Source organism: Chroicocephalus ridibundus, chromosome 1 (assembly GCF_963924245.1).
Source record: "Chroicocephalus ridibundus chromosome 1, bChrRid1.1, whole genome shotgun sequence".
Classification (NCBI taxonomy): Eukaryota; Metazoa; Chordata; class Aves; order Charadriiformes; family Laridae; genus Chroicocephalus; species Chroicocephalus ridibundus.
This window is the reverse complement of record NC_086284.1, coordinates 49,854,187-49,925,467: the sequence shown is the minus strand read 5'-3', so window position 1 is coordinate 49,925,467 and position 71,281 is coordinate 49,854,187. Positions and strand designations below refer to the sequence as shown.

The window sequence follows — 71,281 nt, the reverse complement described above, 5'->3', positions numbered from 1 at the left end:
TGGTTTTAGCTACTGTGCTGTTTATTCTAGCCTTTACAAAAGAAGAATTCCAGCACTTCTCATATTCTGTACCGGCAGTTGGTGTTTCTATTAAAAATACAATAAAAATACTACTTTAGGCATTAGGAGATATGGAAAAACATACCCAACCAAAATATCTGCAGCATATGTTCGTAATAGAGAAGGATTTATCACATTTTTATTTGAAAACCCCTGTGTTTCAAGTGGCCAGTAACTGCATTAGCAAACACCGTGCCTCAGTTTGCAGATTTATATATATATACACTATTTACATCCAAAGAATTTATTTCTGTCTGATAACTTCATTCAAAGAGAGTAAAAAGGAGAAAGGCAGGGGAAGGAAATCAGGTGTCAAAGAAATTACAAGGCTGAGAGAATAGTTTGGAGCGGAGGTTTTAAGCTGCCATGCTGTGCCTTTCACAGCTGCCTACACTTCACGTCATTAATAACCAGTAAATAAGATCTGCAGGTGGGCATACAGGGCACCCTGAGCCAAGAAGCTGTAGCTAGGGCTTCTGTCTCTAAGATGGGTGGCCGGGCTCATTTGCACAAGGCTGCTTATGTTTCCATACAGAAGTGTAACCCTACTTAGCATAGCTTCAGGGAAGCTGCTACAACACAGAGAATGCTAATTACTGTAACCAACTGGCAATGATGCATCCAAAATTAAATGGCCTGTGACTGAGCAGATGAACAATTTTTATAGCCCTAAGTTCAGGGAACATGGATATTCTGTCAAATTAACAGTCAGTCTATTTGGTCTTAATAGGTAAATTGAAGTCTTTTAAAAGACATTTACATGTGCTATTAAGTTATCAGTGTGAGTACGGTTCTTCCAGTTTAAAGGTGTTTAATTTGAATCTAAAATACCTGTAGCTTATCACGGGGGGGGGGGGGGGAGGGGGGGGGAATAAAAAAACACACAGCATTTTATAGTCCTTATAAGCTTCATTTTTCAGGTGAAGCTGCCACGTGGCCTCTGCTCCTACTCTCGGCTCCTGTTCATCTCTTTGTACTCAGGCAAAATTCCCACTGAAGTCGGTCGCAGCTCTGAGCACAGAGGCCTTGGGCACAGACACTGCAGGCTGCCTCCTCGGGCTTCATTCCAGGGAAATTAGGGCTTTTTTTCAGGAGCACGTTGCAAGGCCAAAGTTTTTAACTTGACTTTCTACAACGAGCTTTAACAAGTAAATCAAAGCCGAGGCCAGAAATAAATAATCCTTGATTTTTCCTAATTGCACTTAGCGAATGAATTACCCATATATTTCAGCACAGATGATCTAGCTTTCCTACAAGGGCTCTCAGAAAATATATGTATTCATCAACTGACTTTATTATCCTCTTTAAATTTACCAAAACTCTATTTCTGAATAACAGAAAATACTTGAGAAATGGGGGGAAAAAAAGTAAATAAACTATGTAGGAAAAAGTGCCAAAAGACAAATTTTATTGCAAGAGACCAATCCTTTTCAAAGGATATTTTGTAGCAAGTGAGACTCACAAGGAAAGCAGTTGGTGCGGTATATCTGGAAGAATGGTTCCTTTATAGATTTATCAACAAGAAAGACTGGCTGCTGTCAGGAAAAGCAGAGTTGTAAGCAAGTCTGGCTTAGACTCCCCCCAGAAGATAAACAGCTGATCTAAAATGCACAGCACTTAGGATATGATTACAGAAATGTCACTGAAATCAAGACCTTTAGTTACTTGTCATTTTGTGTTGACCATACTGAATTGAAACACAGCTGTTTATTCATCCCAGCTTCCCCATAGAAAGTACAGGATTCACCTCATCGGTCTTAAGACACATCTACAATGTCTGGTCCGCTCAGCCTGGGGTCCCTTTATAGGCATTGGAGGAAAACTAGGCATTTGTAGAATACAGTTCATCAAATCTATTTAAGATGTTTATCTGAAGATATGATGCATCAGATCCTAGAAAGCTCTGTTTCTCTGCAGTGACTCCCAGATGTGTCTGGTGAGATTTGCCCGTATGTAGATACCTACATCTTTTCGTTGGGTGAAGAGGAATCCACAAAAAATTCTCACTCTTTTTTCAGACAACCAATATGAAAGCTGTGTACCCTGCATGCCCTTCAAAGGGCTCCTCGTGGGTTCCTTGAAGAGTCCATGCACACTGGGAGAGCCCCCTTTCTTGGCTGCCAGGACTCTCGCAGGGTGTCCTTCTCCTTCACCCCCATGAGGGGTGGGGAGAAGCTGCAGAGATAAGCTTGCCAAGAATAGAAGCTGCCATTCAAGCAGGAATTGATGGATATTGATAACATCGTCAGAATCTCTCTGCAGTTTTCGCATTGGCCTGCCTCTCCGCTTCTTGGCCGTTCGCTCCAATTGCTTCTATCTTTGCTTTTCCATTTCTCTGTTTACCTTCTCACGTAACCCCCCTGGATAGATTTTAAAAAACAGTAACACAAAGCTTATTAAACTCCATCAGTTCCTGGATACATGTTATATCCTTCCCTCCCTTCCTCTTTTGTCGATTCAAGACCCATACAGCAGTCTATTTCTTAACCGTGTTTTTCCTGAAACTAGCCTCAGAGGCTAAGGCTACATCTACCTGAGCTGCGTGTCCCAGGAGCACTCCCAAGTCTCTGAAGTGGTGTCTGACAAGATATCATCAACTATTAAAAATGGGGTGGGGTCTTTCTGTTTTAATCCGGTAACATTACCGTAACAGACAACAAGAAAAATTACTTGAATACTGAACATCTCTGCCAAACGATATTGGAATGAAGAGACAGAGAAAGCGGGAATGCAGATCTCAGAAGTCAGGCAGGAAAGACCTGGGACCGATATGGATCCGTAATATCTTATATATCTTGCTGGCAAATGCCTGGGCCTACAAGGAGCCATATACAATACCCTGGCTGCTGCTGCACTCAAGACATCTCTGATTTTGAGCCAAGGGTAAATATATATATAAACAAAACGCAAAACAACACTTTTTTTCCATTTTAACAAGATATCCATTAGGAAGCCTTTCAAAGATCGGACGAACTTATTAAATCAACCCAATCCAATTAATGCAAAATTTAGAGAGGCAGGAAGTATCTACTGCATGTATTTGCAGCAAAGACATTATTTTTCCCTTACAGTATTACGAAGTTGAAACAATTTCATTAAAATACACAGTTTTGCATATTCTGGATTAAAAGAACTCTGTGTGTTTAGGGAGAGATTGAATTTAAAAAAGAAAAAAAAAAAAGAAAGATGTATTTCCATAAACTAGTAGCTCATATTCAGCAACAGGATTCATTCTCAGAAGCACTGAAGTAGTTGAGCAGTGAGTTAGTGACACAATTCTTCAGCGGGAAAACTCCAATTGGGCTATTTTGCAGGTGTCTGCAGCAAAAAGCCAGGAAGAGCTGGGGCACGGTTACAGCCGTCTCTCTCTATTGCTTTGCAGCTTTTCCTTTTCTTCTTTTCTGCCAAGAAAGACCGTCCAGGATTACCGAGCTCGGTACAAAACTTAACACACTGCTCATATTCACACTAGCATCTGTCAGATCGCTGGATAAACAGAGAACTGGTTCCCACTGCCACACTACTGCAACGAAATGCTCAGAGGGTGATCCATTTACTTGATCTCCTTAGCATCACTCCCTTTTGAAGATGTCAGCCGCCAGGACTCAGAATCTGCTCCTGATTACACAACATACGGAAAATAAATGGGCATCTTTTTAAGGATGTAACTGGAGTAACTTAACACATCCCCCATTACACACACTTGCTAGCACTTGTCTCCTGGAAATAACTGTCCCTGTAGCAGACAATACCCTTCTTGATTTGCCACAAGGCAAACCAAACAAATTATGTCCGGCATCTTGACAGCTCATGGACAGTGAAATCAAAAAAATGAGTTTGACTTTGCAGTAAACAGATGAGAACACAGGTAGCAAACAGAGGTGGTAAGATCTTAAACCATCACAGCTATTTGTAAAACAAATGGGTTATTTGGATGCCCCCTGCACATGTTGTCTCTGACATGATCCTTACAGGATGATTTTTCGGAAATGGCAGAAAAGCACTGGATAAACCTGAGATTTAAAGGAAGGGGTCTGAGAACTTCCTATACTGTGATTTCATTTTTACAGGAAGAAAAATAGTGCTGTGGATACACCAAATGTACACAAGGATGCTACATTTCAGCAGAATATATGGTAAATGAGTAGTATACGCTGATTGGGAAAGAGGACTCTGAAAATTAAATTGTGTTTTTCAATCTTAGATACATGGATAGTCACAAAAATTATCCATTCCCCATATTACACACATCCAATGTCAGCAAAAATAAGGAATGCTGACAGGAGTTCACATGACTCCATACTGATGCTGAGGAGCACACCAGGACGCTCTGTTGCCTGTGAATTAAAGGTGTATTTCAGAGCCTTTCAGAAAAGCTGTGCCAGAATAAACATGGCTTTGGAGTGACAACAATGGGCAACCAGTTTTGATTTCAGACATCAATGACGAGGCTAGGGATTTTTCAGAGATGTAAAAGATAACAGTTGCTACATGATCCCATCACTCCGAAATCCTCAGTCAAGTGAGATTTTAGGGAACAGTGACTTAACATGTTTTTTTTTACCAGAGAATAAGAGAACCCAAACATGGTGCAGAAGCTGTACCAAGTTTGCCATTCAGATCTTCCTGGCATGGAGAAATTTGTCATTCTCAGCGTGAAACAGGGCATTCAAAGCAAAACACAAAGTATGGGGTGGAAAAGGATTCATCCTGCTCAGTGAATGCTTCAGGTGACTCTTCAGCCGTGTGCTCTTACCCCTGATATGTCCATATCTGTGTTTCTTAAACTACAACAGCAAGCGTAATCAAAAACACACACACACAAAAAAAGGAGGTTCAAGATGGAGATTATTAGCGGCAACTGGACTGGGAATGTTAATTAACATTGCTTACATTGCTTCAGTACTGCTTCAGGTGTGCTGAACATGCTGAGAGAAGAATTGTTTCCTCTCCAGGTGCTTGGGACCAAAGAGCCCACACCCCTCCTTACAGCATTTCTCTTTAAAAATCCTTAAACTTCCTCTTCACCAATGCAACTCCAGCAAAAGCAAGTATTGGGTTTACCCCCAGGTGTGACAGACACTGTAGCCCTCAAGAGCACTCCCAGGTACCTTCACCACCCTGGGATGGGTCATCACCTCACGTATGACCTCCACAACGGGGACTACAGCAGGGCTGGGGATATTCAATGTATGTACCCACAAAAATACCTTTATTCAAGGTCAGGTTGGATGGGGCTCTGAACAACCTGATCTAGTTGAAGATGCCCCTCATCACTGCAGGGGAGGCTGGACTAGATGACCTTTAAAGATCCCTTCTAACCCAAACTATTCTATGATTCTATGAAAAACACCCCCTCACACAGCTTGTCTGACACTTGGGAGAGGCCAAAGAGCAGCCAGAGTCCTGTACAGCCACCAGGAAGGCACCACCAGCTGTGATGGATGACCAGGAATCAGGACATGGTCACTGAGGGTGGGACGGGAAACACCAGTACACTCTCTTCTCTCAAAAAAATCCACACTCACTATTAAATTACTCCTCCTGCCTGGGAGGACAGTGGCCTGCAACTTCCAGCTATAGAGGCTTTTACAGGTGACAGATGGCAGTCGGCAAGCCTTACGGCATGAGCTGTGGGTACTCAGGACCCTTGAGGAGGAGGTGATAAACCTGCCGAAAGGTGGCACAATGTGCAGTGGCTGCACTGTTGGCTGGCTGCTCAAATTAAATTTTAATAGAACTTTTAAAAATAATTTCAGCGTAAACCACAATGTATGTGAGTGAGCCTAAATTAATAAAAAACTATCTTTCAAGAATGAGGAATAAATGTAATCTGAGATCAATATTTATGAAGCTGTGATTAATTGACTGATGACCAAATGATTACAAACTTCTGTCTGAGGCAGCTACTCAAATGTATTAGCTTTGACGAAAAAAAAAATTAAAAAAAATACAAACTGGGTCAATGAAAAAATGCATTCCTAATCAATTTTTAATAGCACTTAAGATTTTATGATTTTTTAAACTTTCCTTTTAATAATTAATCAGAAAAATGAATCTAATTTAAACAAGGTGGTGTAAGGTGTTCTGTATCTGTTTGATGGTGTTCTTAATGAAGAAATTCAATTAGGGCTGACTTTTCATTATAAATCTCTCGTTTTAAGGAATGCTCCGATTGGCTGGTAAACATTTGAGACTGGGAGAATAACGGAGGTGAACTACAGCGCTCAGCACAATCTACTCATTAAGATTTTACACTGTTAATTCCAGCCTCCCCTTGCTTCAAAAAGGGAAAAAAAAAAAAAAAAGGAAAAGATAGTCCGTGATGTCTGTAACTTTTTCAAACTTTTCTGGTGTGTTGCAGCGCTTTGCCTTGTCACATCCTTGCTACATCCCGGGGGACAGATCCTCAGCTGATTGCAGGCGCCATAAAGTGTACTGAAAGGCCATCGTAATTACAGTTTAAATGTCATAATTACAGTTTAAATCAAGGCCGGTCACATCTGCATGGATATTTTGTCAGTAACATGTTCCACGGTCCAAACTCTGGTGTAAGGAGGAACATTAGAGGTTCAGCAGCAGACAAAATTTGCAGAATAATGGCCCAAACTTGAAGATGTTCCCCGTGTGGACAGACAGAAGCACCATTCTCCTGAAGTCAGCTACATCTCTGCAAATGGAAGGCTCAGAGAGATCTTCTATGCCTAAAAAGTAGCTAAAATTCACCCCTCTTCTCTGTTATATTGCCTATTTCACAAAGGCTCTGTATATACTAGCAAACAAAGTAAGCGCAGGACACAAATCATGGCCTGTTTATCCGTACCTCTTGATGATCGGGACGCTGACAGGTACAGCTGTGGCTCTTTGCGACCAGCCTTCCCCCAGACAGTCACCTGAAAAGCCCATGGAGACATCCTTAGTCTGAGAGATACCTTTACAGGTGGGGCAGAGTGTGCCTGCACAGCATACTACTTCTGGAGCTTCTTCCTGCCCTCGGATAAAATATTCCTCCAAAAAAATGTCCAATGGGAAATCAGCCTCTTGCATGACCGTCAAAAAGGAAAAGGGGGATAGCCTAACATCCCAGGCACGCAAGCTGCACCGACTTCAGATACAACCCAGCTTTTCTATTGACCTGTTTGGTTGCTTGCTGACACACGGCAAGAAAAATGGCAAGTATCAAAAGAGTAAGACCAAAAAAATCTAAAAAAGGTAATAAAGAATGAGGTTTTTCTCACTGATCTTGGGACGCATAAAAGTAAGAAGTCTAGGTCTGAGCTAGTCACCCTGAATTCCTTTGTGGACCACAGAGCCCGAGAGCAGGTATATTCCACTTTAAGAGGAGATAAAATTACGGCGGTTGAACTCAAAAACTGCATCTGTAAAAGCGATTTGTCATCTTTTACTATTTCATGTGAAGAAGTCTAACTGCACCAAGCTTACACCAGACTGTCAATCTCAAGCATTATTAAATTGCAAAAGCTACGCTCTTACTCTGCCCCCAGCTCACTTACCCAACGGCCAGCGATTTACCTTCTGGCCTCTAGCATTCATTTTATTTCCTTTCTGGCAGCAGGATATTTTTTTTTCCACAGACAAAAACCAAAACATTGTTTTAAAGAGATAGATGAAATTCGCCTTCATTTTAAAATGAAAGCCACACAGGAACTCCCAAAGAGCAAGGAGCAAGAGCAGCCTACAGTGTTCAGGCAGCATAGACAGGGAGTATCAGAGAGCTATGTATTTCCGCTGAATGGCTTCTGAATGGCATCAAGGAGAAGGGATTTGGCAACTGGTGAATCCCCGATCCGGTGCCTCACAAGCGAGGCCATCACTCTGCAGGGCTCAACAACAGTAAAATCCTGAGCAGGGGGCACATGATTTCACCGTTTCTGAAAGTAGCATGTTTTAAGGACCACGGGTTTGAATTTAGGCACCCAGAATCGAACGCTTAAACCACTTTACTCTCGGTTAGGCAAATTTCACTCTATATTCCTCTCAATCATGTAAAACCACCTGGGAAACCCTTCTTAAAGCTGAAGATCCAGCCGTGTTTCTCGAAGAGGAAACTCTTCAAGGCAAACTCACGCAGACTTCACTGTTGCAGAAGTGGGCAGTGAGAGTGGATAGCCTGGCTCAGCAGCTTCCAGTCGTTTCTACCTCAGCAGAATGAGAAAGAAAAAAAGAAATCATGTTTTATATCTATTTGTGCAGGTGTAAACAATGACCTTCAAGTTAGGTTTTCATGGCACAAAACCACACATCCGAACGTACCCAAATTATTAGAACCGATACAACTGCATTAGTTACCTCTTGCTTATCAGCTGGGCTAATCAGCTAAGAAGACATGAATTTCACTGCTCACACCCTCACCCATGCTCCTCACTCTCTCTGCACAACATGCTGCTGGGAGACATGCACAGATTTAAAATCCAGGTGACTTAGGCACTTGAAGCCAAAAATACAGTAACTTTATTTGGCTTTATGAGGCAAACAATAAGAGTCTCAATTTGAAAAGACTTAATTGGCTCGATTTATTACTCTGACCCATTTATCTTGTCCTAATCAGTTCCTATCAAGCTCTCATCAAAGAACTTTTTGTTTTTGTGATAGATAATGTTTCATATTTTCACTATTATTCATCTCAAGGTTTCTGAGATCTCAAGAGCAGGTAGTGAAGTGGATGAAGCATTTCACAAATAAAGCTCTAATTGTGGGACATCATTTGTGATTAGGTTCTCGACTTTTAACCCGTCCTTTTAACCATCCTTCCTCTGTAGATTTACTGACAGCAGCGGCCAGACACCATCTCCTGCCTGCCTGTTTGATCCTTGCACACCCCAGTGCCTCCGCAGAGGCATGCCAGGCATTCCAGAAAGTTTTTTATCTGTTTCATCCTGGCTCCAGCCCTACTGCAAAAGCACCCTCCATGCTACACAGATGCCGGTATCAGGTAGCCTGGACCTTTTAAACATTTGTTACCTCCTGCAGTCACATTATATTCCTCAGCTGCCCTTAGCTGCAGCAGATCGTTACCCCTCCAGCTCCTTTCTCCTCACTCTCTGTGGTCTCTCTCTCTCTCTCTCAGCACTACAGAATTAAATATTTTCCATGCCCCTGAAGAGTTGGTAACATCATCCCATAAATTTCAACTAAACCTCAGGCATTGCTAGATCACAAATAATTTTTGAAGTATTCGTTCACTGACTAGGCATCCAACTTCAGCAGAGATCTGCTAAGCAAATAAGTTTAACCTCCTTACACAGAAAATATATTCCTTTTAGCAGCTTATTCAGAAAAATAAGCTCCTTTACAAGCTATTTTTGGTTGAGAGAAAATATATTCATCCCAACAGAGCTTGTTCTCTAACAGGTCACTCTCCGGTTACATATACTTTTTTGAAGGAGTGGAAGTCACGCCTTTGAAAGAGTTCCTGCTTTATCCCAGATTCGTTTAAAAGAGTTTCACATGTCAACTGTAAGATGCATTTCCTTGCTTTTGATTTCTCTTTCATGCATTTACCCTTTCTGCTCTTTCTATTGTCTATTAACGTTTTTTCAATAAAAAACAATATAAAAATAAAGCAAAGAAAGAAAAATCACAGGGATTCACTGCATTCCTCTGCAGTTCACTGGCTGCACGATGAACACACTCAAAAAATTTCAGGCTCCAGTGGTTGTCTTTAAAGCTCAAAAGCCAGTAGTTTTACATTTCTCTTACAAAAATTCTCTGAACACCTTCTTACCCAAATGGCAGGTCAATCATGCCAGGACTGAAAGCATCTCCTCACAGTGGATGTCCACTCACTACAGCTTATCGTAAGTAACTGTGTCCGTTACATTGCTAAATGGTTCTTTTTTTACTTGACGCTATATCACTTTTTCTGCAGTTTATTGAAGTGTTTTAACACATGAATACTCAATATTTATCCAGCGCACCTTATTCAAACCTTTTCTTTCCACTTAAGGATACGTTGTCATCAAAGCCGCTAGGCCTCTTCTAAGCTGGAATGTCACTGTGGATTAGTTCGCTCACTTTATTTGCAGCGACTTACCTATATCAAATTGGAATGCATGCGTGCAACTCTACTATGTCAGCCTAAGATACTTTCCTTGTTAATCATTGCATCCACAACTTTACGCTTGTTTGAATTAGCTGCTCAGCATTCTAAGCCTTTATCATGTGGCGCAATGTTAAATCACTCAGGTCTATAATTTTCAGCATGCTGTGGCACGTTTACAAGAAACTACAGGAATCCTGGGACTGAGGTCAAGCGAGCAGACTCCTAGGAGCCTCCTGTCCCGCCAGCACCACTTCCCAGCTGCTCTCCAGCAGCCCAGAAAGCGCAACGTCGAGGCTTCGCGATTTGGAGAGCGGTCCACGCAAGCCGGATGACAAATGCAAATTTTCATTCACGGATTTGGCACCTCAGTTTCCATGGATCAGGACAAGATCTTCCATCAGGCATCATTAGGCAAATGATACCAGGCACAGCACTCACAGGGGTTGGGGGCTTATCGACATCCTCGTTTCGTTGCCACCCTCAAAGCCTCAGCCCCGTGGGCTGTGAAAATCCCACCTGAGACAACAGGGAATGCTTTGGGCCAAGAATCAAGGGGTTTTGGCCGAGCCGTCTGCGCAGCAGGAGGACAGCGTGGGAGCCAAGGGATGCCAAGTGCGAGACCACTGCCAGGTATGGGCTGCTCCAGCCAGACACGAGGTGGTGGGAAAGGGGGGCTCATGTCCCAGGAGTTTCCCCTGGAACATGTTCCCATTTGCTGTATCATATTTTGGAGTAGAACAAAAAAGGGATGTGGGGAAAAGCACAGAGAAAGGCTTGGGGGAATTAACAGGATTAAAGTTGACAGCTTATTTAATTTAGCACAATGAAACGTGGGTCGGGGAAAGGTTTATGGGAGGGAAGGGGAGCCCTTGTAACTGTGTTGCCCTCCTCCTGCAAAGGGCCTTTACCAAGCACTCCCTACGACACCCTATTTCATAGAATCATAGAATCATAGTTTGGGCTGGAAGGGACCTTAAAAGGTCATTTAGTCCAACCCAACTGCAATAAGCAGGGACATCTACAACTCCATCAGGTTGCTCGGAGGCCTGTCTAACCTGAGCTTGAATGTTTCCAGGGATGGCGCATCCACCACCTCTCTGGGCAACCTGTGCCAGTGTCTCACCACCCTCATTGTAAAGAACTTCTTCTTCATATCTAGCCTGAATCTGCCTTCTTTTAGTTTAAAACTGTTAGCCCTCGTCCTGTTGCAACGGCCCCTGCTAAAAAGCTTGTCCCCATCTCTCCTGTAGGCCCCCTTCAGGTACTGTAAGGCTGCTATAAGGTCTCCCTGGAGCCTTCTCTTCTGCAGGCTGAACAGCCCCAACTCTCCCAGCCTGTCCTCATAGGAGAGGTGCTCTAGCCCTCTGATCATCTTCGTGGCCCTCCTCTGGACCCGTTCCAACAGGTCCATGTCCTTCTTGTTCTGAGGGCGCCAGAGCTGGACGCAGTACTCCAGGTGGGGTCTCACCAGAGCACAGTAGAGAGGGAGAATCACCTCCCCCGACCTGCTGGCCACGCTGCTTTTAATGCAGCCCAGGCTGAGGTTTCCCTCAAGAAGGCCGCGCGTAGGCCAAAAACTCCGCGGGCCCCAGGAAGCGGCCTGGAGGTGGCTGCGGACCTCCTCGGCCTGGCCTGCCCTTGCCCCGGCCGAGCTGCGGTGGCCCGCGGCCGGGCTTTTTGCGGCGGCAGAACCGTGAGGGGGCCGTGGCTCCCGCCCGCCCTCCAGGGGAGCGCCGCAAAAAGCGCGCACCGCCTTCCCCTCCGCCGGGCGGCGGCTTGGCCTCGCCGGCTTGCCGTAGCGGGGCTGGCGGGGGAGCCGCCGCTGCCATCACCGCCGCTGTTGCCGCCGTTAACAGCCGTGCGGGGCTTCCGCGCTGCTGAGGCCGCCGCGATGGCGCAGCAGGGGCCGAGCGTCACGCTGTCCCTCACGCTGCCTATCACCTGCCACATCTGCCTGGGGAAGGTAACGGCGGCGCCGCTGCTGCCCTTTTCCCTCAGCCCCTTCCTGCGGTGGTGGGTACGGGGGGGGGTCCGGCCTGCGGTGGGGTCGGGGCTGGGGGCCACGGCGGGGGCCTCAGCCCCGACCCCGCCGCCTTTGTCCCTGGGAAGAAAGTTGGGGTGGGGGTATCCCGTCTGAAAGGGGGAAGGCGGGGGTCCCGGCCGCGGGCGAGGTTCGTTGCCACCGTTTGCATGGTGGCTACCGTGCCCCCCCCCCCCCCCCTTCAGGAGTCCACTGGGGGCTGTTAGAGGGGACCCCAGTGCCCCAGGTCGCTCACCGTCGTGCGCCCCAGCTTCCCCCCCCCCCCCCCCCCGAAGATCTATGGCTCCCAGGGTGAAGATTTTGAGGATTGGGGGTTTTTTTCTTTTTTTTTTTTTTTTTGGGGGGGGGGGGGTGTGTGTCTGTTTTGGGGGTTTTTTTCCCCCTTTCTATATTTGTAGCATAATCCGTTTTAAAATGCCGGGTGAGTTTGTGTTGGGGCGCAGTGCTGTGTCGTAGAGGGCAAGCAGAACAAAGAGGGGATGTATAACCAAGTGGACTTTTTTTTTTTTTTTACTTTAAAAAAATAAAAAACTGTCGAGCCACACTGCAGCAGGCTGGAGAAAAAGTTTCCGCTTCCACTTTCTGACCCTTTCTCTCCGTCCTTTTCTCTTCTCCCTGGGGAAGTGGAGGGCTCATGCTAGTCTTCTCTGAAAGCCCTGGAGCTGATTTCATAGCTGTCACTAATTGCTTCTCAAATTCTTTGCTCATTCCCCACTAGTCTGTTTTTTCTTGTTCCCTTGCTCTCCAAAACAAAACAAACCTCTTAATGCACAACAGTAATTACAAGGAAAGAAATAACCACCTATGTTTGTAACTCTGGCATTTGCTGTCTGGTTTCTTTCTACCTCACGTGGCCTTTACTCCAAGACCTTTCTTTTCTGCTGGAGTGGTAACAAAAGAATAGGTGTGTTTGATGTATAAAGTAGGTGTAGGGCTGGTAGTGAAAGTAGGCAGACATCTCCCTTTTCTCAGCTTTCTTAGCTCTGACAGAAAGTGATGCTTTTAGCAACCATGTTTACGCATTTCTTGGCTTTTCTGTGGAAGCCGAGCAAGACTTCCTGGCTGTGGTCCTGTTACTTTTCCTTTTCTATTTATCTGTTTGATGAAAATGGAGGAGGACACAAATTTACTGTGTCTGTAGTGCAGTGTGTATCCTCTTGAGAAAGAGGAGGGTGAAATCAAACTGACAATGTATTTGCTATTTGAATCTGATCCTAGTGACTTTCTAATCTAAACACTTTGATAAATTTGTTAGGTATTCACTCATATTTTGCTATAGAGCCACTGTGTTATTTCAAGCCACTTTTTCATACTTCCACTTCTTTTCTGGAGTTGGTCAGTTATTGATGTTCCTGACTTTTGGAAGTACTGGAAGAGATTTCCACACTCTTCTTACTTGGTATGTTGCACTGAGGTGATAATGTTATACGTGAATCTACTGGTGATATCAGTAATAAAGGTGTTTGAATGCTTTCCTTTATAGACGTGTGAAGCTGTTTAAATTTTGCCAAAGTTGACAGCTCTGGCTGTCTTTTTTTTTAATAAATATCTTTATCTCTAGCTTGGAAGTATATTGGAAGACTTAATCAGAAAAAGCACTTATCAAGAGTAAGGTTACAGGAAGAAAAAGTTATGCAGTTTAAATTAAATTATGGGAAAAATTTACTGGTTTTGTCCTATCTTGTAGGGGTGTCATGGTTTAACCCCAGCCAGTAACCAGGACCATGCAGCCATTCAACTCACTCTTCCCCTCTTCCCCCCAGTGTGATAGGGAAAATCAGAAAAAAAAAGAAACATCATGGGTTGAGATAAAGACAGTTTAATAGAAGAGTAATGGAAGAGAAGATCATAATAACAATAGTGATAAAAGAATATACAAAATGAGTGATGCAGTTCAGTTTGCTCACCACCCAGTGATCAGTTGCCCAGCCTGTCATAAGCAGTGATTGTAGATTCCTGCCCCCCAGCCAACCCCCATTTATCTACTGAGCATGACGTCTATGGTATGGAATATTCCTTTGGCCAGTTTCTCCTGCCTATGCTCCCTCTCAGCTTCTGTGGGAAGCTGAAAAAGTCCTTGACATAATATAAGCATTACTTGGCAACAGCTAAAACAATGTGTGTTATCAACATTATTCTTAAACTAAATCCAAAACACAGCAGCTACTAGGAAGAAAATAATCTCTATCACAGTGTAAGCCAGGACAAGGAGGGAGCAGAAAATGTCATGGGAGTTGACATATTCTAATACTTCTGTGGTTTGTAGCATAGGCTTCAAATTCAGTAGAAGGCCCACCCTACGCTCAGAATGTACCTCTTGCTATCTCTGCAAAATTTGCAAAGGACTGACTGCAAAACAGAAACTATTTCACAGTGCATGATGGTAAGGGGATAAAAAGAGATATTGAAGACAAACCCATTCAATAATGTCAACCACTCGTTGTTAATGAAGCAGAAATCTTGGGGGGCGTAACATTACACCATTTTGTTAATGTGAGCAGTGTCGTAAAGTATATTGTCAGGATGTGCAAATAACCATTTATAATAAGAGTTAATTGCTTGGATAAATTTCATGTTTGTTACCTGAATGCTCTTTTAACACGGCCTGGGCTACCTTCTAACATACTTTATTCATAATTAGCAAGCAGATCAGAAGCCATCTGCATTGGGCCGTTAGTTTTACTCCACCTAGAATGACTGAGGGTCTCCTGTTATTTTTGGTGTTGACAGTTTGCTTGGGCTCAGGCACAGGATTCTGTGCGTGTTGAAAGCCCCTGGGATGTCTGGGCATTCATTCACTGGTATTGGTGTGCCTACTTTTCCGTGTGCCTGCTCCTCCGTTAATGCTGCTTGAATGTCCAGAAGTGCCTTCAAAGTGACATAGGTGTGTACGGGATTTGATTTTGATCTGCATAGGAATCACATTATGTGTGGGGAAAAATGAGGAAATTGGTAAAAATCACCTAGCTGATAAAGCCTTCCCAAATGAGCTGTAGTCTTTCTAGACACTATAGTCGATTAAGGAACTGAAACTGTGCTGTGCGATCTCCCACCCCCCCGGGCTTGTCACAGTCAGTGGCTCAGGGACTCGGTGAAGGGCAGGGGCACCCCCAGCCATTGTGTGACATTTCAATAGCAGCTTCTGCTGTTGTCGCGTGGGTTGCTTTGTGTGGATCCTGAGACAACGGAAGTATAAACCTCAGCCCTGAAATGAAACTTGTAAAGGTGTGTAAATCAGTAGCACGGTACCCTGGAGAGTAATAAATGTGACTTACTATTTTGCTAGAGATATGGAGTAATCATTCACTTGCAAGAAGTGCGCTTCTGTGTCAGGTTTGGGGTAACTGAGGGTCTCTTGCTCCCTGGGGGGGGAGACCTGCACTCCTGAAATGTCTTTTCCTGTTTGGATTATTTTATGTTATTCTGCTCTGTATCCTATCATTGCCATCCATAGAACTATTCTTGGGCTGCTTCTGAGTAAGAAAGAAGTATGGGCAGAGAAAAAGTTGTTTGGTTTTTTTTCTTCTAGCTGCTGATGGGAAAGCTGGAGAAAGCTCTTTTTTGAATAAAGAAAAACAGTAAATAACAAGATAACTTTTTTTAATAATTAAAATTATACTATTTAAACTTTTACAAAGCATGGGTGTGCTAATGCTTGCATTAATCACAAAAAAGCCTCCTTAATTAGAGGTGAAAATGTGCAGAGACTTGGAGAAATCGCTTAGTCTCTCTCTATTCACACCTTCAGTAACTTGAGTTTCTGTTTGTGTATAGATAAATCCTTTGGCTCCCAGGGCTATCATAGGTTTTAAAAATATTGTGAATCCTGTAATGTGACAGAGTCATAGATAGTAAATTGGAGAAGCAGCTGACAGATCTGGGCCTTAATTCAGATTCATGTGTATTGCAGTGGTAGAATGCTTGGGGTTTAGCTTGCGCAACACTAATTGTATGGGTGGGATTACTACAGGACACATCTAATCTGTTTTCCGAAGTGATTTTTGGCTGTGAAGTTGCTTGCTTCTCCCTGCCAATGTTTCATTTTTCGTTTTTAGTTTGACTACTTCACTAACAGAATGAAAGAGGAAGATCTTGGGGATGATGAGGACTTTTTTTAAAGTTGAAAGTATTCACTTGGGGTTTAGGTGCAACATAGTAGACTCTGAAGTAACAGATACTGATACTTCTGTGTTTCAAAACACATTTCTTGGGTAAAGACAGGGGTGGAGGAAAAACAAATAATTATTTCTAAGGCCCCTAACACAGACACTAATGTTAGGTGTTAAGAGATTTGAGAGTGTGTATTACAGTAAGCTGTAACAGAAGCTGCAATAAGGCATAGATACAGGGGAAAGTCTTTTTATTCTGTATCATGTTTGGTCCCTCCACACACACTTACTTTCAAACAGGGTTTATAGTTAAATGACAAGGGAGAATAAGGCATTGTCATTAATATTTTCTAAAAGTTTGTTTACCCTGCTATTTTGGAAGGGGAGGGAAAGCTTCTTGAAGGGATCAGTGTCTGATTGGAATATTTAATCCTTCAGTTAGCTGCCCCATTCTTGGGTAATGACTTATTTAGTAGCAATGCATATCTAGCAGGAGGCTTGAATTAGTGATTGCTGGTTCATGTTTCTGCTCTGTGGTTTTGGCCCTTATCCTTTTAAAGCTGATTTCCATGAAGCTGATTATGTGTGGGCTAGAGTTAATCTGTAACACTATCCGTTTTAGTGACACCTCTTCCAGGGCAAAGTGTTGGTTGTTGCTAAGAGCAATCACTCATTCCCTGACTTTTGGAAATCAGTTAATGTGTGTCTTTTGGTCCCCTTCTACCTAGGGAGGCAAATGCATTTCACTGCAGTGGTTGGCTGCATTTCCTCGAGGTTGAGGGGTGAAGGAAGAACTCCTGCCACACTTTTTAATTTATTAATGAGCTCCTAGAATCAAGGACCTTAGTTTTGCAAAAATGGTTATAGCTTTGGTGCCTTCAGTAATAGGGAGGTTTGGTATTTTAAGTCAAGACATCATTCCTAGCTAGCCCTGTAAAACAAGCATCTCCTCCCTGCAAGACCAGACTTTCACTGAGGAGTAGGGTATTTTTGTATTCTGTTACCTGAAAGAGTTTTGAAGTAGTCATAGTGTCTTTCTGCATGTTTTTTCTTTTTTTTTTTTTTTTTTTTTTTTTCCCCTGCTTGATGCTAAAAGGTCCGTCACCCGGTCATCTGTGTCAACAACCATGTCTTCTGTTCCATTTGTATTGAAGTATGGCTAAAGAACAATAATCAGTGTCCAGCTTGCAGGATTCCCATCACGCCTGAAAATCCTTGCAAGGAAATTATAGGTAAGGACAACTTTAGGCTTTGAAATAACTTTCTGGTATTTACAGCTGAAGGAGATTCTTTTGAGTCCAAAGATACCTGGATGTTTTTTCCTCTGTGTTTTTTTATCAGTGTCTAAGGAAGGTCTGACTTTAAGTCTTTCTGGAAGCATACATAATAGCTACCAGGTAAAAATTCCAAAGGTAGTGTGTATATTAATGGCTAGATTATTCAACGGCAGCAAGTACCCCGTGGCTCTAATAATTGTTTCTTAAGTCTTGGTTGGATGGTGCCTTTAATTGGAGAAAAAAAAAAAAAAAAAAAAAGCACCTTGCTTGAAGTACTCTACCTATGCATTGTAACCTGTTCACCTAAGAGAACAGCATTTAGCTGAGAAATAAGTGTACTTAAATCCAGAATCTTGAATGAGTATGTGGTCTTTTTTCCTTTTTTTTTTTTTTTTTGTTTCTTGTGTTTTGATTTGTTCACCGTTTCTTCCCCTTTGCTTTATTTGTAAGAGAATGTCTCTTAGCACAGAAATAAGACAAAGCTACAACACCTGAATGAGGATCTGAACTTCCCCAGAGCTAGAAAATACTATGGTGTTTATTTGACATAAAGTGTCAGCTCTGCTATTTGGTTGTGAGATAAAATGTATCTGAACAATCTCACTTTAGAAACTTACACGATCTTGTACTAATTTTATGTATGCTTGATTTTCCCCCACCCCCCTTAGCTCTGTTTTAATAGTATGGTCTTAAATAAGATAGGATTCTGTCAAGGAAAATACAAAATTGAAAAATTCAAAAGATGTCTTCCTGCTGTGAGGCAGGATTTTGACTTGTAAACATCACTAATAGGTACTCCTGTGTAACCTGTTCTGAAAATGAAAGGACTTTCAATCTCCCATGGCAGTAGATTGGTCCAATATTAGCTGTATTTGTAGTTGATAATATGAAAAGCACTATAAGGTGGGTTACTAGTATTGAATTGACTGAAAAAGAAACAATAATAGTGTTTGTTTCATCCTTTGCTGCTTTAGGAGGAACGAGTGAAAGTGATCCTATATTTAGTCCAACCGTCAGAAAACACCTACGTAAAACAAGGCTTGAATTGCTTCACAAAGAATATGAGGTAAGGACATGGGGAGTGTTGTGACTTTCCAGATAAACTGCAACTGCTAAATTTCTGCAAACAACTGGTCCTTTTGCTTTGAGTCCCGTTGTTTTTAATTTGAATAGAAGTTTATACTGAATCTGCATGAAACTCAGCTGCCTTAAAATCCCACCTTCTGGCTAAGGTTATGATAGAGCGTTTGCTGGTGCTTGAAGTGGTCCCACTGAAGTCATGGTGATGTTCTTTCTATGCTGCAGGTAGCCAAGTACAGCCAATTCTATAGTTTTGTGGGAATTCCACCCTCAGGTGATATGGGAGGGTTTTCTTTATGCATATTGGGTGTTGGGGACTTTTTGTTTCGTCTTCGATAGAAATGCCAACGTTTTATGAAGTAATTCCCTGTTGTTTCATCAAGGAGATGAAATTCCTTCTTCAAGAATATTACTCACTGGAACCTTCTTGCATAGGTTAATTTTTACTATTGTTGCTTTATTGTTTTCTGAAAGTGAGTGAATACTTGAAAGTTTGTCTCCACTCTCCTGCTGGCAAAATATTCTCTTAGAAACAAGGTGAAAAGGTGTTAATAAGGAGTGTGCTTAGTTGTTTCTTTAGTAGCAGCAGTGTGAAGAAGTGGCATATTTTGCAAGGAAGCCTGTCTCACAGGGAGGAGAATGAGAGAAAGGAAGCGGATGCTGTATATATCCTTAACACTGGGGAAGTGAGGGCTATCTTTTATGACAAGCTTGCCTGTAGCTCAGTTTCTTTCATCCTCTATGAAAGGAGTCAGGAGAAGGAGGTTTCCTGCCTTTCTATTGAATCAACTCCAAAATCACACAGATAGGCATAGGATAACATAAATCTCTCCAAAAAACAAAATTTAAACTGGTTGTTCTTATTCATGGGGTAGGGGGCAGGGGGACCAAGCTTGATTATTTGTGAAAATATGCCTTGGATTTATTTAAATGCCATATAAGGCCTCCTTTAGTAATCTGACCTTGGGCAACTCAAGTATTTAAGTTGGTGAACAGTGTAGAAGACATGTTTTCAGGATAAATTATTTCTTTTATCTCTCTAACAATGGGCTTTTGAAGGTTTTTGCTTCTCTGTGGCTTCAGACTGATATAGCTAAGAGTGTTTTGAGAGTCTTTCATAAGATGTTGCTACTTCTGTGTAGCTGGAGCAGCCTCTTCCAGGCAGTGTTCGGTCTGTTTTGAATCTTGAGACTTTCAGTATCTGAACATGTGATGTTTCAGAATGATATGAGAGAAACATTCTCAAATAACAGCAAATGAGTCAGCAGCGGACGACCTTAAGAACACTCTTGATACAGGAAACCCTCCCACAGAGTGCCCTAATAATAGATTCATGTTGCTGAATGCTTTGAAGCTTTTGGTCTGCCCGCCAGTTTTTCAGGGTCCTTTATGTAGTTGGGGATTCCCTTCACTAAAACCTTCACTATGCTTGAGTATGCAGGTTGATTAAAATCCTGCCTAGAGCACAATACATAAGCGTACTTAGATATATGTGTAAGTGAAGGCATGCGTCTGCGCTTGCCAGAACCCATGTTTCTAAAGTGCTGTGGGAACTTGCCAGTATTATTTAATTAATCTTACACGTTATTTTAATTCCTGTGAATTTCTGACACCTTTAGGATGAAATCGAATCCCTGCAAAAAGAAGTGGAAGATTTGAGAGGTAAAAATCTCAGTTTACAGACACAGCTGAAATCTCTTCTGGATCCTACGGCATCAGCTTTGTCTTGCCAGAACGAGGAAACTACCCAGTCAGCAAATGAAGCAAGTACCAGTGGCCCAGAAACCCCAGAGGAATGGAGCAAAAAGCTGAAAGCTGCCAATGATATGTATGAAAAAGTGGTGGATAGTGTGGAAAAGCTAAAGGAGGTAATAAATACGTTTCCTCAGCTATCTTGTAGTGTAACTGTTTTGTGTTAGTTAAACGGGAGTGAGAGCTAGCATGACCTTTGGGTACTTCATAGATCCAGAAGAAAGAGGGAAAAATTGAATTCCAGTGACTGTTGGTGTATCATAGTATTTCCATATAGCCTTTGCAAGTGTCAGATGTTATTGCTTGTTCTAGTGAGTCTTGCATGTGACTCTTCTTCAACTCCTCTGTCACTCTGTGGCTGGGTAATTGGATTATAGTAGCACTTGTCACCAGTATTGATGACCAGATTTTTCAGGCTTGCAATAATCTATATAATATATCTATTTTACAACATTCAGTGGCCAAACACAGTACAGTTGGCTGAGGCAGATTTTGCACTATTGCCCTCCTTGCTAGCCGATATTTTTGGTGCAATTTGCTGAGACAGAGTAACTTGACCCTTTGACCGAAAATAGACAAGCTTCAGCATTTTATGACCAGAATATCCTTTACTGGAAACCTGCGGCTTTTTTGTACATCTTGAATGTAATATAAAAGAAAACCTGATACTGCAGAAGGAGGGATGCAGGAGATAGTCATGCGAAAATACATCTAAATAAAAATATCTTGCAAAATCTACCTGTGGGCACAAGAAGAATCACCTCAAACACTGAAGATTGAGTGAAATTTCAAGATTAATTTGAAAGTCAAGGTGGAAAGAACTGGACTTGCATCTATTCGAAATGCCGCTTTTGTTTCATCTGTTAACAATTCTGGACTGCCTCCCGCAAAACCAAAGTGTTACGTGGTTTAGGGCATCTTTTTTTCCCTCTGTAAGCATTGATAGTGTTTACACTTTTCCTGTGCTACAGACTCAGAGGCCCACATTATACCGTTCTGCCATTCTGTTGTTAACGGGACACTACTAGATTTGCCTCTGTAGTTTAAAGCAAATTCTGGCCCTGCTTGGACTGTAAACACTAAAAGGATTAAACTGAGTTTCCAAAATTAGCTTTTTCAATAGCTTAGCTAGACTCAGACTTCAGCTTTACAGGCTGGGACACATCTTCTGCCCTCCTAAGAGGTTCCCAGGAGCTTGAGAGTCACTTGTAGTTGACAAAAGGGGATTTGCAGCAAGGAGTTCTGTCTGCCTGATATTTTTGTATTTTTTTTCTGTAAAGTTAAACTGTACTGCCTCTCTTTTTTTTTTTTGTGGTGACTAAGTTTATTAACTTTTACCCTAGGTAAGTAAAAAGAATAAAATAGCAGGGACTGAGGGAAGGGTGTGTTTGGGGTTTTTTTGAAGTATAACTTCAGCCTTAGCAAGAAACGGTTTTAAATTTATGGAGTCTCTGAATTTGGTTAACAGTTAGATACGAATAGAGGTTTAGATGGGTTTTAGGGACCAAGTCTTAAACTGTGGTCATAGAATTATTTAGGTTGGAAAAGACCTTTAAGATCAAGTCCAACACTCTCTTCCCATCTGTTCCCTGTTCAGTTTCAGAGGTACCTAAAGCCACTTGGCTCTTCTTTTAGAACTTGTTTCGCTTTTGAGCATGCACTGACCAACCCCAGTCTGAACAGCAAGACCTCTTTCCCACATACACTCAATCGGGAACCAGAAACCTTCTTATGCCCTAACGTACCTGACCCAGGAGCTTCAACCACGCATCAATTCCCAGCGAGACAGGGTCCCTCAGAAGATGTGGTTGCCATCACTTTCTTTTTAAAACCAGACTGAGTCAGGAAATAGCAGCCACCTTTATCATTTAATGTCCTAGAGCAGAGTCTCCCAAAGTAGGCATTTATTACTTTGAGTAGATTCATAATGAGTATGGAAGTGGTGATATAAACCCAGTAGCAGAAATACTAGACAAAGTATACTCATTAGTAACACGGTTACATGAACTCATTAATCTAGACATTGTGCTGCAGGTGGGGATCTCTTGCAGGTTACTGGCTTGGAGGGTAGAGCACTGCCTGGAGGAAGGAGGCCGAAGAGGTTCAGTCCTGCCTTGCTGTGTGCCAGGTGGATGCCCTACCTACCATCTCTACACAAGTCATGCAATTTCCTATCTGATTGTGTGGCTGAGGGAAATGTGTCTCTGGAAAGAGTGAAAGGTGTTGGCCATGTTGACAAATGGTTTGATGCTCCTTTGGAAGCGACGTGTCCTGGATTCTTACTCGTTCCTTTCAGGATAGTTTTTTGTGCATTTTTTTTTTAAATACCAAATAGTTGACACTCAGACACCCAAGTCTTGGGCTTACGCTTCCCATTCCTTCTTTATCAGAAGTTTCTATTTACTCTTTCTGCCCCTAGGAATATTGTGGTATTTGGGGGTGGTGGTGGTGTTTGGGGTTTTTTCTGCTCCATTCACCCTACCTCCCAGTGTCTTAGCCTCACCTGGAGAGGTTGCCGGGGATATTTGTATAAACGTTCGGAGTTTTCTGCCTCTTTCCTTGCACTGTTTCATGCTTCTGAAAAAGTACGTTCCACTCCTGAGCCCGGTTGCACAGCTGCTTCTTCAGGTCTAACTCTAGCTCATACTTTTATTATGCAGTGGAAGCGTCATACAGTTGAGGCTATGAATTCCAAGTCCTGGACCGTGGTGCTGTTTTCAGCATACGGAGATTGAGCAGACTATGAAGTACACCGAGTATTTTCTATTTGTTGGGATAGTGGCATTCATTGTTCCGAAACACGGCAGCAGGAAAACTTCTCTTTATATGAAGTATCTTGTTAACAAGGGTGTCTGCTGAATTGAGAAGAAGAAATTGACCTCAATTCAAGGAGCAAGAAGGGTTGTGAATCAGGAGTCTTAATCACAACGTCCTGGAAGAAAGTGAAGAAAGACTGCAAATAGCTTGTCGTAATGGATTTACATCCCTAGGATAACTGTGCTTTAAAAACAACAAGCTAAAAAAACCAAAGTAATCTTACTCTAATTTGGAATGGAGGAAGCTGTTCAACATTAGTTTTGCTGATACCTGCACATTGTAATGTTAATGTACTTAACGTATTTAGTCATGTGGAAAAAAAAAAACATGGAATTGCCATTAGTACATCTCCTTAATGACTTTCTGTACTAACTAACATAGCTGTGTTTATTTCCCTAGATAGGACACTTGTGATGTATTTTGGGAATATAAATAAAAAATGTCTGTTCGCTATTCAGTTTTGCAAGCCATTTCCCGTGGTGATTTTTAAGTGGTGTCCCTGTCTGAAGGCTGTTTCCTGCCTTCACATTTCTAGTTCTGTCTCTTTAAAAAGGAGAAACAGCTTGTCCTATAAATATTAGAAGTCATTTCTGTTTTACTGTATACTTATTTTTTTCCTTTTCTTTTCCGCAGGCAAATAAGAAACTGAGCATGGAAAACAGTAGCCTTTTAAGAGAGAATTTGCGACTAAAAGCTGAAGTTGATAGTAGATCACCCCAAAAGTATGTGAATATTTTAAAAGCTACCATATTTTATTTATAGACTGTTTAACCGTTGCAAGACTTTAACCTAAAACTGTGGTGTTGTATATGGTATTGCATATGTGTCTCCAGGTAGACTTTTGGAATTTTTGTCCTCATAGACTTGGGTGACAAATGCAACCTACAGAATAGCAGCAAATCTACAGTGAAGGAACATGATATGACTCCAAGTGCTATTCTGTGCGTTATCTGGACAATATTGAACAGCTGGGTTTATTAGTTGAATTCTACAGTTAACTTTTTTTTGTTAATGGGAAATTTCTATATCTGGTATATGGTCAAACTCGAAGGCCTGTTACTGAGTGCAGAGATTCTGGTTGGTTGTGTTTGTTTTGTTTTCTTCTTCCTTTTGCTGCCTTCAGGGTTTGTTGTGTGGACTTAAGCTCCCTATTTAAGGAAAGTCCCTGATAGCTTTGTGTCTGGGCAAGGTATGTAGAATCGAACTTCTGTATCATGAGAACATAATTCCCAGAACTGACACCTGTGCTTAATATTCTGTCTTAAGTGGTTAAAATATCAATGACATCAAAAAGCAGAAACTTTGCCTACTGATTTGCAGCTGCATGCTAAGGTACCTCTCCTTGGAAGTACTATGTGAAGCAACATGTTCATGTTTTCAAAGTTGCATTTCGTGCTTTCTTTTGTTGGTTTTCTACCGGTTTTCTCTCATTGGTTTGGAATTTAGAAAACTAAGAGCAGCATTGGCCCAAGGTTTGTGCAGTGCTTTTGATGAAGGCGGTTGAGAGGTACCTGTGTAATGTGAGAAGAGAGCTCTCTGGATTTTGTTCCAGTTCACAACTCAGTTGCTGGAAGATTAAGTTCATCCTTATAGAGAGCTTGCTTGCCAGACTGCTTGTCATTCAAGACCACAGGAAAGAAGATGCATGATCCTTGTGCCATGCTGTTAAATGCATAAAAGTACATTTTGCCCTCAAGTCCTCTAATAAGGGTGTGAGAGCCCTGTTTAAGGTCTTGGCAATGGAGAAGGCTTTAATGGCATGGAATATCTTTTCCCATAAGATTTGAGAGTGAGTTGGCAAGGGTGGCAAACTTGAAAAGTAAATACATGTAAATAAATCCTAGAGGAGAAGAGCTAGAAAAGACCAGGTCATCTAACTTGACTTTACTGATTGCAGGTAAACTCCCTAGTGGAGAGAATTTCCGTTTCTTCTAGCTTGTGCACACTTCACCATCCTGTTGGTCAGAAAAATTAGATATTGGAGGGGCATGTGGGTAAGGAACTAGTCTTCATTGTAAGCAGATTATTTTTCCAGCTTTTACCAGCGTGGCCTAAAACAATAGCCAGTTACTTTCTTCTTTAGAAGCGCAGATATAGCCAAATGTTATTAGAAATTGAACAGTGTCAAGGTCTGTTTTGCAACCCAGATGCCACCTAGATTGGCCTGTCCGTGTCTCTACCATTAAAAATTTATTATTTTTTTTTCAGTCTCCAGAACAAATGGTCACATCCTGCCTGCCTGTTGGGAATGGTCTTTGGCCCATGCTAACTCCAGAATTGTGCATAGGAATTGAGTACATGATTTGAATTGGGCTTAAACTGGGCCAGCAACAGTTCAAACGCTTCAGGAGTGTAGACAGATGCATGTCAGTACCCTGCTGCTGCTGCCTTCCGCTTAGGTTTTCTTTGAGTCCTGTGGTGTACTACAACAATTTAAGTATATGTAAGGCAAAACTTGTCCTGGAAGAAACCCTTCTACACCTTAAATTTAGCAATTTTGATTCACCCTACCTGTACCCGTTCAGTCCTAGTCATGTCTTATGGACTGAATTTGTCCAGTTCTTCTAGGTAAGTGTGACTTAAGAGAACATGTAAACTTGTGATTTACTTGGGTTTGCTGTATTCTCACAGCTCTCCAGTGTCTACTGTTTTCGGAAGCAATAATGCTTAGAACTGGGTACTAGATTCCAAATGAAGTCTCAGTAGCACTAAGTAGAGCAGAAAAACTGCCTTTTGTCTTACCACAACATCTTATATTGATATATTGCAATACACTTTTCGTTGCCTTTTACCTGGCACTTCTAGCATGAATGGCCAGTACCAGTTCTGCTAAATAGCTACTTAGCAAGTGCCTTCCTACCTCATTTTGCATTTGTGTTGCTAATGTCCCCTCCCAAACTGTGGGACTTTACCCATATATTGGCTTTCTTCAAGTTGATGTTTTGATGCATGTGTCAAATTTAAAACAGTTATTTCAAATTTCAGTCACATCCTTGAGGTGGTAGGAAGTCTATCCCGTGTTAGTGTTGTTAGCAGATTTTATAAATTAACTTTCACCCCTGTAGTAATTAGTCTGGTCAACATCTAGACCACACATAACATCAAGAGATTTTTTAAATGTTCTTCCAGTTCTGATGGCAAACTTTGATAGTATCTAAAAAGTCTTTCAAATAGGCTTCATAAACCCAACAGGGGTTGCAATAGCTGTTTTCTTACCTTGCTTACGAAATCAGAATTGAAGGCATAAGCATCAGAGCCCGATAATGTCACTGTAATTAAACGTTTTGTGCAGGTACACTGATTTGCCAGTAGGGTTGTTTCAGTGTACTTTATTCCGAATTGTTCAGAAGGCAATTTTTGGAAGAAGTTTCTGAATGGTTTTCTAGTGCAATTTAAAATAGCTGCCAGATTGGATCTTCATAATTTGGTGTCACCACCGTTGTTTCATTTGTCATAAATTTCTTAGTTTCAGAATGTCAGGTATGGATTAATGCTTAAACAACTGGCTAGGTAACTAACTAAAACTTGTATCAAATTGTTTTTGAAAGAATTTGTCAGCATTCAGTCCCCTTATGCCACATGTAGTTCATTTTGTGCATAATGACACTGAAGCTAAATATCACAACCTAGATTATTTTATCAGGCTTTGCTTTATAGCAAAGGAAACACTGATGGCAGGTGAATGATTCCTTTGTAACACACACTCTACCTCTGACATCACAGGAAAAATATAATTAGTTGTCTTCAGTGGTCAATAAAAAACTTTTATCATAGTTTTAAGTTGTTTTCTCTTTCTTCATATCCATTAAAACCTGCTGAAAAACGTCATGTATGTCAATAAAATTGACATTGTAGCCATGTCAGGGATTTTTACACAATTTTTTAATTGATGGTGCTGATTGATTACCTTTTTTTTTTTTCCTGAAACATTTTTGAGAACAGATCTTCACCAGAATACCATACCAGCATATAGTTGGGACGTAGGTTTGAGAAGCAAATAGAGCTAAGTTTCTTGCTCTGATTCTTACCAAAGACCTGTGTTAGTCTTCCATTTCTCAGGCAGATCAGACTGATTATTTGGTTGGTTGTTGCCTGCTTTTTGTTTGCTCTTTCTCCTGAGGAATGTCCAGTGACTTCCATTTTCCTGATACAGAACAGGAAAACTCCTAAAACTTAAGTTTTGCGGGATGATAAAGCCCTATTACTTCCAGCTCTACTTAAAATAGAAAACTGTTAGGTCTATTGGCAAGGCACAATGGATCTAAAAGCATTTTTGGCAAAGGGATGTTTGCTTTTTACCTGAAGGAAAATAACTAGCAAGTCCATCTACTCCAGGGTATAGTGTATTTTATGAATGGTTAGATTCAAATTAGCTTGAACCAGACTTCTAGGCTTCCTAGGAGTCTTTTCCCTAAATATTTAATTTCTTCTGCCAGTTAAAATCCCAGTCTGAAAAACTATCTGTAACATGCAGAAAGTTGTTGCATTATCCCTTTTCTCTGGTTTGTGAGTTGTTTTATTGTGGTTGTTTTGGGGTCTCTTTTTTTTTTTTTCTCTTTACTTTCTCCAGTTTTACTGTTTATGTTGTCTAGATTTGTGACTTCAGGTACCTGCACACTGAAGTGTTGATTTTTGAATGATACAATACAATCAACAATAAGGCTGTTGATTCATTCTGTACAACATTCGGTTTTTATCTAACTCAAATATTTCCGCTCATGCCAGACTGTGTAATTCATTCTGCATTTCACTGAGCCTACAAATAGGCTTCTAGTAACCTGTGTCCAGGGTGCAGAGGGTAAGAACGCTGCTATCTTCCTTGATAGAAAACTGGGCTACTTTCTCACCTCCCTGCAAGCTTGCTGTCCCAGAGGGATGGCCGTTTTCAAAGACCAGCTGCAGTGTGGCTTTAAAAGTAAACAGGAGAAAATGCTATTTCATAGCCTTCACAACAAATTTGAGTTCTTGAGTCATAGCATTAAATCCTGAGGAAGCACCCACTCCTGGTGTGAACATCTAAACCTTAAGCAGATGGGTAACGATATTGAGATCACACTCCTTGGTTTTGAGGGTTTTCTGGTGGTTTTTTTGTGGGTTTTGTTTTGGTTTGTTTTTTTTGTAGCAATTCTGAAGTAACCCTTTCTGGCTTATGCTATTCACCAACCTGGGGTATGACCTGGCTTTCTTATGTGGAAGACCAGTGCTGCTTCACTGAAATATGCTAAAATGCTTGGAGAGGCTTTGCATATTTGTCTGATTTCACCCAATTCCCTAAATGAAAGGAGAAGCTTCTCTCAAAGAATATACCTGACTTAGCTGTTCTTCTGTTTAAATCCTGCTGCTCTACAGTCATCCAACAAACAGTAAAGCTTAGCCTTACCCTTGTGATGTGAAGGAAGTGGATTTCCGTGATGCTCAGGAGAGATTTCATGAGGAAGGCCATGCGTCTTCAGATTGATTTGTACTCTGTGAACTGTACGATGAAGGGGGTTTACTGCCCAGTACTTGCTTATATTGAAAATAATTTGTTCTTTTACAAGCTTAGAAACTTAGCCGTAGCAAGTGTTTCTACTACTTCCTTCAAGAAGGAGCCATTGTACACTTTCTTCTGTCAGCCAGCCTGGTCTGCAGAATGGAAAGCAGTAGTAGGCTATACCCAGGACTACTTCTTCAGTGGAACCAAATTCCACTATTGATTCATTTTTTTCCTGGCTTCAGATCTTAATAGAGAAACCTGCTTGAGGTATATCTCTTCTTGACTTTTTTTTGCGTGCTAGGAAAAGGACAATAACTGATGTGGGTTTTTTTTCTTCTTAAAAATGCCTACATGAATATGACACACTTTTAAGGCAATTGTATATAACCTGGGACATTGTCAAGATGTTGCTGTAGATCACCTTTCATAGTTGATGTAGAGGATGATTGCAGAACTCGTTCTCATCCAGCTGCATCTGGTACATGATATCACAAAAGGTTTGTAGAAACTCGTAGGGCTTTCAGATAGTTTGTTCTTGGATTTCCTACCTCTTTCTTCCTATCTAACGTAGAACCCAAGTGAAAATGTGTATCTAAATGATGGGACTGTGTTTGGTTGTACACACTGGCATTGTCCTGATCTTGAACTGTGGCAAGCCCTGACTGTATGTTGTCATCTCCTACTTCTCACCCTTTGTTTCCTTTGGGGGATGGATCATGTTCATGTATCTGAGCTGCAGGGCAGCCCCCAGTCTGGGCCGTCAGCTGATTAGAACTGGAGAGTCATCTTCCGTGGCATCCTTGCAGCCCCAGTCCTCTGTAAATGGTTATACAGGAAAGCTATTTGCTGCAGCTGCTTACTGTCCACAAAGAGAAATGTTTATATGAGGTTGTGTGGTTTTAAACTGAGTTGATATGAGTTAAGGGCTCAACTAGACAGATCTGCTACAGTCAGTAGTCACTGATGTGTGGAAATGAAACCCTAAAGCTGAATTTGCAGAACTGATAGATAAGAACAGAAGAAATAACTAATTTTTTTTTCTTTGGTGGGTAAGAGACTATTAAACTTCCTAAACAGTTTCTAAATGGACATCTTTGGGAGTAGTTGAACATAACTGAGGGAGTAGTTGTGGAATAATGTGAAAGAGGTTTACTGAAACATTATAGCTATAATGTTAGTTCTTTGTGCTCACAGTAGATGGGAGCTGACTGCAGCTTTCTGTTTGGCGTCAAGTTAGAAAATGCTGGGACAAGAAGAAGGATGCTGAGGAGGGGTCCTAAAATGTGGGGTTCAGGTGCTCATCTAGACATCCAGTGTCACCTCACACACTGTAACATATTCAATACACTTGCCTGGACCTGGCAGCTGTGATACGGGACCTATAAGAGACCTCTATCCTTCCAGAGTGATAGCTGGAGGCCAGCAGCTGTGTAAAAGACCTTAGCCTATCTAAAATGTCATTAGGTGTCTGTATTGAAGGATCCAAATCCCACCTGGAATGTCTTTCTATTTGCTTTATGAGTGAGCGCTAGTTTCTATGGGTTTTCAGTTTTCTATAGAAAGAGTGTACTTGAAACAAATACAGTGAGATACAAACTCATTGTTTAAGTGATACGACTAAGGAACACGATCCTAACCCTGAAGAGGCTTTGTCCGTGTGGGAGGATATGAAATGTGCTCTTTGCACGTGTATACTGAGTACCTTAACTTCTACTGAAGAACGTATCAAGTTGTTACCACGTGTGAAATGGTTCAAGTACTTCAGGAACGATAATTTATCTAGAGTGTCAGGCCAAACTTTAATTTATTTTCATGTAACTGTACTGCATTCTATTATTATTATCATCAGACCATAACTTGTTGGCTATGGCACAGCTCACTGTAGATCTGAAGGGAAGAAGAGAAGATCTCTGGTTTGATTTGATTGGGGAGGGTTCTGGCTTCTTTAACCAAAATGTGCATGTGTCTTAAACTGTCTGCTGACCTGCCAGATCAGTCACTAAAACACCTATGTCATGCTCTGGTCTGGAGTAATTGGTTTAAATATGTGCGTTGTAATATGGCTGTTTTAAAAATCCATGTCCTCGAAAATTTGGGAAATAAATGCATGCAAGTCTCAAAGCAGGAACAGAAAGCAACTATTGTGCTGCTGCTTAACTGCAGAGGGAACTGTTTGTAGGCAGTGTCACATACTCCTTTTCTGAAAACCAAAATTCCCAAGCACATCCCTCTACAACAATTAACATATTAGTGATGCTGTTTGGCTTTGAACAACATATTGTATTTTTTTTTAACCTGAGGACACTTGTTATAGAAGTCGCACTTGAGAATACAGTGCTTCTTCCTCGTAAGCAAATCTCAGGCTGTCACTAATGCTACTTGCATTAAATAAACATATTACACCATTCTTCCATTAAAAAGGAATTGCCAGGTATGCATATAAATGTAAACATGTTTAATTTTTATGTCAAAGTGTCTGTTACAGCAGACCCCAGAAAATACTGCTTATTTTACATAAGCATTTTCCCCCATCTCTTGCTTAGCTATTAAGCTAAATTGTATTTTTGGATCATTTTTATATCCTTTATTAAGCAGTGTAAGGTTTGCTCCTGTAAGGGTGTGTGGACAAGTCTGTTAGAGGAAGGCAAAATAAATACTTTTGAATCACCCTAGGAAGCAGGAAGGGTCTTGCTTGGGCTATGTGGTGCTACAGTGGCTCCTTTGTGGAGTGGCTTTCATTGTAACCCCCTTCATCTGGAAACACAATTGGAACGTTCCTGAGCTGTCTGTGATTCTGCTTTTATCTAGTTTCACAGGGGAAAGGGAGGAAGTCCTGTGCACCCTTTCTCCCGTTTCCCTTTAGAATGCAACCAGAAATTGAAGAACTACTATAATCAGTTGAGAAAACCTGTTGCTTGTTAGAGTAAGCAAATAAAAAATGGTCTGCCTTCATTTTTATGAAGACAAAGGGAATTGGGTAGATGTAATGCAGAGGTGGGGGGTCCTTGCCTCAATAGACTTCCAATCCAGACAGCTTCTTTTAGGGAGGGAAAAAAAAAACCCAACGACTTACTAAATGAACAGTCCTATTCTAAATATGAAGCTACTACCTTGCCATTTCATGTCTACAAAGCAGTGAGTGGTACGTACCAAAACTGTGTGAAGCTTAGGCTGGTCTGATTTAAGAAGTGGTCCGGTAGCAGCTCTGTGAAAGAACTGACTTAGACTGTTGTGTGAATCTTCCCCACTACTGAACCATCTACACCAAAATCTTCAGAGTCTTTTAAATATGTAGAATCAGTTGAATGGTGAAATATGTCATTAGATCTGGTCGCTTGTGCCCAGCTTGTCTGGGGCTTCTGATATCCCTTATTCCTTTCCCTGACTGCTCACTTAACGGTATTGCAGTTGTCAGCATAGAGCAGTTTGCCACTGCTTTGGGCTCAGGAATTGAAGAAACAAAATGCAGTTCGGTTCTTTGCTGGAAACGCACGTGTAGATTCATAGTCTCAGGCCACAGATATACCACCTCCAGACATTACTGGTTTAAGGGCTGCAGTGGGAGCATTTTGTGAAGGGGTGAGGGGATGGAATGCGGAAAATGGAATGGGAATTCCCTGTGACTCTGAAAAATACTGAAGGAGGGACAGACAGACAGACAGATAAGAAACAGGGTGGAAATTCCCGGTAGTGGTTGTGCTGGAAGAGTGAATATAAACTTGTGCTGTAACGTGGACCTGCAAGATGGAAAGTAGATGTTAGTGTGAGCCCACATGCAGAATTGTCATTTGTCTGTGATATAAAACCTTATGTGTCAGAGTTGCAGGGCGGCTGCAGGTCCTTCCCTCCTTCCTAATAATACCACAACTTTAATTGTTTTTTTTGTTTCTGTAAGTGGAGAGCCTCAGATTGGAGAAGGGAATTCCCTGGTGACCACCTGTCAGTGACAGGTCAGAATTAGTCAGGGCATATAGCTGAAACCTTCACCTGCCCTCTGGGGAAGGTCAGTCTTGAAAGCCGGTGGAGGATGGGGAGAAGGCAAGTCCGTATCTTGGCAGTTGAATACGTGCTCAAGCTGGAAGCTTCACGAACACACAACTTTCGCAAACCACAAGTAGCAGTTTTTTTGTGTCAGGGAAGAAATTAGTTTGTTCCGGTTGTAAAGCTCAAAAAAACAAGTAGCTCTGAAGTAAGTGGAAGTACCATCCACGCGATGGCTGAGGAAAAGCTGTATATCTAACAAGAGCATAATTGAAATGGTCTATATAAGTATTTAAACCACCTCAAAGGATTATTGCAATTTCTGAATTTCGTATTGGCATTTTATATTTGACAAGGTGACATTGTGTAAGAAATGTATTGTAAAACACTGCTGTAGTGTAGGAAAATGATTGAATGTAAATATTTCAAGATGTGGACCACTGTTCAAATGTTATCATAAATCTTTGCCATTGTTTTAGGGGATAATTCTTCATGCATATTTGAGTTGAATTGATAGAACCAGCCCCTGGAAGGGTAATCTGCTTGTTATTGCCTTACTACCACTAATAGTTTAATTCTGGCTTTTCAGGTATTCACCTCCACCTGTAAATTATATACGAAGATTTTTTTTTTTTTTCACGTAACTACCAGAGAAAAGTTCTGACTTTTGTTTTGAAATTAACACAATACTTAATAGCTTTTCTCTTTCTTGAAACGAGCTCGCAAAGCACCACGAGAATGTCTTTTTCCAGCTTAATATTTTCTTTCTTTTTTACTTCTTGCAGGTTTGGTAGGTTTACAGTAGCTGCGCTTCAGTCCAAAGTAGAACAAAGTGAACGTGAGATGAACCGTCTAAAAAAGGCACTGGAAAGAAGCGATAAATACATAGAAGAAATGGAGTGTCAGCTTTTACAGCTGAAAAATGCAGGCGAAGGAGCCCAGACGGTGAGTGCTGTTAGTGAGAGAGCACTTTCCGCAGATGCTAAAGGAGCTGAGAGCAGTGAAGACACAACATGTTTGAAAACCCAAACTGAGGAGAAAAAAGCTTTGACTACCGGTCAAAGTCCTGACAGTCTTGAACAGATGACGAGCGGTGGAACTTGTTTAAGCTCTTCTCGTCAAGATGGTTCAAATGGCTCAAATACCCAGTGTGCCCCAAATAAAGAATTATTTCCAGGGTGTCAGGGGGTTCTCCTGGATGAAAATAGTACAAATATGGATGCCTGCTTAGAAGAGCAGTGGAATAAAATTGAGGAATGTACCCCATATAAGGATGAAGAACTTTATGATCTTCCACCGCCATGCACTCCTTTTCTGTCTCTCAGCCGCCTTCAGTTGAACACTCCCGATGGAAAAGAAAATGCAAGGAAATCATCAACATTCCTGAGAAAACTGAAATTTGAAGAGTTTTGTGACACTTCGGATGATTGCAGCAAAGATTCTCCAGAGCACAGCACAAGCAGCTGTAATAGCGAAAAGAAGCTAAACTGTTTCACCACAGGAAAATCAGGGTTTTGGGGGACCTGCCCAACAAATTTTGCTGATAACTTAGATTTTGATGAATCAGAGCAAAATTCAGTCGCTGGTCAGTCAGATGAGACATCAGCAAAGTCCAGTGATAAAACAAGTTCTTGCTTACCTAAAAGGTTACATACTCTCTGCTCTTCCGAAATGAATCGCACAAGAACCTCCAGTGAGGCATCTATGGATGCTGCCTACCTCGATAAAATTTCTGAGTTGGACTCAATGATGTCCGAATCAGACAACAGCAAGAGTCCATGCTATAATTTCAAGTCCTCCGATCTTGATAATTCTTCAAAGTCAACAGAGTGCTCTAAGCTTCTGAATGAAACTGAGAAGAAACTGGAAGAGATGAATGAGGAACAGAGTATGAAGTGTCCAGAGACGAGCGATCTAGCAGTTGATAGAACTGGCTGGAAACCTGCTATGTTTTCTATCCTCTCCCCATCTGAGGTAGATATGAATGACCACTTTCCGCTGTTTACAAGCCAAAACGTAGTAGCTAGTGATATCAAACCTCCAAACTGTTTATTTCAAAGAGACTTTTCCCAGAGTTCGCTATTCAGTAACTCACAAAGGTTGTTTGAGGAACAAAAGTTTGGTTCCTGCTTTCTAAAGATGTCGTCTGACCTGCACAATCCGCTGAATCCTCCTTGGGTGTCCTCCTTTATAGCTGAAAGGAAAAATAAAAATGCCAGTCAGTCGACCAAGAGGAAAATACAAAGCAGCCTTTCCAGTGCTAGTCCGTCAAAAACCACCAAAAACTGACTTTGCTTGGAAATCGAACGTGACTCAAAGTCTTCAACCTGCAAATGTTTAATATTTACAGGTGAACTTAATTTTTAATGACTTCCATGCAATCTGATCCTGTCTTTTTCGACTATGTGAAAACTGAACTTTCCCTTGTCCATTACAAGCTCTTTCTTAGGGAAGAACCATTCCAGATTCTTTTCTTTGGCTGGGCACTTTGTTTACTTGGGGGTTTGGGGTTTTTGGGTGCTCTTTTATGTTTTCAGGTTACATGATCTTCCAGTTGTGAACGCAGCTAACAGCTCCCTTGAACAGGACAGTTCTGTTTTAAGTGGTCTTGTCAAATCAGTCATTTATGTAAGAATTTGTTTTAAAGGTTACGTTTCCCATTCCTAAAGATTACATTTTGCGCGTGTAAGGCAGCTACTGGCTATATATCCTATGGATTCATGAAACTGCTATAAAACAATGTCAGTTGCCATAAAACTTGCCTCCCAGAGGAAATGTTGCTGCTTGGACTGTTTCATAGCACTGTACTGTACTGAAACTCTTGTTTTAAGTGGGTGTAAGGTAACAGCCTTTTTCTTTTCAGGGTTACAGCACTTCAGTTAGAAAACATGTCTTCTTTAACACTGCAAACGTGGCTTGTATTTTTCGAAGTTAAGCACAATTTTTAATTTAGTTCCTAAAAAGCATTGCTATACTGAATGTGTTCAGTATGCCTGTATAGACCATAAAAATGGGTTTGTATGCTAATGATTTGTTTACCTAATGTGCACTGAACATTTTACATTAATACTGTACCATTTTACATTAATACTGCATGCTTTTCTATGTGAATTGAATAAAACATGTTATAAGCACTGTAATCCTTGATGTTGCCTCAAATATTGAATTAGCAAAAGGAGAATGGGGAAACTTTTTTTTTTTTTCATCATTTGGAAAATATCTAACTTTTGTAAAACAAAAATGTGAGCTTATTCGCAAAAAAAAAAAAATCACATCTCCCTTCCTCCTCCTTGTTAGACATATTACCATTCTAGTGTCAGCATCGATACAGTTGATGGAAATGGCTTTCGGCCTCTCTGGAGGTGACTCTTCCATGAAGTATTGCATAGGTCAACATAATGTGATGGCCTACTACAGGCAGGAGACCTAATTAAGCAGCAGAGCAAAATTGGTTTCTTTGCATTATTGTGTTTAAGGGGTTTTTTTAAGGGCATATTTAATTGTAAGATGCAGGTTTTTCTTTCTATGTAGGCCTCTGATGGCATTTCTTACAAACAGACATCCTTGCTTCATCAATACCTATGATATGAAAAATCTATACGCTGCCTTTCATCCCTTTGAAAAGAGGGATAACCGTTTGGAAAATTTCAATAAACTGGCTCATCTTCTGTGAAGTTAGGTCCTGTAAGCGGTTTGAACAAGAACTACATTTCACATTGTAATGTGTGGATGCATCTGTGCAAGTGGTGTGTTCATTCTAAACCGGGACTTCCGTTTTTTTGAGAAACGGGTTTAGCAAAGGATCACCATTCAAGCCATACGTGCAAGGACCCTTTCCTGGTAGGACAGGCACAATGACCATTGGGCTTTCATATACCGCTTTCACTATACCATCCGAATTCTAATCTTCACAGAAAAAATCCAGTCATTCAATTTTAACGTATTTTTCAGAAATTAGGGAGCTTGCAAAACTATCTGGACATGAGCTGCTAATTGATTTGACTAGTTTTACTAATAAGTCAAGAAAATACGGCCTTGATTTGGGGAGACCTTATAGCGCCGTCCACTACCTACAGGGGGCCTACAGGAGATTGGGGGAGGGACTCTATCAGGGAGTGCAATGATAGGACGAGGGGTAACAGTTTTAAACAGAAAGAGGGGAGATTTAGATTAGATATTAGGAAGAAATTCTTTACTGTGAGGGTGGTGAGACACTGGAACAGGTTGCCCGGGAGGTTGTGGCTGCCCCATCCCTGGAAGTGTTCAAGGCCAGGCTGGATGGGGCTTTGAGCAGCCTGGTCTAGTGGGAGATGTCCCTGCCCATGGCAGGGGGCTTGGAACTAGATGATCTTTAAGGTCCCTTCCAACCTGAACCATTCTGTGATTTAACCCTTTGGGAGAAGAGGTTACAAATACGACTCTAATACCTTTCTGAAAACATCCTTGTATTGCAAAGCAATGACAAATATGCAGTAAATAAGGTGATCATTTTGTTTCATTGTGGGTTTGGGGGGGGGGTGCGTTTATGAGCTTCATTTTATACTCCAGTCTACTTATGATACACGAGTAATTTTCAGTGATGGAAACATGAATACAACTGGTATCATACCTGAAATCAAACTAAAATCAAGGAAAGTGGTTTGCTTTTTCTTTCATGCTACTTTCTAGTCCTTTGGACAGGAACACCGCTTATGGGCTTCCTCTTCAATATGGATATTTTGATGCTACAGGTCATGCAACTTGAATGGGTAGAAAAGAAGAGCCTAAGGTTAAAAAATTGCTGAAGGTCAAGGTCATAAATTTCGTCTCTTATCCTCAAGCAGGGACAGAGAGCGAGGCATTTTAGGCAACGTATTGGCTTTACGCTTGGAATGGTTGTGGAACGCATATTGTCACCCACAGCCTCCCAGCTCTGGGCTGGTAACTTCCTACCTTGTGGCAACAAAGTTAGTGTCGTTACCCATAATTACTTGATTTCCAAGCTCTCTCGTACCCTCAGATCTCAACTGCAGATACGGTGAGCACATTGTGATTGCATCCAGTGCTATATAAGTAGAAACATTTTACGTTTCTCAACTTGTAAAGCTGAAACAGATCTAAATTCTTGTGCCTTACTCTAGTTTTGTTTGGCTGGATTTTGCTCGGCTTTTGTTGTTGTTTTGGGGGGGGGGGTTGGTTGTTTGTTGTGTTTTGTTTTGTTTTTTTTTTTACTTGAATGCCTTTAAAACAACTACCACACTCTAAATTCCGCATTTTACTTGGTTAATGCAGACTGAGGTTTGACAGAGTGATCGGTGCGATGGCAATTTACAAATTTAAGCTGTATGTAATGACTAGGGTTTCTGCAGTTATAAATTTGTTAGCCAAACATGGGGGGGGGGGTCGCAGTTCTCCAGGCTGTGTTCTGTCGGTGCCGTGCTTGCTTAATCTCCTGCTGCACTTATCATGCTCTCTGAATAAAAGGGCCTAAACGAGAGTCCATTGCTGTTAATTTTTTACGATAGTTACCTAGTTATGTAGTAATGAAGAACTGGAATACACAAGATCTAAAACTTCACTCTTACAATTTTGATTGAGACAATGGATGTTTCAGAGTGATGTAGAAATGAGATCTATGATGTCGAATGATATTTAATAGCTCATAAAATTTTTACTTCATCTAATAATACATACTGTACGAAATACGAGGCAACTTGCAGGTTTTAACACAGGAGGATGCTCTCCAGGAGCATTGGTAATGCAGGAGAGTGAGATTGCTGTGGGCCTCAGTTCATTGCCGGTGAAATATGATGGGTTACACCTAAGAGCAAGAGCACCAGGGGCAGGTTTTCACTTCGTTGCAGGCAGTTTTGCCTCCACGCAGTCTGGCAAGTGACCTGCTTCTCCACGGTTCCCCGAAGGCCTTGTGAGAGCCCAGTTCTGCTCGCTATTGCTTCCTCAGATGAAAGGCTGCTCTACCTACCAGCACCAGATACTGACACCTGACTGTGTTTGGTTTTTAACGGGCTTTATTGTCCCTTTTTGAAAAATCTTTAAAAAGGTGGCAAGGGGGACAACACATAGCTTGGATACGCAATGCCAGGTGTGCTAACTTGCGTCTCCCTTCATTCCCCCGTCTTCATTTTACAGTTGTTTCCCTCACCGAATAATGACATTTAAAGGCAGTTTAAACCAACGAAGTCTGATCCTAACTCCTGCACAGCGTTGAAGTCCTGCCTCTGACTCCCATCCGCCATAGGCTTGAAAAACGGTCTTAATGCACCTCTCCTGCAGCGCAGTTATGGTAAATGTTTCACAAACTGTGAAGATGACACCCCTTCCTTGCTGCTCTTGGCATAGGACTGTCCCATGTAAACAGACTAAGGTTTCTCCCTTCTCCCCTCCATCACAGGAAAAGCAGCTCCAGGGTAACTTGGTGGGGGGCTTCACGGTTATTCCAAGGATTGCCCGCAGTCGGAGGTGATAAGCAATCCCCTCTGGCTCCTCATCCAGGTCTGGCCCTATCTGCGCCCTGGTGCCTTGCAGCAGTCCTGTGCTGCAAGTGACAAGCCACCAGCTTGTCAGGCCTGGCCTAAAGGGGTCCCTGTCTGTCCTGCCTTCCTGCCTCAAGGCCGGGCTATTGCCTCAGTGTCCCTTAAACTGGAAAAGCCATCTTCAGCAGCTGAAGGACAGAGGGAAAGCCTGCGTGTGCTCTGGGAGTTGTGAATGCAGCGGAAGAGAGTAGGGGAGGATGAGACTGGGCTGAAAAACAAGTGAAGTTTAGTATTCCTGATTTGTTTCAGCTTTTCTCCTTTCTAATGCTTTTACGGGCTGTGTGAGTGCTGTCTGTTGTTTTTCGGGGCAGCCAGACAATGTCAAAATCCATTGGGTGGCTACTGCTCGCACCTGATGCTCATCAGCCAGGTCGTCGTGTGCCGGTTTCCAGCCGGCGAAATGTGCCGGGGAAAGCCTGGGGACCGGACACGGGCGAGAGAGGAGGTCCCTGTCCTTTTGCCGGGTCTCTGTCCTTTTCCCGGGTCCCTGTCCCTTTCCCGGGTCCCTGTCCCCTTGAACCACGTCTGGGCGCCGGAGCAGCGGGGACCGGCTGCAGGACCGGGCGGCCGAAAACGGCGTCAGGGATTTTTTTCCACCACCTCGCCCCGCTTCCCGCCCCCCCCCCATCGGTTTAGAGCTGTCTCCAAATTTTGGGGAGAGAAGCGTTGGCGCTGGCTCCCAGCCGCCGGCAGGACGGCGGGGCGGATTCCTTATCCCCGGCCCGCAGGGTGGCGGGGGGACGCGCCGGCCACCGTCGCCTCCCGCCCGGGGCTCGCCGGCACCCGCCTCTACCTCCTCATCTAGAATTAAGTTAATGAACCCTACCGGGCACCACCCGACCCCAGCTACGAGAAAAAGGCCGGGGGAGGACGGGATTATCCCCCCCCCCCGCCGGCGCTGCCCTTCCCTGAGACCCCCCGCCCCACGAAAACCCTCCCCGCGGGATGTGTGTGTCCCCCCCGCTTCCCCTTCCCTGTTAACAAAACCTGGTGATTAAGACGCGAAACTAACAAAGAGTTTTTCTTCCACCTTAACCTTGCACACAATCCTTTAACAAATTAATTAATCCTAATGAATTAACACTTCATTTATTTAAACGCGCTACAGTTCATGAATTAAATTTTCATGCAGTGATTAAAGGCTGTTAAAATATGCATGATTTCGTTAAAATTTTATAATAAATCAGGGCAATGTGTTACATGACAAGGCAACTACTTCCCAGCCCCTCGGAAGGTGCTTTGATTCGCGCGGGGGGGGTGGGGGGGAGCCGAACGCTCCGCTCCCGGTTTTGGCAACCGAGAGCATCCTGGAGCGCGGTGAGAGACTCGGCTGAGGACCCACCCCCTGCACCCTCCGAGCCCCTGCCCGGGTCTTTGGGAGGGGGGCGGAAAGTGGAGTTTTTCCGGCTCCCCCATCGAAACGCGGCGTCCCGGCAGCGGGACCGATGGCGGGGCGCGGGTGAAAGCCAGCGACCGGTTCGCCCACGGAGCCGGTGTGGAAAGGGAGCGTGGTCTGGGGGGGGGGTGTTTCTTTGCTGGTGGGGCTTCTCGGTGGGCTTTGTAATCCCCCCGCATCACTGAAAAGGAAGAGCGAGAAACTTTGCTAGCAACAGGACCTGCAGCGTTTTCCAGCGCACCTCTGCCCGCATCCTCCGGTCTCCTTACTTTCCCGAAAGGGGACGTTGTGAACTACCTTGGGACTTAAATCGCCATCAAGCGTTTCAATTTTTAATATGACAACATTCTACACTTTGGCTGCAAAAGCAATTATTGCGGCTTGTACATCAGTAATTAGCAGGTCTTTGCTGATGTAAAGAAAGTCCTCATTAGGACATGGAAATACTTTTTGTGCATTCACCCAAAGGGTTGCTTGGGTGGTTTGTTTTTTTTCCTTCTGAAGGTTGATTTTTGTCATCTAAAGGGAAAATAGCTTTTACACTAAATGGGATATTGACTTTCCGTGAACTTCACCCAATAACATATGTACTGTAGGTTTTCTCTCAGTGCTCTCACTGACACTCAGGGTAGGACAAATACCGCGACTAAAAAATGTAAAGCTAACGTTTGGTGAAATAAAAATATCCAGAAGGTTTAGAGTGAGTGGCTCTATAAGCTCCACATTAACTTTTTTTTTTTTTAAGTCGGGATATCTAGCTGATCAGACGTTAATACTTAATATCCCGAGCTTCACTATATTCATCTTTGGGGAATCCTAAAAAGAGAAATCAAATACAATGGGTTACAGTAATTAATTTATAAATTGTTTCACTGTGGGAATAAGGGGTTGCTTTATTACTTTCTCGAGATAGGCAGTTCAGTCAATTAAGGAAATCTGCCTATTTCTTGCATTTGAAGCTGGAGAAAACTACGGGAGACAAGTAAACACATATATATACATATTATATATATATATGCCTCCCTCGCTTGATTGAGCATCTTGGGCCGTAAAAGTAGGGCGTAGATGGTCGTATCTCCAATGAACTCGCCCCTCAAAGCCTGCGAGTTTATTACCATCAGTATTCATGAGGCTGGCCGTACCCACGAGGAATAGAAATAACAGGGAACATTAAAATAAAATCTATTACCAGGCCCGTGCGACGCTGAGCCTGGCTCAAGCCGGCTGCGTGTGGCGGCGAGAGGGGGGGGGCTGCCGGGGGCCGGTGATAAGGCGGGGCTGGTCCCCGGCGAGCCCTGGGGACGTCCCCGGGCAGCTTCTCCCGCTCTCGGTGGGGCAGAGGGAACAGGGGGGGGCTGGGGTGTGGAGGGCCAGCATCAAGGAGGGGCTGTAATCTGTAATGTAAAGCGTTGCTTTAAAGGCTAGCCCTGCCCCTCTTCCAAAAAAAAAAAAAAAAAAAAAAAGTCCCAAGAACTACTGCGAAGGAAAGTTTTTCCTCTCGGGCTTGATAAGCGACATTGATAAGCGACAGACCACACGGTGCCTGCAAAAAGTTCCCTCCTCCCCCTGGCCTCTACCCTCTCCTCTCCGCACTTCTGAAAGATCAGACAGAGCGGAAAGTTGGCTGCGACTCCCCACCGCAGCTTCTGCCTCCGGGACCGGTCGGCTCGACGCCTCCCCGAGGTCCCCCCCCACCTCACGCTGTCACCTCCGGCCCTCGGGCTGCCGCCGTGATCGCGTCCCGGGAGGTTTTAATGAAGGACCCAGGAGCACCTGGGAAGGGGCATCTCTCCGGCCGGGCGGGACTACTTCACCCTCTATTTGTCAAACCGAGGAGAATCCAGCGGGTTGCACATCGCAGATTGCAGAGACAAAGTGTCCACCGCCATCCCTGCCTCCAGAAGACCCCGGGAGGTGGAACAGAAGATCCTGAGAACATCTGGAGGTCTTCGCCTCCTCAGCCTACGGCTGGCGCTCGGGGCGGGGGTGGGAAAGTGGCTGAACTGTCTACCTTTCTGGCCGAAAAAAATAAGCACGTGAATAGAGGGGGTTGTTTCAAAACTACGGAAGGAGTTTGATGTTCCTCCGGCCAAGGAGAAGGTCTCACCCACCGGCGCCTCCCCAGCCGCCCGTCCCTGCTTCCGCTGGTGCGGGCAGGAGCGGGGCCCGGGCTCCCTGCAGCGGTGGAGAGGTGTCCCAACCTCTGCCAGCCCACCGCCGGAGAGGCTAGAGACCCCGGGGCCAGGGGCAAAGGAAGCCCGGTGGCATGTGGGGAGGAAGGCGGGTCATGGGGACGAGCCGAGGAGCCCCGCGGTGCCTGCGTTTTGGCTGGCTTCTCGCCGCTGGTAGGGAAAGGCAGGCTGCTCGGGCCTTTTTCCTGGAGCTGGTCGCTTGTGGGCAGCTTGGCCAAAAGCAGTGGTGTCTCCCACTATTTTGCTCCGCTCCATCCCTTTCCCCAGGAGGCTTTCTGATGACAAGGCATGGTAGCTTAGAAATAGCTAAAATAAGTCATATGGCTTTAAAAAAGAAAAAAAAAGAAAAAGGAAAAGAAATCCACATAAAGTGTGATTTGGCTATTCTGATGCAGTGATTTCGATATATAAGGAGAGCCTAACCCCGCTTCAGACCAGCGTCTTTCCGTTTCAAGTTCACCCCCCCCCCCCCATCAGAGATGAAGTTGCATTCCGCCCCCCCAGGGGACGCGGTAATGGATGGAGACCTGGCTCCCTTTCGCACAAGTAATTGGCAGCCGTTCCCTCCTTCCTCCCGGACTGGATGGGGAGCTGGGGAAGGGCTTATGAAGACAAATGTGGACTTTACCTGGGGTTGTGGTGTGTGCTCTGTGCGTGTGTGTGTGTGTGTGTGTGTGTGTGTGTGTGCCTGCGTGCCCTCTCGGCTGGGTTTATGCGCATAAATAAGAGGCGTTGAGGAAAAACAGAGCAATTCCGATGCACTCCGAGGCTGTCACATCCCTGATGCAAACAACCCCGCCGCCTCTCCCCGCTGCCTGCCCGCCTGCGGCCCCGCTGAAACGAACCCGGCAGCATCTGCTCGGTGACCGGGGGACGGCTCCAGCGCGCCCCAGGGGACAGGATTCACCGGGGGCCGTTCCCTAGGGAGTCACGCTAATCCCACAGGCACAGTAGCAGGTTCCTTCCTTCGACAGTTTTAACTTCAGCTTCGTAAGTAGCTAAAACAGAAAAAAAAAAATCTGCTCTAAAAGGGCACAGTAACCCCGAACCACTCATAAAAACAAGCGTGTGTTAATAACCCTAGTGTCACTCCTGAACTGTTTCATTCAAATACAAGAATATTCAAAGAGTAAACCACAGAAAATAGAGAGAAGAAAGAGAGAAAGAGAGAGAGGAAGAAAGAGAGGAAGAGAGAAAGAGAGAAGGAAAAAAGGAAAGGAAGAAGGAAGGGAGGGAGAGAGGAAGGAAGGAAGGGAGGGAGAGAGGAAGGAAGGAAGGAAGGAAGGAAGGAAGGAAGGAAGGAAGGAAGGAAGGAAGGAAGGAAGGAAGGAAGGAAGGAAGGAAGGAAGGAAGGAAGGAAGGAAGGAAGGAAGGAAGGAGGGAGGGAAAAGAAAGAAAGAAGAAAAGAAAAGAAAAGAAAAGAAAAGAAAAGAAAAGAAAAGAAAAGAAAAGAAAAGAAAAGAAAAGAAAAGAAAAGAAAAGAAAAGAAAAGAAAAGAAAAGAAAAGAAAAGAAAAGAAAAGAAAAGAAAAGAAAAGAAAAGAAAAGAAAAGAAAAGAAAAGAAAAGAAAGAAAAGAAAAATCATATGCCCAGACCACTCTCTTTCCTTTCTTTTTTTCAGGCTGAATAAGATGGACTTGACTCGGTTCTTGCATAAAAAGTACCTGGGTAGCAAGAGAAAGAGAGAAAGTGGGAGGAAGGAGAGAAAGGACAGAGAGAGAAAGAGAAAGAAAAAAAGAAAGACAGAAAGACAGATGGGGGAGAGAGAAGGAGAGAAAGAGAAAAAATGAAGGGAGGAAGGGAGGGAGGAAGGGAGGGAGGAAGGGAGGAAGGAAGGAAGGAAGGAAGGAAGGAAGGAAGGAAGGAAGGAAGGAAGGAAGGAAGGAAGGAAGGAAGGAAGGAAGGAAGGAAGGAAGGAAGGAAGGAAGGAAGGAAGGAAGGAAGGAAGGAAGGAAGGAAGGAAGGAAGGAAGGAAGGAAGGGAATTCTTTATGTGATTATTTTCTGCTTCAGACCACGCCGGTGAAACTTGGGTTTTCCCACGGAGAAGGAAGGAGCGAGGGCTGGCTGGGAAGCCAGGAGGAAATGCACGATTTCACCTCCGCGGTGTTTCCCGTGCAGGAAGCACACGCTCCCCGTGGGCGACGCGGCTGTCACCAGCCGTGCCCGACACCGTAATATTTGCAACAAAACTACACGGGGTGGGGGGTGAGGCAGGGGGGAACGAAACGGTGTGGAAATCAATAGCCTCCGAGTGCTTCAAACAACCGTCCGCCACCGTGGTTCTCCTCAAGGAGCCGGTGTGGGATTCCCGAAAGTAGCGGGGTGCGGCTGGAGGACGCCCCTTTCTGCGGCGAAGGGTCCTCAGGGAGGATTCGCCTCGGCAAAAGGGGCAACGCACCTTTGTGCTTGGCTGCCGAGGGCCGGGCCCGGTTCCTCCCCGCCGCTACGAGGGCCGGGAAGGGGCGCCGGGCCGGCCCCGCCCCGGGGGCGCCCGCCCGCCGCCGCCTCCGCGCCCCGCCGCCCATCCCCGCCCCGTCGGGGCGCCCCGGGGCCGCGCTGGCGGCCGCGCAGCGCGCACGTGTGGCAGCCCACAGGTGCCGCAGCCACCCCCGGTCCCCGGCGTCGCTGGGGCTATAAGAGCGGCCCCGCCGCCGCCGCCCCGGCGAGACGGGCGAGGGCTGCGGGAGATGCAACAAGGCGCGGGGCGGCAGGGACCGGGGGCAGCGGCGGCGGGAGGAAAAGGAGGAGGAGGAAAAAGAGGAGGAGGAGGAGGAGGAGGAGGAGGAGGAGGAAGGGGGGGGAGACAGCTGATGCCTGTCAAAGCCGGAGCCGCCGCGCTCTCGCGAGAGCCCGCCCGGCGGTAGCCACGGGATGCGGGGCTCAGGTGCGGGCAGAGCGCAGCGCAGCGCGCCCGGCGCCGGGCAGCGGCAGGCAGCCGAGTGAGACGGCGGGGGCCGGAGGGAGCCTCGCCGCCCGCTCACCCACCCAGCCCAGCCCCGGCCACCGCGGCAGCGGCGGCGGCGGGGGCAGGGTCCGCTGCGGCACACACCGCCGGCACCGGCTCCGCCACCACCGCCACCCGCCGCCGTCGGCGGCCGCTTCCCCGCGGCGGGAGGAGAGCGCCCGGAGAGCACTTTTCCCCCGACTTTAGGAGTGTTTGTGGATTTACATGCCAAGCCTTCAAGATGATGTCCATGAACAGCAAACAGCCGCATTTTGCCATGCATCCCACCCTACCTGAGCACAAATACCCCTCTCTACACTCCAGCTCGGAAGCAATAAGAAGAGCATGTCTACCAACTCCACCGGTAAGGGACAGACAGCTGCAGCTCTCTTCTTTCTTTCTTTTCTTTCTTTCTTTTTCTTTCTTTCTCTCTCTCTCTCTCTTACACACACGCACACGCTCTTTCTTTCTCTCTCTCTCTTTTCTGTATACTGCATGTATGTGTATGTGCATTAATAAAAAAACCGCTGCGAGGCACATTTTGACAAGCGGCGCTTAATGTTTTTTTCATGTCTTCCTCTGCAATCATCTGAGCGCCTGTGATCTTTTTTGAAAGCGGTGTTCACACGAGTCTCCGACTTCATCCACTTTCTGTATTAATTTTTATGACTCGGCCTCTGAAAAGGAATGCGCTTTATGTGCTCTTGTGTTTGACACAATTCCCCAGCTGAGAGTTACAGATCCATTTCTTCTCCTCCTTTTTCTTCTTCTTTCTTTCCTTTTTTTTTTTTTTTTTAATTTATTTGTTGCCTTCACATCCTCGTCCTCTCTTTTTCGGATTGCCCCCCCCGCGGCTGCCTGCCCTTTCCACTCTTCGTTTCTTCTCTTCCTCTTTTGCTCCCCCTCCTCGCTTTGCCCCCTATTATTCTACCCCATCCCTTATTTCCCCTCACTTCCCCGTGCTGCCTCCTGCTATATACCGCTTCCCCCATTCACTTGGCTCTCCCCCCACCCCGTACCCCTTTACACGCACATACTGCTGCCGGCTCCCCCCCCTCCCCCGCACGGTCACCCCAACTTTGCCCCCTCCCTCGACTTCCCCCCCTCCTTCCCCACCTCGCACCCCGTCCTCCCGCAATCCCGCACTTTCCCCCTCCACCGTCCCTTTCCCCTCTCCTCGCTTTGCCCCCTCTCTGTCCCCCTCCCCGGCGCCCCCCTGCCCTCCTCTCCCCGCACCCCGCTCTGTTTTGTGTCCCTTGCAGCTGCAGAGCAATATCTTCGCCAGCCTCGATGAGACCCTGCTGGCGCGGGCCGAGGCTCTGGCCGCCGTCGACATCGCCGTCTCGCAGGGCAAGAGCCACCCGTTCAAGCCGGACGCCACCTACCACACCATGAACAGCGTGCCCTGCACCTCCACCTCCACCGTGCCCCTGGCGCACCACCACCACCACCACCACCACCACCACCAGCCGCTGGAGCCCGGCGACCTCCTCGACCACATCACCTCCCCCTCCCTGGCGCTCATGCCCGGCGGAGGCGGCGGAGGCGGCGGCGGCGGCGGCCACGACGGGGCGGGCGGCGGCGGCGGCGGGGCCGGCGGCGGCGGGGGCGGCGGCGGCGGCGGCGGGGGCGGCGGCGGCCTCATCTCCACCTCGGCCCACCCGCACTCGCACATGCACGGCCTGGGCCACCTCTCGCACCCGGCCGCCATGAACATGCCGTCGGGGCTGCCGCACCCGGGGCTGGTGGCCGCGCACCACGGGGCCGCGGGGCAGGTGGCCTCGGCGGCGGCGGTGGTGGGGGCGGCCGGCTTGGCCTCCATCTGCGACTCGGACACGGACCCGCGGGAGCTGGAGGCCTTCGCCGAGCGCTTCAAGCAGCGCCGCATCAAGCTGGGGGTGACCCAGGCCGACGTGGGCTCGGCGTTGGCCAACCTGAAGATCCCGGGGGTGGGTTCCCTCAGCCAGAGCACCATCTGCCGCTTCGAGTCCCTCACCCTCTCCCACAACAACATGATCGCCCTCAAACCCATCCTGCAGGCCTGGCTGGAGGAGGCCGAGGGGGCCCAGCGGGAAAAAATGAACAAGCCCGAGCTCTTCAACGGGGGCGAGAAGAAGCGCAAGCGGACTTCCATCGCCGCCCCGGAGAAGCGCTCCCTGGAGGCTTACTTCGCCGTTCAGCCCCGGCCCTCCTCCGAGAAGATCGCCGCCATCGCCGAGAAATTGGACCTCAAAAAGAACGTGGTGCGGGTTTGGTTTTGCAACCAGAGACAGAAGCAGAAACGGATGAAATTTTCCGCCACCTACTAAGGGCGGGCGGGGAGGGGCGGCCCTGGCATCGGGGGCACCGGGGAGGGGGGGGCCGGACCGGGCCGGGCCGGGCCGGGGCCGCGGGGGACGCCCACGCACCGCCGCCGTCGCCCGAGACGCCGTGGGAAGCTCCTGGGGACCAAGGGACGATGTTAGAAATTAAAGGCGAACTACTCGATGAGCGGGGAGGGGGGACGTTGCCGGGGGGTGGGGTGGGGGTGGTGGGGGGGGTGTTGCGCTATCAATTATTAAAAGAAAAAGACACCGGGACACCAACGAGAAGAAGGAGGAGAGAGGAGGTAAAAAAACGCTCTAGAAACCCGTGGGGGGTCACTTCGGCGGCCCCATCCCCCCTCTGCCCCCCCGCCACCCCCCGACAGAAAGCGGGAGAAAGAGCAACTTAAAGCGTAAACACACACAGACACACACCAATAAATACCGTGACAGCAACAACCACAAACCGAGAAACCTAAGTCACCAACTTTCCGAAGGAAAACAAAACCGACCAACAAACCCGGAAGGCGAAACTGTCGGTGATGACGCTACGTTTGGTTTGGGTCTCTTTTTCATTACTTTCTGGTTTTCTTTCTTTTCCCCGGCTTGGTAATGAACGAGGACGGCGGTGGTTCGGTGTGTGTGTGGGGGGGTCTCTTTCTTTGGTTGGCTTGGCTTTGGGTTGTGTTTTGGGTTTTGTTAGTTGTTTGTTGTTGGTTTGGTTTGTTGTTTTTTTAATTTGTTTAGTTTTGGAATTTTTGTTGTTGTTTTTCCCCTCGAATGCGGTTTTTTTTCGCGAGGCTTTTTGGCGATGGGTCTTGTCTGTGCCGGGGCGGGGGGAGCGGCGGGAGCGGGGCCGGGGCCGGCGGGGGCAGCCGGCCCTCCCCGAGGCTCGGGAGCGGTCCTTTCCCTCTCCCCCGTCGCCTCAATAATCCTAACTAGCTCAAGGAAAACAAACAAACAAACAAACAAAAGTTACTCCACAGCCCCTTTTGTTTCTGTGCCCTCGCCTGCGTGGTTGGCGTTTCCACCTATGCCCAAGGCCAGGTCCCTGTCTCTGCAGAGATGTGTCAGGAGATACCTGCCTGAGCGGGGATGCTCTCCCAAAGAATATGTTCGGATTGATTAAAGCTCGTGGTTAACTATGTCCTCTCCCCTCCCTCCACAACCCCACCCCCCTCCGCTCCCCCCCGCTCTGCCCCCCGGCATCCCTACTACCACCAAATCTGCTGGGTTTAGGTTAGCGGCGGGCTGCGGTGGGGGAAAAAGGTCCTGCCTGGGTTTTCTCCCGGGGGCTGGGGGGTGACTGCACCCAGTAGGCAAAAGAAATCACCGGTGCAGGGTTTGAAATGACATTTGTTTCTGAGGGGTCTGCATGTTGGGAACAAACACGCAACCCCCCACCCCCACCCCATTTGGTCTTAAGAGTCGTTTATTGTAAATAATAAACGTCAGGTAGAGGATGGCTTTTTGGGGGGTGTTGTATGGGGCGATGTTTCAATTTGCACTATCACAGTCTCCCGGATTGGAAGCGATTATGTTATTCCGTAATAACGATGCTGGTACTACTACTAATAATAATCAAGGTGCATTATATGTGTCGCGGATTGGAAATTTAAAAAAAAAAAAAAAAGAAAGAAAGAAAGAAAGAAAGAAAGAAAGAAAGAAAGAAAGAAAAATGATCAGAGCTCGTTTTTGCACGCCAGCTACGTGCAAAAGCTATTGCTGACTCTGGCTGAAACAGAAAGACTGTTAAGGCTTTAAAGTAACCAGGAATTTCGGAAAAGAAAATACCCTCCCCTTTTAAATCAAAACAAACAATAGACTGAAATTATGCATGACCTAGTAAAAAAAAAAAAAAAAAGGAAAAGAAAAGGCATAGAAAGATCCGTGATAAAGTCTCGATATTATTTATTTATTTATTTATTTATTTATCTATTTATTTTATTATTATTATTGCTATTATTAATATAATTATTATTATTATTATTTTGTGTATCATTGTTTGCAGCGCAAACATTCTATGCATTTTGAAACTGAGCACTAAATAGACTAGCTTCTGGTAGAATCTTTTGTGGATGGTGTAATTTCACAGTTTAACTGCCTGTTTTCACCGAAAACACAAACATTCTTGTCACGTTCTTGTATTTAGACTTAAAAGAGGAAAAAAAAAAAAAAAAGAGGAAAAAAAAAAGAAGAAAGACGATTGTAAATATTTTCTTTAATGCACAAAAAAAAAAAAAGGTTACAAACTGCAACCACGTGTGGATCCTGAAATGTCTCACTGAATAATCTACCTGTCCATGTATGTTTGCTGAGCTTTCTCCTTGGTTGTGTCTTTACTCTATTAATTTTATTTCTATCAGAAATATTTCTGTACGCCAAAATACAACAGGGAGATGCGTCCCAGCATACTTACAAATAAAACAAACGTGAAAACAGAATAGTTATTATTATTGGGTGCATTGGAAAAAAGAAAAAAAAAATATTTCCGAGACGCGGCTGGTAAATTCAAGGTATGGCCGTTAGACGATAAGACTAATTCTACCAAAAAGAAAATAGTGAGAGATGTATTTTTCTGCTAAATCCAGAAATCATTACTTTGAGATAGCTCTTATGTGAAAATCGGTGCTCTGAATAAAATTAACTATATATTAGCTGCGTGTGTTTCTTGAAGTTTATTCTATAACTGCAGAATATAAATCAAAGTAAAATTTTAAGAAGGACTTCTGAAGTATTTCTTTTCAGTTTGCTGGAAAGGATTATGCACCTACAAAAATATGTATAAAGAAGAAAAGCTTGGGTGGTTTCAGGTTTATATGTTATTCTGACTGGCCTAATTGCACTTAATTATGTAACAAGATACTTTATTTTTATTTTGGGTTAATAAATATGAAAATCCTAAACTGATCTCTCCTTACGTTGTAAATGCAATTGTTCATTAGGAACGTATAGGATGCCACCTACTGCTTCAAGTGATCAAAGAACCTCTTTCTATTTTCTGATGACCTGTGACTAGATCAGATGCCAAATGTAAAAAGTTACTTAATAGCTGGGATTATTTCTTCTGTAGACATATTTTAGCCAAATCTTTTTAATTTCGCCGGTAAATCTGTGAATCAAGACACGTGATGTTCAGAAAAGAATAATACGTTCAAAAAGCTGTGATTTTAAACAACTGTTGATGTTAAAAAATAAGCACTAAAGGTATTTTTAAAAAAAACATAGATCTCGTCCACCGGAAATCGACTTGTTTCTGTTGTTATTAACTTGAAATGTCATCAGAATTTTTAATAAATGCATTTGTAAAAATATTATTTTATAGAAAAGTATTACCGGATATCATTTTTGGAGAGTCAGGAATGAACAAATAAAAATAATTACAGATGTTGGGTTTTTTTTTTCATCTGCCCCAAACGATTGAAATGTTACAAGCGATACAACATTTGTATTATACAGTAATGACCGATGTATGTATTGAAAAGTTAAGGAGTTTGTTTTGTAATAAGTACAATCCTTACCGAGTACAAAGAAAAAAAAAATATGTTAATAAAACAGATCGTGAAAATAAAAGCTTTGCAGAGTTTCCTATTTTTCATGGTAGGAAACTGTGCAAAACCGGAATGTCCTGCTTTCCGTCGAATGAATCTGAATAGTTCGTAAAACCACGAAATACTCATGAGGCCTTTTTAATGAGTGCCTCACGAAAGAAAGAAAGAAAGAAAGAAAGAAAGAAAGAAAGAAAGAAAGAAAGAAAGAAAGAAAGAAAGAAAGAAAGAAAGAAAGAGAGAGAAAGAGAGAGAGAGAGAAAGAGAGAAAGAGAGAAAGAGAGAGGAAAAGGAAGGAAGGTAGGTAGGTGTTTATATTCGTGTTTGTAAGGTCTAACCTAGGACTGTTAAAACTTTTGCATCCGAGAAAAAAAGTAAGAGAGAAAAGACGAAGAGGCAGAAAATACATTGGCATTTATTCCCCAGCAGTATGCAATCGCCTGCATACAGAAATGCAATTTGTGACCAAAAAGACACACATTTCACCCCCCGCACCCCCACTTGTGATAGGGGCAGAGGCCGCTGCCACCTCTGATGGCTCCTGAACTTCAGCCAGTCCGGCATCTGTGACCCTTTGTGCCGAGGACACTTCGGTGCTGCCGTCCCTTGAATGGCCTTTTTCTCCACACCTGAGGTACGTCGCCGCTTTCCTGACGCGATTTTTCCAGCCTCAAGTCCGCAAGACCCGGACTGACTCCCGGAATTTCTGCTCTCCGATTCCTTTCAACTTAGATTAGGCCATCATAAGTGAATAACAGACACCCACTGCCACGGTCGTATTGATTTTTACTCTCCTGTGATATTAAGACTAATTCGGTCCTGGTTCAACAAGTAAAAAGGCTCCCCAGAAGGGGAATGAAGTGTCCTACAGCACAGATTTTTATGGTTTATGTGCCTCCCTCCCCGCCTCCCCGTGTCCCCCCTTTCCTCCGAAGAGAGATAGATTTGTCGAAAGATAATTATTTTAACTCTGACGGACTCGAGCGCATAAAGCTTGATACCGCCGCTGCTGCCCTGTGTTATTCTGGCATTTCCCAAACGATTTTAAATCCCTCCAGTTATTTATGTCTCGTTTTTCAGCCGGCGCTATTTTTTTTATTATTATTTATTTATTTTTTAAAGCTTTATTATATTTACCTGCTGCTTCTAAAGCGGAGGGTAAGCCTAATTGATTTTTAAAAAGATCAGCGGCAGAATTCTAATCCGCTTGGGAACCTGTTTCCACCTGCCAGACGAGCGTCTGATTATCGGTAATTACGTTATTTAGGAGTTGATAAAACACGGGAGCCCGCTGCTGCCTGGGCCCGGTCCCCAGCCCGGGCGCGAAGGGGACCCACGCGGGGAAGAAGGAGCCGCCACCCGCCATCATCACGTGCGCCGCTGCAAACACAATTACCGAGCCGCCGTTAATAATTCATGGGCTGAGATTTAGAAAATTAATAAAATGAATTATAACAAGAGGCTAATTAAAAACTTTAGTAATTGTTGTCAAGACAGCTTGATGGGAGGTGTGCTGCACGACACCCCCTCCCCCCCCCCCGCCTCCTTCCCTCTTCCCCTTCCGCTTTTGGAAAGCTCTTTTTCTTTTTTTTTTTTATTTTTTTTTCCCCCCCTCCTTCGCAACCCCTTCGCACCTGACGGAGGATCGGTTTGGGAGAAAAGCAGTGGATGAATATACAGGACAGCTGAATATATAGGTCCCAGCGATGGCACCGAGGTGGTAAAACTGCAAACAAGACTTTTTGCGCCATGGCAAGGCAGATAGACATGGTCGCACGGGCGGATGAATGAAATCCAGGGCCCAAAAGTTAATCTAAAATCGGATGTCACATATAAATCACTGAAGAAGCAAAGACAGCAGCACCAGCGGAAAGTGGCTCCTGCACAGGCGGGCCCCAGCCCCGCCGCCGGGCGGGCAGGCAGGGGCAGGGGACGGGCAGGGGCTGGGGACAGACAGGGACAGGCAGCGTCTGGGGACAGGCAGGGGCTGTGCTCAGGCAGGGGCAGGCAGCAGCTGGGGACAGGCAGCGCCCCGCGGGCAGAGGCACGCATTTTCCGCCTTTCCCTTAGCACCGCCGTCGGTGCGGGACCCTAACCGCGCTTCCATCAGCGGGGGCGGAGGGGCCGCGGGATGCACACCGCCCCCCAACCCACCCCCCTGCGGTGTGTCTGTCCTCCTGCCGGTTTAAGATGGAACTTTCAGGCGGACTCAGCGCGGTGTTTCCGCGGGCAGAGGGGGCCGGGGAGCCCGGTCTGCTGTAGCAGCGCGGATTTATGGCCATGTCACCAGCCAAACCTCGGCCGGGAGCTTGTCGTGGCTGATCGTCAAGGGGCAGCTGAGAATGTAAAATCTGCTTCCCAAATCGTTCTCTGGACTTCCGCGGAGCCACAGCCCTTCTGGGAAAGCAGGAGTCCTCTTCTGAACTGCGTTTTAACTCCCTCAGCCTGCTCTCCGAAGTATACCAAAGCATCTCTAACTCTGGGGGAAAAGTTGTTAAACACCTCCTTTTAAAAAAAAAAAAAAAAAACCAAAAACAAAACCAAAAAGCCATATCGGGAAGAAAGGGGGGGGAATTATTAAAAAAACAAAAACAAAAACAAAAACAAAAACAAAAACAAACCAAAAGAAACCCAAAAACCTGGTGTAAGCTGTTAATCAGTCTAAGGACTGAAGTGTTTAAAAGGCTTTTTATCAAAATTAAATAAATAAAATTAATAAAAGCACTGCCCTGCTACATTGGAGATAAATTGTAACTTCGCACGGAGTCTCGCGAGCGAGTCATAAAAGCCTCAATAATAGTCTCCGGCAGTGGGAACGCCGAGAGACCCTCCTGCTCGTACGGGGGGGTGTATGTGTGTGTAGCCCAGAGCGGTTCCCGGTGCGGCGACAAACCGCCCCGCACCCGGGGTCCGCAGCGGGAGCCCGGGCAAACGCCGCGCTGTGGGCACCGAGGCGCGGAGAGGGACGGAGGCGTACGCGCATCCCTCGCCCGGACACAAGAAAGCAACTTAAAAGTGTAAGCCAGAGCTAAGATATGTAAAAGCTGTGGGTTTGGGGTTTGTTTATTTATTTATAAAAAAAAAAGAGATGTTCCTTGACAAGAGGATAGCGTGTCAACATGAATACATCCTTTTACCGGCTGCGTGTAAAGAAGACAAGGCGCCGATATACATAACTTAGCCCTTGATTATGGTCATTATGTAAGCCGAATTACTAACAAAAGTTTGTTTGGTAACTAATTATAGCTCACTAAATCTCTGCCTCTCTTCAATTCCAGCGTAATGTATACAAACTTTTGTACACGCGGATCAGAATAAAACAAAGTGTTGACAGCATCCAGCAGTGGAAATTCACTTACACAAGTCTTTTTTTCACTGAAGTGTTGACAATAAACATTTAATGAAGGCAGAGACTTGGATGTCTCCAGACAGTGTCAGAATACTTTAAACAGACCATTAGCATGGCTTCTTCTACTTCAAACAGAGCACACTATACCATAACATTATAAAAATACGAAGTATGAAACAAATAATCTGTTTATACAGATATTTTAAGCTGTTTTCACCAGCTCTGACATCCCCTGTATTTAGTAACAGAAACTTACTCATTTCAGATTACTCGCGCTTAAAAAATGTTAAATACAGTTAATGCAATATTAATCGCCCTTTGGTGATATAAAATGCAATATTTTCAGGCAGCTATCGAGCTTTTCTAGAGGAAGAGCTGATGAAAACAGTCACAGCTGAATAGTGGAGAGAAAAAAGCTCTGTATTTATTGCTTTTGTTTGGCTTTTGGCTACAGAGACAGGAACATTCTAATGGGGTAAGGACATTTATTTTATCTGCAATCTATTGCTGCTAGAGCAGGAGTGGCAGATGGGGTTTGGTGTTATATTCACAGAGTAATTTAGAGCAAATCCTAATAACTAATAATGATTTATGTTAATTTCAATCACTTATGTGACTTTATTAAAGCACTGCTGTAAGAGGAATAGAAAGGGGGGGGGGGTAGGGGGGTGAAAGGAGAGGCTGGAGAGAGGCAAGCTGTGTCTGTCTGAAACCGAACTGCATGCTTGAAAGGTTGCTGTGGTGGGTTCCAGCGAAAATTCTGACCTGGGGAAGCAGCGACAAGCACCAGCTACCGCGCAGGGCTTGCTTTTGAGACTTCTGTATCGTCGGCGCGAATTTCTGAAAAGAAAAGCCCCGTGTAGAAACCCCGGCCACCTACGAGAGGCAAACAAAAAAGAGAGAGAGAGAGAGAGAGAGAAGAGCGTGCGAGGGAGACTGGCGTTATGCAAAATGTATTGATTGTGTGCGAGGAATCTGCGATGCTGATGTGCTGGGCTCCCGAAAGAACGGGAGGAGGCTACTGGTAGAATAGCTAGAAAGACCCCCAAATGTCCAGTACGCGAAACTTTTATTCTGGGCTGCTTCAGCCCGCCGGAGGTCTACAGTCCTCCACTCACGTTGCATCGGCTTTACTTCCTCACCGCAAATCCTCTAGGATTCTTTTCCCCACGGGATTTTATATTCTTCTTAGGGAAAAAGAAAAGAAAAGGGAAAGAAAAAAAAAAAAAAGGAAAAAGCAGCTATTGCAACGAGCCTTTCGTATTTCCCCGTATAATCTTCAGTGTCATTAACAACTGATAATACCAGAGTGCACACACGTAAACACAGGCGCACACGTCGTCGTGTGAGCATTGAAAGGAGAGATGTTTGCAAAAGCCAGGAAATCTCATCCCGGCTAGTGCTGCTCTGCCTAGGATCGGTTTGATGTAGGAGAGAGGAGTACTTACACGATTTTGAAAGGGAGGGTGCTCTTCGCTTCTGGCGATTTACTTTCCCAGCTACCTTTATGCTTTTTTCTGCCTTAAGGCATACAGTCTGAAAGTAAAACAACATCAAAGCTCCTTATTAACACTATTTCCCTGAAATCAGAAGATGAAGCTACCTGAAACGTTTAATCTAGTGTTAGCATTCATTTCCCAACAAAACAGACAGAACAAAGTTCAAAAGAGCTAGGGCAGTTATCTACAGGAGACTAAAAGGCAAAGTGCAGGGAATGATTTATGTTTTCTGCCAAAACCCTTGAAATGGATTAAACAAACCTTAGGTTTTGCCGCATTCTCAGCCACTGTATTGTGTACTGTAATTCCCTCTTCCAAACAACACGGCTGGGAGTAACCCCTGTCCCCCACTGCCAGGTGCTATAGATGGGAGTTTCCTAACTTTTGGGTTATTTGCAGAAAGCTCTCTCTTCTGCTCTGCGAGTTGGCATTGCATTTTAAATGTGACCGGTTTCCACACGAGGCACCTTTCTCTGTAGGAAAGGTTTTATATATAGCAATATCTTTTTTCCTTAGATAAAAAGAAAAGAAAAAAAAAAGAAAAAAAAAAGAGCGAGAGAAATCCCTGTTTTAGGGACTAGGAGTGATGCTGCCGTCGCTTGAAAGCGGCGCAGGACTTTCACATCCCTGTGTGTCTGTGTGTGTGTATGTGCGCGCCCGATTTTTTTTTCTGTTTTTTTTTTTTTTTTTTTTTTTGAAACTCTTATCGCGGCGGAGGCTCCGCGGCGCGGGCGGGCGCGTTTGCGCGGCGGCGGAGCTTCAGCACCACGGAGAGCTCCGCCGGGGCCGGGGGCCGGTGCGGGCGGCGGGGTGAAGGCTGTCTGTCTGTCTGTCTGTCTGTCCGTCCTCCGTCTGCGCAGGAGCCTGTAATATGTTAATGGCCGTAGGGTATGCCTGAGGTACCATCTCAAGCTGCTTCGCACGCCATATGTCAGGCCGTTAGCCACATGGATCTATTAATCAAAGGGGGAGAGAGGGAGAGAGGGAAGAGGAGCGAGGCCGGGGGAAGGGGGGGCGGAGGGGGGGGGAAGGGAGCTTTAAATACCCCACCCCATTTTGCTGTATACTCTTTCCTTTCATTTCTCTCAGAGATAAAGACCCCGAGTACCTCCAACACACATCTGTAATTCTCTTTTGATCCGCTCTTTTATACCCTCCTGTAACCAGCTCAGGTCAGCCGATAGCGAGGTTGGGGGGGGGGGGGGGGGGGCGGGGAGGGGAGATGTGTCACATTTCCCCCGGCAAAAGGATTTGGTTTTAAAGTGCTGCTCAACTTCTGTGACAAAGGGGATCTCTGTCTGCCCCTTCAGCCTCCTCCTTGCGCAGGGTGCCTCTGAGGGGAAGGCTTTTTTCTAGCCAGGCAAGCATCCCCTCCCCTACACGCAGCCGTCCTCACCACTTTCACTTGTGCCCTATTACCTATTGCAGCACGTCATTTCTTCACGGGAGGTTTGGCTTTGTCCCACGGTGACTAGACCCCTGAGATCCACAAAAGCACCGGAGCCAGAAAATTCCCGGGAGCCGGGGGGGGAGAGGCAATCTGTGTAGGAGAGCGATGTAAAAGTCCGCGTGTACGTGATTTTTTCACGCAGCCCTCAAAAAGGGACCGGCGGGTCCACCCAAACTTCTGCGGTTCAGGCAGATAAAGACGCCCAGATGCACCCAACGCCAAGGCTTAGCGCCCGAGAAGGTGCACGGGCTCTCGGGTCTGTTTTCTGCTCTTCCCGTAGAAGATGGGGTGTTTTGGGGGACTTTCTCTTCAGGGTTAGAATGAACATACTCACACGGGCTCCTCTTGGACCCTGCTGGCCAGTCCGTAGGTGGCACGTCGGGGCACAGCCCGGGCAATCAGCACTCCCAGCCTAATTCCGAGACTGCTGCATTATTATTTTTTCTTTCTTTCTTTTCTTTCATCATGGATGAGGCGCAACACTAAAGAGACCGACACCTTTTCGCTCAGGCACATGCCGCATAAAGTTTTGAAATTCTAGGTTATTATAAAGCGCTACAGCGGCTCAGGAAAGTTACTGAGTGGTGGAGGCGGGGGGGGGGGGTTGGACGGGGGACAGGACCACTTCGGTATGCCGGGACCCGGCAGCAGGGTCCCCTCGTGGGCGGCGGGCGGGCGGATCGGGCAGATCCCCTACCCCTGGTCTCCAGGCCAAGCGGCGGGCACGCACGTACTGGAAATGGTTGAATAAAGACACGCAGAAAAGGAAAGGACGTGGGCTAGACCAGGGACACGGAAGACAAGGATAAACTCTGCTTTCCGTAGGTTTACAGAAAACGCACAAGACTCTCCTGCTGGTTGAAATTCCCTCTGCTGGTACAGGGCATCGCAGAGAGGCAAGTTAGGGGGAAGAAGAGTTTAGGACAATTTCTGCGGTTGCAGACACGGGATAACATCCCTGGATGACTGTGTTGTATGGTACGGTGCATAAGTTATGTTGGAGTCAGTCTTTAAGACAGACCTATTTTCTGACCTTTTCTCCCCTTTTGGGGGCCGGAAAAATAATGAGTGCATCTGTGCTTAGATCTAAAGCTGGCACCCGTCTTGCGGAACCTTTACTTTAATACAGATTACATTTAACCTGCAAAAAAATATGAAAGCCTTTCTAAGCAGTACTTTGCGGAGGCAAATGCACGGGCTGAGCATCAGTTGATTCTGCATTTCCACCTATCTAGGGAAAAGCTCTTATTACCTTTAAATTTTGGTGCACACACCACCCATCATTTTCTTCCTCTATTTAAAAGGTAACCCATATATCTGTCGTTTTAGGTTTCCAAAGACTCGTAACTTAATTCCTTCAGGCTATTCATCAGCACAGTAATTAAACTAGCAAATGGATGTAAATAAAGTGAAATTGGTTTCATGACAGATGAGCCGAAGAGGCCTCTGACATGAAACAAGCCAGGACAATAATTATTTCTGCACCGGGCTATATGAGGAACTCCATCTGGATTTATTAGGTGCTGCAAGTTATTTGCTGGGAGCAGGCAAGACAGGAGGACTCACTTTAATTTGACAGGATTTTTTTTTTCTTTTTGCATCCTAAGTAGGTTACAGAAATATAAATCTGGAATTAACTTTGGCAATACTCTGAGAAGCCTCTACCCAATGTAAAAACTCGGCAGTGAAAATACGTAGTAGGAGAAAGGCTTTTATGAAACAATTTCTTCCCAAATGCTAAATATGAGAAAATCTACGTTAAAACCCTGCTCTCCAGCTATCCCCTATTAAAAAATAATCCAGATCACCCTGGCAGACAGTCTCTTTTCTACAAATATGCATGCGATACAGTGGAGGCAACAGAAAGAAGGCAAATTTGGGGAGCCTGGGAATTCTGAAGAGCTCCTCTTAAAATATGAAATAAAATTATGATCTCAGCTAAATGGTGTCTGGTAAGATCTCCCCTCTCCCTCTTCTCTGTCAAGGAAAAGTTTATACCTGCGGAGAAGAGGGGAGCAGGGAAAGGGGCTGCGAAAGGGAGGGTGTAGATTCCGCAAGGCTCAACTGTAATTGGAGCCATCAGGTCCAGCTTGAAGTGGAAGTAATATACAGAATAAATAAAAAAAGGGCTCTCACAGCAGGTGCAGATTAGTCCCTTTTCCCCTGAAAAGATTAGAAACTGACTGCTTCATGCTTAAACGTACTCTCAATTATTTAAGCGCCCCTTCGTGATTAGCAAGTAAAAGTAACGCTCCAAAGCGCTGAAGAAATGAAGCAAGAATAACATCGCTCTCCCACAGCTCACGTAGGCTTTTCAGCACACGCCAAGCTCCCTGCCGGCTAACAACGCTCAGACCGGGGAACTCTCTTAGATACATACACCTGTAGGGTGGGGAAGGAGGGGGGGTGGGGGGGACGAGAGAGGGTGGGGAGAAAGAGGGAGGGGGCAGGTTCAGCGCGAAAAAAAAATCCGCTGTCGAGGCTGGGCAGGCTGCAGCCCTGGTTTCACAGGCGATTGGGATCCGTGGAGAGATTTTTTCCCAGGAATGCCGGACGCCCGACATCCCTTCCACTGTGCGCGCCTGTGTGTGTGGGGGGCGAAGTCTCAGCAAAATCTCAAAACAAAAAATAAACCCCACCAAACCACCCTCTTTGAATGGGCTGGAAATGAACCGCGGACGCCTGTGTTTGCATACGGCAGTTTGATCAGGGTTCCCATCTTTCCGCAATCAAATCAAGAGGCGTTTTCCACCCTTCCTCACGGAAGGGACTGTGATAACCGCAAAGCCGGGGAGAGATCCTAAAGGGACTCAAAATCCCCTTATGTCTGAAGCTTTCCCTTTTAACACACACCAGACTAATTATTTAAAAGTTCTTGTAAAATTAGAAGACATAGCCCAGTCCTTTAATTAGAATACACTGTGAATAGGGATAGCATATGGAGGGGAATGTCAAGAAGAGGGTGCCAGGGGCAGATCCTAGGAAATCTGTATTCATTTCTGCCTCCTATTTGTTCAGTAATCTCTACCATCATAACTAAATCTTGGAGCACTGATGTAGTTCGAGTTGTTGTTGACTCAACGTCAAAATTCAATCACTGGGGGTTTTGCATCAGCCGGGCTACTTATTTGTCTAATAAATCCGTCATTTTGTAAGAAAAATATTTGAGCAGCCGTACTTGACCTCTTGGTATCCACAAGCCACATTTATTTCTACCAGTTTACAAATGCAAAATGGAGATGATCATCTTAATGCCTCGAGGTACTGTGTTGATTTCTGATTGGATTTTAGATGGAAATGTCTATTTTAAATACTCCGTGATTAAATTGTACATATAATAGAATTCATGCCTCTCAAATCAAACGCTGATTTGCAAACCCCGATTTTATTTTAAAAGAAATATTATTTAAGCATAAATTGTTTTCTTAAATGATTTGTTAACCCCCCCCCGCCGTAAGATTTTATTATAGCCGGGCATCTTTCTCACTGGAAAACTTATTCTGACCCCGGCCCATCCGTTTCTGATTGAAAGGTGTCAGACAAGGGCGGGATGGAAGCGCACCCGTTTGAGAGCCCTGTCTAGTCCGTGACATTCCGCGCTGGGGGATTTACTGCCTCTATTTTCATGCATAATTCTTTCGACAAGGGGATGTGGGGGGGTGGGGGGGTGGGGGTGGGGACGGCTGCACAAGTTTAATTGGAGCGTGTGTGTGTGTGGGGAAATAACTTTCGCGAGAGCTTTTTGGGTTGGGTGTGGGTTGGGTGTGGGGTGGGGGTGGTGGGGGATAGGAAGGGAGAAGGTCACTTTCGGGAGGGGAGAGATTAGGGAGCCTCCCGTCGGGCGAGAGGCCGCCTTCAGCCACCAACAGGAACCCCAGGGAGCCAAGGCGCTCCCCCCACGGGGGACGCCGGCCGTGGCCCCCCTGCCTGGGGAAGCCCCACGGCCGTGGGGCTGCCGGCGTGCGGAGGGCTGGGCCCGCATCCGCCCGGGAGCTCCGCCGGGAGCTGCCTTTTTTTGGGGGGGTGGAGGGGGGGTGGAGAGGGGGGCTTGTTTCTTTCAATACACACACCCCCCCCCCTCGCTTTTTTTTGACTCCCATCCCCTGAGTTTTCCCCTTGGGCGGCTGCCGGGGTCTTTCCATCTCCATGGAAATCTGTCAGCCCGGGCAGCGGTCATTATTCCCGCATGAAAATCAGCCATCGATTCCTTCCCCCAGCACCCACTCGTGCCGGGACCACGGAGGGGCCGCGTCTGCCGAGCTGGAGCCCGCCGGCTCCCGGGCCACTCGCCAGGCAGCGTTCCCTGGTAGCCACCCCCCGTGAACCCCTTAATGAAGTTAAGGGGAAAGGGGGGGGGGAAACCTGGAATATTTCAACATATTGAAAATATTAATGTTGGCTTGTAGGAATTAATGTAATGGGCTATAGTTATTAACAACTTATAAAGGCTTAAATCAATATAAATTAATTTAATTATGATTTCTAATTGCATTATGCATGATCAATTTGAAACACTACATTAAAGATAATTAGAGCAGGGTGCTAGTCACTAATCACTTCCCTAATAGCTTAATGAAAAGGAACGTCATGTATTACCTATGGGGTGGATCCATGAAATAATACAAATGCTTATTTTCCAGTAGAAAAATAATTGTCCCTTTTAATAGACGTTTTAATCACTTTATTGTAAACACAAAGCGGATTTGGACTTTTTACGTGGCCTTGCTTAAATTTTATTGGCGTTGATTGAAGTGCTGATGCATCATCAGTCCATCTATTGATGGCCCGAAGGAAGACTAACTTTTATGTAAAAGTATCATGCTGTCCTTAGAAGCTAGTGCCAAGAGGTCACAGTAGATGGAGGTCCTAGCTTAGCATAATGGGTTTAACATTTCCATGACATCATCAGGGAATCTGAAAAGGAGTCTAAGGATAATCAGAGTGGTCATTCAGAAGCAGAGTAAATATTTTATGAGGATATATAGAAGACAGGAAAGAAGGTGGCCAGAAAGGTGAATCTCTACTTCTTCATGCTCTGTGAAGAAGGTTTTTCACTTGGTACCAATTTTGATTGAAAACTTGTGTATTGTTAATACAAAAAAAAGGCAGACCATGACCCTTGGTGGGATGAATCCCAATTTGTTTTTAGCAGCGATCTAAATATATTTTTATTCATTGTCACCCTTACAGGTTACAGATTATTTCTCTCTTACTTTTCTGGTGTAAATACTTCCTTCCTTGATTCTTCATTTGCACTGCATGTTGTTGCTTACTCAGGGATCTGTTCCTACTTTAATAATAAGAGTTCATTTATTGTTAAAATTAAAAGCATCCACCATAAATGAATGCCTTGTAAATGGCTGGTGTGAGGCAGATTAATTGAAAATGCTCTCTCTGTGATTAACTTTATTTTCTTATCTTTGCCTAATAACTGAAGCAGTACTTGCAGCGTAAGTCTTGGTTAGACTCATTACCTGACTCAGAGTTTTCAGAGAAGTAGCATGTAATTAGGGAAACTGAGATTTGAGGGGAACAGTAAAGAACAGTAGCATATAATAACCACATTGGTCACAGCAAGATCTGTTTGAAGAATTTTCCTTCTATTAGGGCCTGATTGAGACCAAGAAGCTTTGGGACTCTTGAGGATAACACTATCTGAATAAAAAGGGTAGAGCCTAAATGTCACCCAAGGAGTACAGCCCTTTAAGTCTAAGTTATTAGAAACACGCGCATTTTAGTTCTGAACTATAAGGGTAGATGACTCGGTGGATGGAAAGATTCCAGGGATACCCAGTTGTTCTTTTTGAAGACTCACGTTTAAAAGAGCACAGTAGAATAGTTATTTTCCCCCTCTATGTCCTGCAGAGAGAAAGTAGAAGCAGAAATAAGCTTACTTTGCATAACAATTTCTAAGTATTCCAGTGAAGTGGGACAAATTGCAGTATGAGCCTGGTCATTCCCTCTGTTGTTCACAGCTTGAAATGATGTGGCCTCATACTGCCAAGATCCAGTCACAAGATCTGAAAGCAATCCGTGGAAAGGTTTTAAAAAGTGCAGTTACTCCAACCTCAAACTTGCTGTTTTTCTTTAAAAATATCCTCCACAGAAGCCCTCAGCTCCTGCAAGGAAAGTTTTGATATATTGGAATAGCAATGAATGTATATACGGAGTCTAATGAACTAAAGATGGGATATCAACACAGCTTAAAATATACATGTGACAAATGCCTTAAAAATACCAGTGGGGAAAAACTCTTGTGGCTCCTGTGTCACTTCAGCTATGGTAGCTATTCCAGCTGCCGTGACTTTCCCGCTATGTTGGTCCATTATCACCCCCTGACCTCTGCCCCAGATGAAATGATTTCCACAACTATTGTTCAGTCTCTTGTCAGGAGTGAGGATTCCCCCAGCATGACTCTTCCGTAGCCAAAGAGCTCACTAGGAAAAAAATAGCCCACCGGGTTTCATAGATCGGCTCAAGGACTGAAGTCCGTATGTAAAGTCATCTTGTGATATACCTTAATTTTCTCTGCTGAGAACAAATATCACACCACCCTAAGTTCTTCATCCTGCCCTGGAGTTGGGGAAGTCTTATCTACAAAAAGGTTGCAAGTGGGGTTTTAGCGAATGCAACCGCTTTTGAGAATATTGATTTTCCTTCCTTTTTTTTTCTTTACGTACAAGCACAAAGAAAATCCTTGCATGTGCAGGGGACCCTTGGTTATAAAAGCCTCACCTATACACTGTTTGAGTGGTTAGATTGAGAACCACATGGAGTCTGTGTTTTATGCTGTTCTTTCATATGGCAATTGATTTTAGACAGCACCGTGAACCAAGGGTGGACCATGAGCGCTGTTTATATGCCAGGGAAAGCAATGAAAATAGCTACGTGAGATACAAGAGACAACTGAAGCATATAGCTTTGTAGCTATGGAACTACCCTGTGCTCCTGTCTCTAAACTAAATCCAATAGTTAATAAAACAAACATCTTTGTGGTTCAAACGCATCTTTCCATCCTTATGGGGAGCCTCTGAATGAGGGGCACGTTTGCAATCACGGCAATTCACCAGCATCCATTTTGGAAAAAATTTGCCCAGGTTTTTTTCTTGAATATAAAATTGATTTTTCTCCTCACCTAAAACTGAATGGAAGGAAAAATTTAATTCCTTTAGATGGTTTATTAAAAAAAAAAATAAATTGCATTTGCTGCCTGAGATCTCAAGGCTTCCCCGTTTTGGATTGACTGATTTTTGCACAAGCCACTGACAGCTGCAGGCAAATGTGTTAGCACAAACTTAAACAAAGTCTTTGGTTTTTAAAGCTTCAGAACTAAGCTGGCAGTTTTGGTTCTCATTAACAGAACTAAGTGCATTTTGATCAGTGGCTCATTTTAGTGCTATGCAGGTAGACTAATTGTGTCTGACCATGTTGTCATCGTGATCTTGGTGGTGAGCTGCCATGCTCGGTGTGAGTACGTTGGGTTGCAAAGCTATATTTTTTAAAAATTGGAACAACTCAGAGGCTGTGCTCTTGGATTTTGGGCATCATGATTTTTTGAAAACGCACAGGGTTGTGCTAGAGAAGTTTTTAAGTAATATGAAGCAAGGGAAGGTCTTTTCAGCAACCATGGGAGACTGAGGAGGGTGATGCTCTTAGCATGTAATTAAATATTAATAATAGGGAGAGGTTTGACTTATTTTTATTCTCTAAAACATTGTTAGTAGGTCTCAGTCTGGCATTGAAAACATTAGGCACATTGCTCTGCATCTCACCTTTTTAACCCTGTTTGCATGTTTAAGTAAACACATCTTAAGGTCTTTTGTGCTCGTGATTGGTGACAAAACCAGTCTGTATGTTAAATCAGTGCCGGGCTCAGGAGAGAAGCCTATTCTGGTTCAAATTCATCCCATCGCAAACCGAGTAAAGCATGATAGACACCAACTATTCTGTCTGTATTTGAACTGCGTATAGTTTGGTTGTCCAAAACAAAGGGTTACAATGTGGAGTTTACACATATCCACAAAAAAATGTCGAAACATTAAAAAAAATAAATTGGATTAGGAAACAGATGAATATAATGACCTTCCTTACTCTCAATCATATGCTGCCAGCTAAGTGTTTGAGTCTGAAAAATTGCACTAATGAAGCTATTTGAAGGCTTTTGTGGACAACTGCTTCCTCTTTGAAGATTAAATGAATGATGTTGATGTGATTAATCTTAGTACAGGGAGTGATGCAGCAGCCAGAAAATACCTTGGTGATTTTCATAATTAAACTGAATCAACATTTCAAAGAAATGCCAGTGTTATCACTTGTATATTAGAATTACATTCATTAGACAGAAGAAACAAATAATTTGAGCAAACAAGATTTTCCTTTTGGTGTACTGAGACTTCTGTCATGTCTCAGAGTATCTTACTATAAATCATCATTACTGTTTAATTTTATCCTTGCTTTTTCAGTTGCTTGTTTTCTGTTTATTTTTTCTTAACGATCCTAATGATTCAAGGCTACTTGCTTCCTGATTACTTATTTCAGTATTAAATAGCCTTTCCCTGTTTTCCAGTTAAAATTGCCTGCCCAGTATAGGATTGCAAATCATTGTCACTGAAAAATGATGTGAATAGTTGCTGGTTTATGTGGATAATGGAGTCAGACGTTCCAACGATCTCCAGCTTTACAAGGGCTCATCTACAAAGGACAGGACAAGCCACAGAATATATGAGAGACAGGAGTGACAGCAGTCTCTGTATAAGACTGAGAACACAAACAGTAGTTCATAGAGATCTGTGGAAATAACAGTTTCGGTCAGATTCTGCGTTTAACTCAGTTGCCGAGAGTCTTATAGATTTCAGTAGGACTGCCCAAAGTAACAGCCCTTAGCAGCTGTTAAAATGGCAGAATCTGGTTTCACGTAATTGAGCAACCCTGAGTGGTCTTTAATAGTGCATATTTAAAATATTTGAATAATATACGTGCACTATTTTGTAACATAAAGAACTTAAAAGCATTAAATATGTTTCCCAACACACACGCTTAAACACATAGACGAACACACATATGCACATATATACTCATAGACAGCAAACTTGCCAACCTGCCAAACGGCTTCGGTAGGATTTAAACAATTAACGTCACAAAAATATAGCCATCTGCTTCCTTAATGCAAATGACAGTGAAGGTGTAGGGTTAATGATTGTTGCATCAATGCTGATTCACTGTATTACTCTTTCTATCACCACTTCAGATTATTTGAAAGGTTCCTCTGTGACTTTTGGTAACCCTGATATTTACAGCGTAGCTCTAGTCATTGCACAATCTTTCTTTTCACAGTTGCTTAATAGAAAAAAAGAAATGACTTCTTTAGCATAGTGGATGAAAAAACTAGCTTTTCACCTTCAGGACCTCAATTTTAGTTCATTCTGTAATCTGAAGTGAAATGAGCTTGGTGGTCTCCACACAATCTCTAATGGGCAATAATCAACACCACCAAGCTGAAGTTTTCCCCCATATTCAGTTTAAAAGCAGCACATGGACTTGGAGCGCTCACTGATCCCAAAGAAAAGGTTTCTTTGATACTGTCTAGATAAGATACAAAGAAAACATCCCCCTCACCCTTCTGACCTTCAGTCCCTTCACCTAACCTTGTCTTTCCGCGTAACTTACTCCATTTACCTCAGCTCCTTCTTCCTATCCCACCTCTCACTTTGTAGAGGAAACACTATATTTACTGTCATCCCACTTATCCTTTTGTCTATATCTTTTACTGTTCTTCTTTTTCCTGTGTTGTGTGCCTTAGGTTGGGCACAATGCTTTGTATACGACTCAGGAAGTGTTTCTTACTATCAGAATAAATGTGATTACCACCGCTACTAAGTCATCTGCAGGTGGGAGACCCCAAGGTACATGCTGTAATTAATGGCCCAAATGTGAATCCAGTGGAGTCCGCGTGTTGACCGATTTCATATGCACATCTGTCATGCTGTGTGGCAGCTCTATAGTTATCAGTCGGCACAGAATGAACCTCATAACCCAAGAAAATGGTCAATGAGGTGTACGTTCATCTCACCCACCTTTAACCGTAAAAGAGATAAGTTGCCTAGTCTAAGCTAACAGTTAGCATTCTGCTATTGCTCATGAATACAGAGGTAGGCATTTCTGAACAGAGATTTGTTTCATCTGAAGACAGCTGACTGTGATAGTCGAGATGAATAGCTCTCTGGAGGTGCCTATCCTTTCCACTGGCTTTAGCGCAGACAGAAAGCCTCAGCTGGTTAACCTGCCTTGGAGAGCTATACATCCTCACCTCATCCTTTGTGGCCTAGGTCTATATGGCTTTCAGGTATGTCTCAAAAGAGCTTGGGAATATAGGGAGTCTGTTCATTCAGGAATTTGTTTTGTCTGCAGATGTGTGAAAACAACTGCCTGAATGAAGGTTGTAGCGAGGTGGGGGTTGGTCTCTTCTCCCAAGTAACAAGCAATAGGACAAGAGAAAATGGCCTCGAGTTGCACCACGGGAGCTTTAGGATGGTTATTAGGAACAATTTCTTCACGGAAAGGGTTGTCAAACATTGGAAAGGGCTGCCCAGGGAAATGGTTGAATTGCCATACCTGGAGGTATTTAAAAGACAGGTAGATGTGGCACTTAGGGACATGGTTTAGTGGTGTTTTTGGCAGTGTTAGGTTAATGGATGGACTCGATGATCTTAAAGGTCCCTTCCAACCTAGACGATTCTATGATTCTATGAGAATTACTTTACAGTCATTCGTGCAAAAGGAACAGCAACAGGTTGGTAGGTTGTGCTTGATGTGCTAGAAGTTTTCATTGCCTTATCAGAGATCCATCCTGATTTCTTTGCCTTGAAGGGGAGGAGAAAGAGGACGGGAGAGAAAAGGTGGATAAAAAGAGGACAGTGTCCTGTTACCCCTGCCGCCAATAGCAAAATGTATTTTGTAAGACTATATATTTAGCTGCTTTTAAATTTTTGTTGCTTCCATTTTGCTCTGAAAAACGACTCCAGTGGGAATCCCTCATGTTATTTCAGATATTGTAAACACAGTCTGCCTTCCCTTCCTCTCCCCCTTCCCTCTCCAGAACTTGGCTTAAGGCTACATGAACCCAGCAGAAGGCCTAGGTAAGATCAAGGGCCAAGTGCTATGTAGTGCGCACACTGCCAATGTGAGGACACTGGTCCTGGTCAGGATGGTGCTGTACCACCAGGCCTGTGAGTCAGAGGTGATTTCCTGGCATGGATGCATTTAAGAAAGTAAAAGTAGCTGAGATAGCTGTCCGCGATAAGTAGCTCTCCCAGAGAGACAGTGAGGAAGCAACAACAGATAGCAGGTGTGAGGGCAGCATTACTCTTCAAAGTTATACTGTATTAGCTACTCGGATATCATCAATTCCTTTTGTGTCGATACAGATATACTGATATCTTCCTTCAGGACAGAACAATTAATTAGGACGGGATTCCCTTCAGCTGGCTTTAGACATTCAAAAAGTAGGCATTGAACCTGAACTGGTTATTCAGGGTCTCTTTGGAGTCAGTATAAAGAGATAAACATCTCATGGGAATTCAGTTCACCTCTGAACAAGTATCTCATGTAGGATGGATGAATCGCTCCTTGGAGGTACCTATTTCTCTTCATTTTTACAGGGTTACAGCTAGGGAGAATTAATTCTTTCCCTCCTGTAAAGTATTTACGTGATTTCAATAGCCATCTGACCATAAGAAATGCAGGCAGGAGTATATTGTACAACATGTATCATAGTCTATGCATACACCAGTATGCACACGTTCATATGGCTCCAGAAGCCAGAAGCAGTAGAGGGTCTTGAAGAGGTTCATTTGGGAGAGGAACAATATCAAAACAGCTTCAGTGGAGAAAATCTAAAGGCAAAATTTGCTTCCTCTGTTGGAGTAGGTTTCCAGTTCAGTAGCCCTGTTAGAAGCTGAGAAGCCTATGTTTTCAGACTCTTGAACAGCAGACAGATTGGAGAGGGTGGAAGTTATAAGTGGGCATTTATTAAACCCCAACAGACTGCTGTTGTAAACAAGAATTGTAATGACTATTGGTTGAATCGTACTATTTGTAAAAAAAAATATTTAATATGTATGGATAGAAGGGGCATTAAGAGTTTTAACAACAAAACTAATGAAAATATCTTCAGAAATAAACACTTTAAAAAGGAGTTGAAGATTCGAAACCAGACCATGTTCCTACTCATCACAGTATTCATAAACACCATGGTCTTAAAAACAAGGAAGGCAGTAATAATATATTTTATCTTACTTTGCCCATATAATAAACATTCATATCAAACAAGAAAGATACAACATATAAACCTTAACTTTGAATTATTTACTGTTAAAGTTTCTTTATGTAGTTTCTTTATGTATCACTTTTATGTATAATATACATTTTTATTTTTACCTATTTTTAAAGGTATGAGAAAATAATAGACCTTAAAAGATATTATTTTATAACCAGTTTGTTGTAAAATATTTATAGTAGTTGTTTATCCATAATAATGTTGTATATTTAACACAAAAATGAAAAAAATACAACATTGTTGGTTTAAGGTAAAACTATGTGTTTTTTACGGTTTACATTTCAGTATTAATACTTAATGAGTATACAGTTGATTTTGTTTCCCTTTTAAAAGAGCTTTCTAGGACAGTTATATTTCAAAATGACTAAAGAACTAAATTTTAAATGTTTAACTGTAAAATGGTTTGTGGTGAAATACAGATGGCTTTAGTTTTTATAAGAATGTTCCTTCCTCAGTCACACTAAGTGGTACTGCTAAAAATGTCGTTACTCCGGACCTTCATGTGACTTTCACAAGTGGTGACGTGGAAGTCTCAGACAGAATAGTGACAGGTGATTCTGTTCATTGGATCAGGACACTCAAAGAGCTTGGTTACTTTTCTTACAGAGGTGCCAAGTGCCATTGGAGACATGGTAGAGTAACCAAGATACCTGCATTGTGTGTTGGACCATCAGGTACAAACAAGGCCCTATATACTTGAGACTTACCGAATTGCAGCTGAGGCCAGGCATGATATCTTGTGGTATCTGGAATGGCACTAGACACTATATTTAGGAAAGGGAGTCCCTCACTGACCTACTTTAAACATTGATTTGTATGGAGAGATGACTTGCACCCTTGAAGTTGCCTTTGTCAACGATAAAGGAAATCTAGAGTGACTGGCCTAGTCATTGCATTTAAGCTGTAGAACTAAAGTTAGGTGAGCTGAATTCTACCTTTGAGACCCAAGTCCAAAACCTAATTCTTTAAACTTCTGCTTAGCTGCCAGTTCGACCTCGGAGGCCCACAAAATATTTATGTTTCTAACTCTTATTCATTGCCTGAATTTCATTGGGAAGTTGGGTAACTAAATTAG

General features: G+C 44.1%; 2 protein-coding genes across 2 annotated transcripts; both read left to right on the top strand.

The window, feature by feature from the left end:
• The first annotated feature begins 11,685 nt into the window (after positions 1–11,685).
• OBI1 (ORC ubiquitin ligase 1) lies at positions 11,686–35,796 on the top strand. Its single transcript, XM_063336042.1, has 6 exons — positions 11,686–12,086; positions 17,370–17,505; positions 18,525–18,616; positions 20,250–20,498; positions 23,833–23,921; positions 33,442–35,796. Exons 1-6 carry the CDS (start codon positions 12,015–12,017, stop codon positions 34,943–34,945), a joined length of 2,142 nt encoding a protein of 713 aa, XP_063192112.1. The 5' UTR covers positions 11,686–12,014; the 3' UTR covers positions 34,946–35,796.
• A 10,113-nt stretch (positions 35,797–45,909) lies between these two features.
• Positions 45,910–48,032, top strand: POU4F1 (POU class 4 homeobox 1). The gene is made up of 2 exons (XM_063344652.1): positions 45,910–46,087; positions 46,986–48,032. The coding sequence occupies exons 1-2, from the start codon at positions 45,965–45,967 to the stop codon at positions 48,030–48,032; spliced, it is 1,170 nt and encodes a 389-aa protein (XP_063200722.1). The 5' UTR covers positions 45,910–45,964.
• The last annotated feature ends 23,249 nt before the right edge of the window (positions 48,033–71,281 follow it).

What these genes read in the sequence shown, in the direction of transcription:
- POU4F1 (XM_063344652.1), top strand. Translation starts at nt 45,965, where the DNA reads ATGATGTCCATGAACAGCAAACAGCCGCATTTTGCCATGCATCCCACC. An exon ending in CATGTCTACCAACTCCACCG is followed by an intron (nt 46,088 to 46,985) that starts GTAAGGGACAGA and finishes TGTCCCTTGCAG; the next exon opens with CTGCAGAGCAATATCTTCGC.
- OBI1 (XM_063336042.1), top strand. Translation starts at nt 12,015, where the DNA reads ATGGCGCAGCAGGGGCCGAGCGTCACGCTGTCCCTCACGCTGCCTATC. An exon ending in TCCTTGCAAGGAAATTATAG is followed by an intron (nt 17,506 to 18,524) that starts GTAAGGACAACT and finishes TTGCTGCTTTAG; the next exon opens with GAGGAACGAGTGAAAGTGAT. An exon ending in TGCTTCACAAAGAATATGAG is followed by an intron (nt 18,617 to 20,249) that starts GTAAGGACATGG and finishes TGACACCTTTAG; the next exon opens with GATGAAATCGAATCCCTGCA.